The sequence below is a fragment of the Trachurus japonicus genome, chromosome 10, assembly GCF_045865225.1.
Source record: "Trachurus japonicus isolate A0001 chromosome 10, Traja_1.0".
In the NCBI taxonomy this organism is placed as follows: Eukaryota; Metazoa; Chordata; class Actinopteri; order Carangiformes; family Carangidae; genus Trachurus; species Trachurus japonicus.
The window spans coordinates 11715181-11770324 of record NC_140916.1 but is presented as its reverse complement, the minus strand read 5'-3'; the positions used below and the strand labels follow the sequence as shown (position 1 = coordinate 11770324).

Here is a 55144-nt window from a genome sequence, read left to right as displayed (position 1 = left end):
CCTGTGAAGCTATTTCCCTGCAAGACAGAATATGTTGCACAGGATATGAGAGAGCATGACAAAACTGATGTATCACAAATAGTGATATATCACTCTTTACTTCTAATATCAACACAGCCACTTTTTTCTGGCTTAATTGTCAGGAGAAAACGTTCTTGGAGGAGCTTCCCAAGGCAACGACACCTTGTAGTTCATGAGCTATGACTCCAGAGCAACAAAACCAGCGTGCTCCTCTCGCTACAGATTGCATTTTATTGAACCAAGGCTTGTCAGCATTTTTGGTGAGCTGGTAAAATATAATTGTGTCATCCTTTATAAAGCAGTGTTGGGGTGACAGCGCCCACAGAAGCTTCATTACTCTGCTTTTTATTGGGGTGTGAAGAAGGGACATTCTGCTGGTGATGAATAATGTCTCTCTCGCATGAAGTCAAGGTAAAACACACTCACAGTGGTGGTGTGCTCCACTGGATGTACATGGATCATTTAAAATGAAATCAATTTTGCTGAAAAATTACAGCTGGTTGCCATAATGGTTTTATCTGACGGCCATCAATACCTGTATTGATTTGCGGGTGGAATCGAACCTTGTGAGAACTGAGAGGGGGAGAAAAATGCTGTACATACAAATATCTGATCACAGCTGGAACAAATGTAGCAGGTGGCATCTGTTAATCCATCCTGATATTCTCATATAGTACTATGCACTTCTGCCATCACTTACAATCCCAATTCACATGTTGCTACCAATCATCTGCCTGTTTTCTGCAGGAATTGAATTGTTGAGTCAAGCTCTAATGATCAATCAAGCAGCTGAGGAAAAGTGAGGGTACACAGAACGACTTGAAATAAAACCATTTGTGTCTATCAGAAATATGCATCAGATTCACTGAGCACAAATTCCCATTGGTTATCAGTGTTGCAAGGAAAGTGCTCAAACTGTCCCGTCTCTATTAGAAGTGAGCTAGTTTCACAATGAATCCCATCCCAGCCTACATGAGATGGCAAATACCCCCCATTCACAGGCACCGTGATTTATCAAGTTAAACAACCATCTTTATTGTGTTTGGGTTCTCACCAGGGCTGTAAACACCTTGTTTTTATGGATGGAAAGCAGAAATGTCTGACAATTTAGCAGAACATTTCATTAGAATGGGTTTAGTCAAGAACACTGGTGAGGCGATATAAAACAGAAGGACTCGGGGAACCTGACCGTAAGTTATTGAGGCGGAGGGGTCACTCTGGGGACCTGCACTTTAAATGGAGCTCCAAAAAGTTTCCAACTTCATCAAGCTCACACCCACGAGAAGGGGGATATTTAAGAGACAATGAATTGATGTGAGCCAGAAAGAGCATTTAATAAAAGCAATGGAAGAGATGTAAGGTGATTAATGCACTGAAGAATAATAGCCACAGCAGATCTGCAGGGAAATGTAAGGTCTTATTTTCTTTTTCTTGTGACAGGGATTAAGCACAAATATCCCTGCTACTGGTATTAACTTCTGGCAGGATTGCTCTGTCATGATCGGTTTTTAGAGCAAGTCCTGAATCTGTTCACTAACAGAGCTGCAGGAGAGGCAGACATCACCCTCAGTAATGGGAAGAATAAAACACAGCAGGGTTAAGCTGATAAGAGATTTTAAAGTTCTCCACTGATACACTCAAGACACCGATAATAAGTATGGTCACATTTAGTGTCCCTAATTAGGCCATTTCAAGCCAGGATAGACTCATTTCTTGGTGTTTACAGATTTATTTCTTTACAGGAGCACCACTAAACCGATAAACATTAACTCCATGTTCCTATATTGAATGCACTCCAAACAAAACAAAAAAAAAGCAATACATGCAGTAGGTGTGGCTCAGTCGTTCATATCCGTGACGTCTGTCAGTTAAAGTGTCTTTCATCTCTGATATCAATATATCAACATAAGCTGAGTCATCTGAGCTAACACTGCATAAGAAAACAAGTGGCTTTGCATAACGCGTTCTTGTTTTTCCTTCCACATGCCACAACATTAAGTGACAAGCACACCCCCAAACACTGCACCATGTGAGGGGAATTGGGGCGTTTGGTGAGGGTAAATGTCACTGAGTGTAATTAAGGAGGATCACACCCTCAGGAACTCTCCCGCTTGACAAAGTGAACAAGTGACAGTGACTCTTTTTTTTTTATCAAATGAGCAAATATGGGCTTAAAAGAGTATGGCTTAGAGTCAATATCAAGTTGTTTCTCAAAATTGTTATCACAATTTGTCAGGCACATATAAAATTCTTCTGAAGTAGCCTATTTTTTCACTTTAACTCCTTCCCCTCCACACAAGAAGTTTTGAAGTTCGTGGTGCAAAAAAACAAAAGGCACCAAAATATATAATTTATTAATTCAGTAAATGTGATATCTGTAATTGATCAAGATAGTGTATGATTAGAGGAGGTCAATTACTGGCATTTCTTTTTTGGCCTGGTTTATCGCTCACACTTCTAGTTCAATATGTGGCATGCAGAATAAATATGGTGCCATCGTTTATCTGCAGCAGTTCTCCATATTCACACCCACAGGAACAAAAATGCAGATCAGACTGTAAGGCCTCGAATCACTAGATTAATGAGACAGACAAAGGTAAACTTGATTAGAGCAGAGTCACCCCATTCCACTCTTTCTGATTTGTGGTTAATCGCATTGGATTGACTTAAGCCTGCGAGTCACTTCTCCGCAGCGCAAATCAACATCTGTAAGAGACTGAATTCTGAAACTGGAATTTCCATCCTCACTCCCTTTTTTGTACCAATTTAATTGATGTTAGATTTTTAAAAAGGAGACAAAATCCTGTGAATCATCAATCAAACGACAACATTCTGCCGAACAATGGAGGACAGCTGCTATATAACAGCAGCTGCTAAACAGGACTAATTCTCTAGAATGAAATATGCCACAGAGGCCAGCCATTTACAGCACCGCTATCAGAGCTATATTTCAAGGCCTGGCTGCAGCCTCTGCCCATTACAGTGTGTGTGATGTATTTTAAGGCCAGTTTATGTCCTGCTCTGGTCTCACAGGGGTCTAAACACTGACAAGATGGCTGATAGAAGACGCCTCTGGCCTGATACTGGCTCTCCCTACTGAGGGGACCAGGGGAGAGGAGCTGTATTAAAGAAGATAGACATCTGAAGAGTCAATTTAGCCAAAGTGTTAATATCAGCCGAGAAAAAAAAAATACAAAAATGGCATCAGTGTGCAGATAGAAGCCAGGCTTAAATTTAATCCCTGTATTTTCTCGTAAATTGATGTTGTGCCTGTTAATTATTAATTAAATAAGCTTTTGAAACTCGGACCAGAAAGGTCACTTGAAAGTGATTTTACAAAATAATGAATTTACTGTGCGGTATCAACATCTGGTCAGTGTCAAACCATTAGCCATGAAATTATCCCCAACAAAATATAAAGAATCTTTTCTATAATTTGCAATCATTGCGTTAGGTGTAGTGGGAATTAACATGGTACATGGTGTTTGGACGAGTCAGTTGTTTCAGTGCTATTAAGAATTATGTTTAGTGTTTAGTTTACAGTTTTGTATTTTTTGCTTTAATTTTGTGTTCAAATTGTGTAGGTGTTAATTTTTTCAAATGAAAAAAATGTGTGTCCTTTTGATGACAAACCTCTTTAATTTATTTCATTTATTCTAGCAGAGCGAGGGCGGCCTTGGCTTACCTGAAGTCAAGGATCTTCACTGCTTTAAGCCTCAGCACTGAGAGGCAACAAGTAGATGCTCAGAAATGAATACATATTACATACATAATACTGTATATCATACCAAGCTTACTTTTTGACATTTGAATGTGAGGCTTAGATACATGGACCATATTGTGTGGAAAAGGTCATTACATCAGAAGAAATAACTAAAGCATGCTCAGGTGAAGACATAATAATAATAATAATAATAATAATGATGTTCACACTTTGAACACATGGCCTGTTTCCTCATTACACTTAAGATGAGTGGAGGAACACTAACAAGCACCTTAGAGCCAGAGGCTGGAGGTTCAGCTCTGGTCACTGGACAGATGGACTGAAGAAAGCTGAAGAAGGAGCCTCTCACCTGGATGCCTCTCACAACCAAGTTGACATTCCGGCACAGCTGCAGTGTCTGACCTATATCGTGACAAGGAGGTAGTTATAGATTCAGTAATGGCGCATCACCTACACAACATCATGCCGATGAGGTTCACGGAGAAACGTAAATGTACATCAGGCATTCTGGAGAGACGAGGCTTGTCATTGTGTGATCTGAGAATAAGCGTGCCGCAGACAGTAAATAAAAACGATACCCAGCTGTTCTGCACTTCCGCATAATCAATCACCGGGAAAAGGAGGTGATCTGTTAACATTTCATCACATTTATCGAGCAGAGAACTTCTTCTTTGATCAGCCACCAACTGGCATGTGAAGTAAACAGTTCTTGATGAGCATTAGCGGCAAACACTGTCTTGAGGTTGATTATCTCAGTGACTAATACTCTGTCACTCTGTGGTATGAGAGGGCCCAGTGAGGACCCCCAGTAATGGAGCCTGAACAGGTGCTGAAAGCTCACTGACATCAGGGGGGAGTGCACTGACAAGAATTTCTGATGAATTTCAATTACTAACCTATTAAAGCTAATGAGGTAAATGAGCAGCCAGAATACATTTGCTAGATAGCTTGAGACAAGACCGCAATGGTTCGACATGATTGTGTGCGCGTGCAGCCACCGCAAACAGCATGGTGTATGTGTGCCACTGTTGCCGTGGAAATGTCCCTGTGTTGGCCTGCTGAGTAGGAGCCTCAAATGCAGTAGTCAAATAACAAATGACTCCAAGAGAATTATTTCCCACACATTAGACATGCTGTTTTTGATTATGTGGAATAAAACTTGGTGTGCTCAGGCTTGGCTCTGATGCCATAAGCAAATATGAGGCAAGAGTGCCATCTACTGGAGTTACTGCATTAGAGCACAGATGCAGGCTCAGCTGCAGGCCTGTATTCAGATGTATAGTAGTACCATCTGCTGGATTTAAAGTGAGCAGCATCATAGGGAAACTCAAGTTCTAAAAGTGTGTTGTTTTTACTGCCAAAACAGGTTCTTTTGTTCTGTCTTTCTTTCTACTCCTTTCTCTTTCTTTGTTTCTACCCCCTTTCTTTCTTTCTTTCTTTCTTTCTTTCTTTCTTTCTTTCTTTCTTTCTTTCTTTCTTTCTTTCTTTCTTTCTACCGCTCTCTGTATATCTCTCTCTTTCATTTATCCACCCCAATTTCTTGGGTAGCATACGTCAGTCCGACTGCCCACAAGTCCGACGGCTCATTTCTCCGACTACCCATTCTACAGTGTTGAGGTTAGGTTTAGGGTAAGGTTAAGGGTTAGGGCTACTTAAGTCGGAGAAGTGGGAGGTCGGACTGATGACGCAAAAATAAAGAAATGTATGGTCGGAGTCGGAGAAATGGGTGGTCGGAGAAATGGGTAGTCGGACAGACGTCATGCGCCCCAATTTCTTTCCTTCTTTCTTACTACCCCTCTGTCTCTTTCATTCATTCTCTATTCTCTTTATCTTCTATTATTCTGTTTTTCTTACCTTTTTCTTTCTCTATCTACCCTTCTCTCTGTGTCTTCTTTCTTTCTGTCCTTTTGTTCTTTCTTTCTTTCTTTCTCCATCTACCCTTCCCATTTTCTTTCTTTCCTTCTGTCCTTTTCTTCTTCTTTCTTTCTTTCTTTCTTTCTTTCTTTCTTTCTTTCTTTCTTTCTTTCTTTCTTTCTTTCTTTCTTTCTTTCTTCAGCTCATTCAGCATTGTTTCAACAATTTATTCAGCTCATTCAGCATTGCTTTCAGCATTCACACCATTTCCATTCTTGGAAATGTTTTTTCTAGTATTCATTCTCTTAGCTTGGTTTTTAGCCTTGACTTCCTCCCAGGTCAATATGGAAAGCTCCAATAGAAAAGCTCAATGAGGCTATATATTACCAGCCAATTAGCTCTTCTCTATTTATCTCTGGTATAGAAAAATAGAAATTCATACCAATGCGTTGCTCCCCTCTTGTGCAACATCCTCACTGTGATGAAGTAATGTAATGTTGTATGTTGAAGTGTTTTCTAACAATATCTCTCCGTTTTAAAGAGCCACTAACTAAATGTGTTGCCTCCTGAGACTGTAGCTAACTTTGTAGTTGCTGAACAACTTCACTGAGATTAGCAGATAGTCACAAACCATATAAAAGTAAAATGCATTGATAATAGTGCATCTTTCAAAATAGTATGTCAAAAGAGCTCCACAAGTGAAATAATAACATAACAAAATATCTAGAAATGAAGATTTATTGATATTTTCAGTGGTTTGCAATGTTTTTGAGATTTGATTATACCACGTGATTGAAAAAAAAAGTAGTTAAAACAAGAAGCCTTTGAGAGCAGGCTAAAATGGTAAAGATGCAGTTGTGAAATCCAGAATATAGCCATTTATAAAGTCATCATAAAAGCTTCTTCATGTGCGAAAAAAGGTCCAACCTAAGGTCAGTGAAATCGAGCCAAGACTTCTGCATGGCTAAAATTGTGTGTCAGCTAAACCCATAGTATTGTAAAGATCTAAAGCTTTGCAAAACTGTGGCAGCCATTGAAATGTTTTTAGTGATCATTACAGGCATAAAAGGTTTGGCGAGGAGTGATGAAACTGTAAAATACTTCAAAAACAAAATCTTATAAACAGAAAAAGAAGTTGGAGCTCAATTCAGGGGCCTTGTCCTTCGAAGCAATCTTCCTTCACCACTGTTTTGTTTGTTGAGGATTCTAATTGTGTTGAATATGTATTAACACGGTGAATCTAAGGACAGGAAGGACATTTTCTTTGAGATGGGATAGGCTTGTCATGTTGCTGTGATACAGTCGTTCTTCAAAAGCAGCTTTGGACAGATGCAGCCACTGAATATGAAATGTCAGGGGTAAGTGAATACAAGAGAAATGATGTGCTCAAGCATAAGCCAGGATGCAGCTCAAGTTGCTGTTGAAGAATACCCTGCCATCTTTCTCAGTGCTGCACTTGTTTCTGAGAAGATCTAAAATGCCTGCTCTGATCTCTGGCGTGAAGGACTGGTGAAAGTGATCTTTGGCTGTCATGAAGTTCAGCAGACGTTCTCCAGTCACGCTGCTCGGATCGAAGCACTCAGTGATGTCAAAGGAATTGTGAATGATATGCTCCTCGTATTTCAGACCCAGGCTCTTCAGGCAGGCCAAGACCTCAGTTGATGAGCGGTAGTCTATGATGCCTTCAACGCACAGCTCCTTCTTGTAAGTCTTCCACAGGGCGTCCCAGCCACTGACGGCTGGATAGAATGAGTTTAAGAAGCACATTAATTACAGTAACAAAATGTTTATCTAAATAAATGAGTACAGTTGTTGCCCCGGCATGTGAAAGGCAGATTGCAATTTCTTTGCTGTCAATAAATAACATGTGAGGAGGCAGAAGAGCAGGCAACTATAGGTCAAACAGCTGGCAATGAGCACACATTGATCATGGTTGCACATTTTCATAATCATTTTATAAGTATTGTAATCACAAATTGCAGTGATCTGACTGAGAAATTGTTAGCAGCGATTTAAATCTTCTTACCAGTTTCAACAATGATCATAAGAGTGCCGTTGTTTTTCAGAAGACTGTGGTAGAACTTGATAGTTTCATCGAGGTTATTCACGTAGTAGATCATCTATATGAAAGAGACAAAGAGGATGTCTGACTAGTTGGTGTATTTGTTCGGCATGCTACTACACTGCTCCCAACGTGTTCCCTAAAGAATTCAAACATCAACAGTATAGTAGTGAAACAAAACTGCTTAAATAAAGTCAGACAGTCCGTTTTACTCCACCTTACTTGCAGAACAACATAAAATAATACAATAATCCACAATCATGCTATCACTTCATTTTTGAACTGGATGTCCAAAAAGCACCTGGATCATGTGTATGAAGTCAAATTTCTTCACATCTCCCTTTGCTTTCACTTGTTTCTCGTAGTCCTCACTCATCATGACATGCCAAGTGAATGGGATCTTCTGAAGGTTGGAGGTCTTTGATACCAAACCTAAAAGGTGGACATATAAGGAACAGAGAGAGACAAAAGTAACATTACTGTGATCAATTCAAAACCAATACAAGGTTTAGCCACTTTTAATCTATTAGGAGCTCCACGACTAACTATACTGTTATTAGTGGTATAATCACCAATATGGAACTGAGGATAATACAAGTTAAGAGGTTTGATTGTAGTCATGATTGGCTGGATGAATGGATTGAGTGCAGATATGTGATGCTTTAATCCATAAAAACAAGAAAGGAGGTGAAAGTCAGGTGAAATGAGCAGAAATGTCACAGCCATCAGATGTGTTTCCAATAAACAGTGGCTTCAAAAAGTGCTCAGACCTCTTCACCTTTGCACACACTAGTGTGTTATTTAATTAATAAAAAAAGAAGAAGAAATATCTCATTAATGAAGTGATCAGAGTCTAAATAAAGTTCTCTAAAGTCGTTATTAAATTATTAAATTACAGCATGTGGTCTTCTTGTGTGGGTCTCTAAAAGCTTTGCACATCTGGATGTGGGCAGTTTATCCTCTCAAGCATCTGTGACCTGCCATCTTCATGTCTCACCGCAGATGTTGTGCGAGGCTTAAGTGTGAGCTTTGGCTGGGCCACTCAAAGACAGAGTTATCCCAAGCCACTGAAGCATTTTCTTGGCTGCATGGCTCAGGTCATTGTCATGCTGGTGAACTGTCACCTCAGTCTCAGGTCGCTTGCACTCTGGCACAGGTTTTCTTTTAAGAACCTGTCTGCCTTTGGTTTTATCCTTCCCACAGTCCTGACGTGTCTTTGCTACCGAGAGGCAGTTCTAAATTGTATGATGCTGCCATTACATACTTAAAGCAGAAGTAAGCGGAATATTTGTGTTAATATAAGTCTTAAATAGTTATATCTTCCGACAGCAATCACTTATATAGAGTGTTTGGTCCGAAACACGGGTCTGTCACTCTGCTCTGCTGTAAGCCGAGGAGAAAACTTTCCTTGTATCCTACAACCTTTATCCAATGAGGAGAGAGAACGGCATAAAGGGGCGGTCCTCTCTGTGTGTGCAGCCAAGGGATGCGCGTGCATGTGGTGACGTAGGGACGAGGGCGGGGACTGCTTACTCCATCGGCTGACAAGAAGTAGCCAAAACGACCGGATCGCTTACTTCTGCTTTAAGCAATATTACCCAAGAGGGTGTGCTTTAACGTTATTTGAGCACAACGGTGATGCGGTCAGGCGCCGAGGTCCGTAAGCATCACCAAAGTGCTCAAATTACGTTTAAGCACACCCTCGAGGGTAATATTGCGATTATACAACAATTACCAACAAAATAAAGCATATAATTAAATATATATTCATGATGATGGACATTTTGCTCTCAAATTTTAAATTTTTTTGCAAGTGTGCTTCCCGTTTCCATGGAAATAAATGGGGTCGGACTAATAACTGAAACACAATCATCAGTCACGTAGACTCCTATGTAGCATAAGCCAGGTGATGACTGACGATGGTGCCTGGTGTATACCACACATAGTGGCTGGAGCTCTGCCTAGAGACTTCTATTTTTGCTTTGTCAGACATGACAATCTCTTTCCTCATGCTCTTAGAGTCCTTAAATGCCATTTCTCTAAGCAGGCAGTTCTATGCCTTTCACTGGCTTCTATGTAGCTCTATAATAAAGTCCTGACAGAATCAGAGCACTTGAGATGGTCAACCTTCTGGTAGGATTTTCCAGTTTTTGTTATTAAGTTCATGGTTACCTCCCTGACCAAGGCAGTTCCTCCTTTCGCCTTTACTGAGGCTGCTATGCTCCTGCAAACCCTCAAAATTTAGATGGTTTTATACCCATAATGTGAACAACAGTTTATCACAGATATTTACAGAGAGTTCTTACTTTGAGACCATATACATAATATACAAAGGATTATGCCTCTCTATATGTCCAATCAATTCAGTCTACACAGGTGGACTTCAGTCATGGTTGAGGCACAGATTGAGAAAAATAAAAGCAATCAGGGGGAAACTGACCGTAGCAAAGTAAATGGATACTGATTTTCAATACATTTGCAAAAATGTCTAGAAACACATCATCAATTTTTCATTATGAGTTACTGATTGTTAATTGATGAAAGAAAAAAGGTCTGTTTCATCAATGTAAAATAATGAAATCTTCAACACAAGAAAGTTTGCAAACAGTACAGGTCAGAAAACTTTCTGATGTCACTGTTGATAAGATCAGACTGTTGCTCCTTTTAATGCAGTCCACAGGCAGTGTGTACAAAGCCTTGCTGGAGAAGCAGGAGTTCAGTAGATTTTACAATTACCAAAAATGTCCAGTCTTACTCTCATCAGCTGTGTTTCAACAGAAGACCCTTTTGAAAACCTTGCAAAAACGTATGCTAAGGAACAACGGTTAGAAAAGTAAGAAAAACCGCAAATGGTGTTTTGAATTGTTGATACCTTTGAAGTTATCTGAGAGCTGAGAGCTGCCTTCCACAATGTCAGCGGTGATAGGAAGAGCAGGGAATGTAGACTGCAGCACAGAGAACATCTGGACATCCACCTCCCCTGAAATAAAGCAGGAAGTCTTTAGATTTTGAAATCCCATGGCCAACACTGCTGCTTCAATGTGAAAACAATCATGAACAACATGTCTTTGAAATGAATACTTCAAACATTTCTGAAACAATCAAAACTAATGAAAAGGTCCACATATCAAATACATTCATCATATTCGCTAGAGTGCATTAGAGCAACATTTGCTCATTGACCTCTGTAGGACTCTTAATAAGCATGCTGATTAGCGGCACTTTAGATTTAAAGACCAAATTACCACAACACATGTTCATAAAACTAGGATCAGTTGTTGTTTTCCATCACGTTACCTCCACCACTGCCAACTCCAAGGATATCCAGGCTGCTTTTACCTGCTCCAATTCTATGTAAACACATCAAAAGAAAAACAAATAAAAATAAATGAACAGTATAAATGATGAGATTAAAAACTTTGAATTTTTCTGCAATGTAAAATATAAGTTTCAGTCAGTTTGTTCAATGTAAAAAATGGCAAATAATTTGAATATATTTGGACACTGCCCCTGATATTTCTTCTGTGTTTGCAGTAATTTCATGTGCAAATTATGTTTATTAGTTCCCCATTAACAAATATGTATCTATGGTAAAACAAACTACAATTATAGACTACATAGAAAGCATATAGGAATTTACTAAGACTTACAGTGCATGCTGCATGCAGATGTACTGAAGTACAAGAATCACTAAGAATAGACTGTGCATTCATTGTATTTACAGCTACTGTGTTTATGTAAATTTAAAAAACTCAGTTTGATGAAGATTTAACAATTACTATAAAATATAAACGTGTTCATGCAAAAGTAGAAAACCATATTGCACTGTATTTCCTGGCCATGCCATCAGCCAGTGTGTTAAAAGGGTTATTTTCATATGGAAAATGGGCGCACTGAGAAAAAGTAGACTTTAGACCAACAGAAATGGCATCAGATTGTGTTAGCAACACCGCAAGCTTTGTGTCGGCATGAAACCACTGGCAATTTCATCTTCTTTTGAAAAGACATTCTCTGTTGAGAGAAGTCATTAACAGAGACCTCAGATAATAAGCTAAATGATCCATTCCTTCACAAGGCACAAAGAGACAGATAGAAGGCATATAACCTTTCTGCTGGGAGTAGAGAAAAAAAGTAAAAAATTTGATAAAAGCAAGAGCAGTGCAGCTCTCCAACCTCTTTTGTTGTACCTTTTAAATTCTCCTGGCAGGATGCTATGAACACACTGGAGAATGGCCTTGTGTTCTCCTGACTTTTCTAGGTAGAACTGAAAGCTTTGGACTGTACTGCCCTCATAACACGTCTGCTTTGCCTCTGCAGCCATGGCTGAACCCTGCAATGCAACACACAGCATAGATCAAATCAACAGCATAGAGAAATATTGTATTTTAAAAAGCTGCCTACAAAGTGCTGCAATGTTTGTAATAGCTGCTGAGCTGGATTTAGATCACTTAAGTGAGCACCAATTGTAGGCTATTGTAAGTATTTAACAATTACCTTGAATGTATGGAAGGAAGCACACTGAGTCGATTGCTCTCCCACTCTTTCAAGTTGCAGAGCTACAGCACTCTCCCCTCCCACAGGTTGGCTCCTTCCCAAGGTGTTGTGTAACCCTTGAACGATGAACTTTGGCTCAGCCAGCTGCAGCTGTGCTGCCACATTCCTATTAGAATCTCATGAAAAATACTAGATCAACCTTCTTCTTTTCATATCAGGGTGGACATTTTCAGGAGGGAATTTATTTCAATGAGCTGCTGGATTTGAATCCACTGGCGTTTGGCTGTCACACAGTTTAGATTAAATTAAGCAAGTCAGCTCCAATCAGAAACAGCTATATCATGGGCAGTTCTTCTGCACATAGAAGTATTATCATTAGTCAGCTAGCAGCTGACACATTCCTTTTTAAATGTAACTGTGAAATGCTTCTTAATCTGGCTCAGATCATGTCACAACGTTATTTAATTCTTGGAAGCAGTGACAGTGTCTATATCCTGCCAGATAAAGACAGCAACAGCACAATACCTCTCTGCAATCATAACACGTTCATGCAGAATGTACAGTGGTCACCCACCTTCCCTTAGAAAGGGGAAGTTGACAGATCTGGGTTTCAGCTCTATTGCATGTTGTCAGTGTGATGCAGGCAAACACCACCTTTAAAGAAAACTGAGTTAACTGCTGCAGCCACAGATAATACTATTTTTTTTTGTAGACGTGTGTAGTTGTATTTGATGTGTGTGCGTGTGTGTGTGTGTGTGTGCGTAGTAGTTTTGATATTGGACTTCATCCCAGATCTGGATCCTGTACTGTGTGCCCATTTCTGCATTTTACAGTTCAGTTACAGATGCTGCCCTCAGGGTGGCACCAACACCTCAGCTATATCAAAAGTAATTGTTCTGGGTGAAGACAGAGACAGGGAGCAGCTGCTGCCATTGAGCTTGTGTTCGTCCAACCAGTCAAATCCTGACCAGTGACCACACTCCTAATGTGGTCCCATATTACAGACTCCCTGTATATTGCATGAATCAGTATGTACATACCACTGCCACTGGTAACATATTGTACTGGACTAATTGGTTTATACATTCTCACAGGAGTGAATTAAGAGTTTAGTCTCCATGGAAAACATTAAAAGCTCAATTTAACATTTATTTTTATATTTCCAAAGTAATTTGATCCAATGAGAGCGGCAGTGCAGTGGGGTTGGCAGCACAGCCTGCCAACTGCAGCCCATTAAAATTATATGACGCCAGAACCTGAAGCTGATTACAGCTCTTATACTTCTTGGGTAATTTGTGACAATGACACGAACTGTGAAAAAAAAAATGATGGTCCCATAAGTATGGAAAATTTAATAATTAACAACTAAGCTATTTTCAACTTGAACAAGCACATAAGGTTCTATACAAATAATAATTAATACACTATCAACCGAAAATAAGTGGTATAAAAGAAGGGATTGGACACATATAATAAAAGGTTGTTAGTTATATACAGTTTAATTCTGAAAAGTCAAGCCATTTAAAATCAACATTTTTGAATACCAAAACTACAGAATTCACATTCAACCAGGACAGACTAATAAGGGTTAGAGGGATAGGTTTGAAGATTAAATTACATTTATTGTGCACAAAAATAAACTTTGGAGACCCCAGGGAGTAGATCAGCTAAGTGAATGGATTTAGGCATGAGAAGCTAAGATATTCCCCCTGGACCTAGACACTGGTGAAACTTCAAGTTCTTGGTTGAAGATCCAGATGAAGAGGGTCGGTAACTCGATGCAGGTGGTGAAGGGGTGGAGGTGGGCTGAGAGTTTTGCTGAAACGACAGCTGTGATGACAGCAGAGAAAGAGAGCGTTTTTAAATTTGACAGCTAATGACTGATTGGATAAATTAAGAGAGGAAAGGTGCAGCGAGAGGATAGCGGGAAAACTGAGGAGGCTTGGAAGTGGGCTTAAAGAGATAGTCTTCCTGCCTCAACTTTCGCTTAGCTCCATTTCACTATACTGATTAACTGCTTTAGGGGAGCTGATCCATGACTATCACTCCCAGATTGTTGTTGAAGATAACTTTGCCGTTGGACTCCACACTACAGTCTGGGTGTCGAAGTAACCCCATGACGCCAGCTTTCAGCTCGGGTGAGGCCGTCTTGCTGAAGTCCAGCACCTCGGTGAGAAAATCCAGCAGCAGCTCTCCCTTCTCATCGCCCTCAGTGAAACACTCGGTGATGTCCAGTTGAGATGGCAGCTCGAAGCTCTGGTAACTCACTCCCTTGGAGTCCAGGAAGCTTTTGATGTCTCCAGTGGTCACACACTGACTTATTTCTGTGTTACAAAGCTGCTCCCTGTATGTCCGCCACAGCTTTCCCCAACCACTCTCCCCTAGAACAGATGACATGAAAACATGAGCAAGGCTTTGTTCAGACATGGCATTACATCTGATCACAAGTGGTTCTCTGCGTACGTGGGTATTGTCATCAGATCTCAGTTCCCTGCTTAATATGTAAATGAACAGGTATGTGTTGTTGTTTTTAGCCAACAAACAAACAGGAGCATTGTCTCATCTATTTGAAATAGAAAAATATTTCTGGTACATACTGAAACTGCAGTGGAACATATTTTCATTTAAACTGCTAAATAAGTGTGTCTGGATCTTGAATGCATCTTGAATGCATACACACTTGCAATCAAAATTTACACTGAGAGGACCAGGCAAAAGTTTGGAGCTAAATGCTTACATCAGCATGCTAACATGCAGGTAAAGCTTGTCAGCTTGTCTAACTCTTGATAATTACCATTCAATAGATGCTTTAATATTAACTGAGTGAGTCTAGAGTCATGGGGTCACAGATATCAGAACGGGGTTTAATATGTGTTTGTTTTAGTGGTAACTTAAACTGAGATACACTGTTAGTGGTTTTACTATATATAGCAAAGAGTACAATAACTACAAACAGCATAACTAAGCATAACCCACCAGAAGGAAGGACAAGGATCAAACGTCTCCTATCCATAGAAGATTCAATCTACGTACCAGAGACGAGGATGATCAGAAGTTTCCCATTCTTGTTGAGGAGGCTTTGGAAGAACCTGATGGTAGCTTCAGGATCCTTCACATAGTACAGCATCTGTCGATTTCACCACAGATAATGAGCTAGTAAGTGGCTTCATGGAGCAACTAATTATACTGCTATGCTAGACAGATGTTCTAATGGGATTAATTGCTGTGGAGCGCCACCAAATGAATATGACCTAGATGTGTCAAAAACACAGAGCCACTGTGTCGCCAGCACCAACCTGTATCATGTGGATGAAGTCAGCTTTCTTTGTCATCTTCTTCTCTTTCCAGTGCTCCTCAAACTCAGAGGCAGTCATCTTGTTCCAGTTAAATTTGATGTAATATAAACCTGGTTTCTGTGACACCAAAACTGTAGACGGGGAACATATGGTTGGTGTAGATCAAGATCACATACAAAGCTCACAGTGCTGCTTTGTGTAAGTTCACACCAGTATATGTATCACATTTTGGTAAAGTACAACATAATGATCTAACTTTAAAAAGTAGCTGAATTATACAGTAAATTTAACACAGGAATACAGATGAATAGGATTTTAATGCCTGCACTGACTTTTTCATTTAAGCCATAACATCTTCAACTGACAGTTGTCACATCATAAGTTACCCCAGTGTAGTGTGTTTTTCCCCCCGCTATTAAGTTTCTAATGAAGAGCAATAAATTGAGAAACAACTGAAACGCACTAAAATTTCAAATGTTACGCTCTTCAAATTGTCAATATAGCTTCAACTGCTGCATATGCTCAAAGTTTTGATGAATATGAGTTTTGGAAATGTATGGCTTCTCTCTGAAAAAACACTGTTTGAGCCTATACTGTAGCTATTTTGTGGAACCATTTATTATGTGACTAATGGTCCACACAAAAACAGAAGCAGTATTCATAGCAGCAGAAAAGTGAGACAAGAGTATAACAGATTTCTACAGAGACATTTCTCAATACATCTGAGATATTATACACCTGATTAACTGTATCCTGTCTGGGCGAGAATGAATGTGTTGAGTCATAACCTCCAAGACACACCAACTTGCTTCACAACATTCCTTTGAAAACACTAATTCTCCAAAAGATGCCTCACCAGTTTCTAAGACAAAAAAGCCATCTACAGAAAGTCAAACAGACAACCAGAGAGAAGTGGTGTGGTGCAAGAAAATAATGAACTTTCAGCGCATCAATTATTGACGTACAAGCCCATAAGTATGTGAGAAACAGAGTATGTGAATCTACTGTTTGGATGGCAGCTCTGATAAGGATTCAGAGTTTTACTCTTCAGGAGGGTTGATTATCATTGACAAAAGGGCTTAAGTCTAAAACTGGTTGTTCCACCCAATACATGTATAACTTTATTACTAATGCATCATCCAGTGTTGTACTTTTTACTACACAAACGTACAGATCCTTCAAGAGGAGAAATGTCTGTGGTGTCTGCATCTGTCCACATACAGCATATAAGTGGGGCCTTTGTGTGAAAGCCAAAGGCTGCTTTAAAACGTTTTTCAGCATTAAAAAAATACAATAAAATGTGGGGAGCCACATTTTCTGCTGTACTTAACAGGGTATGTGACTATACGGATGTCGTACAGTATAAAACTGCGATGCGTAAGTGGCAGTAGTACCTTTGTAGTTATGCAGCTGCTGGCCGCTCGGCTCCACCACCTCGTTATCCACAGTCACCCCAGGGTGCTTCATACGGAGCTCGGAGAGCATCTCTAGGTCAATCTCACCTACAGGAAGCAATTGCTTTTATTTTTAAAAACCATCAATTTATTACAAATAAATAAAAAAGAAAACAAATAAAGACTTCTACATTCAGTTTGCCCAGCAGATCAGCAAAATGCTCCAGTGAAAGTGATGATGACTTAAGCAGGAAATGACAAATAGCACTTGACAGTTTGGCAAATAATGCATTTTATGTTGAAATACTAGGGGAGCAAATTATTACTGTGATATTCTTTTCAAGATCATTTAGCCAAAGGAAGATGAACTTTTTCTAGGTTGTCGTGAAGCAGACAAGTTGCCAGGTATAAAAGAGTTAAATTGAAGCAAAGGAGGCAATATGGACAGATGTTGAATCTGTCTGATTAGATTGAATAATACCATGCGGAGGAGTTTGGAGCCATTTGATTTTACAGTCCATTAGAGAATGTCTAACATCACTCCATTATGATACTGATATGACAGCTCAGGTAAATGGACAGGATTGGCTTTGACATAGGGGAAGTGTAACAGCACTCATGGGCGAGTAGTGGGTTTGCTCAGAAGAAAATTAACCTTGATGTGTCATGATGAGTGTTGGAAACAATGTGCAATAAAGCTACAGACTGTTGAGGTCACTTTGTCTGAGACTGAGGTTAAAGATTAATCTGACAACTGGAAAAATGCATACAAACCCTTGACAGCGATAATAAGGGTAAAGGTTTTTATTGCTGCGGCCATAAAAGAACCAGAGCTGTTAGACCAGTCTGATTCACTGATTCAACAGCGCCTCTTCACCTTAGCTGTCCGCTATGGAGGACGCTCATCTATTTACTGTGTCACACAACATGAGATAAATCCAGTAGTTCTTACCAGCTCCACTTCCAACCCCAATCACATTTAGATGGGACTTCCCATCTCCAATCCTGGGGAGAGAGCAGAGAACATGTTGAGTCTTCAGAACAGTCAAGTCTTGAAATTCACATCCAGCAACCTGCCAAATGTGGGTCACATTTCTGGGCTTGTAACTGTCACTTCTTCCTGACACTTTGGTACGTGAGGTGTCCTGATCTTGTGTCTGCAGCATCTCCGAATGCTGATACTTTGATTGTTGCCGCAGCATGTTCTGTCACTCACCGTCTGATTTTAATAACACTATTACACTTTTTAATTTACGCGAGTCATATCCCTCTAGATTTCTCTCTGATGTGTTCGAGGACAGTCTCACAGAGCAGAGATCCTGGTTCTCTGCTGCGTGACATTCACCTCCAACAGATTTCATAAACATAGAAAAAACGCGCGGGAAGAGATAAACAGTCATTAGTTGTCATTCACAGTCACACACTGGTTCAGCTGGTTAATATATGTACATTTGTGCAGGCATTTATTTGCTTTTGTGGGTCAGATGGTAACAGTATTCTGTTTTGAGAATGAGTTCAGTCCTAAACAAGTGGAGCTGTGGACTGATCTCAGCAGTGATAATTAGGACGCTTGTTGTTTTGTTTTTTTGCATGTGTAATGTCACTCGATTCTTTGTCTTCACTGTTGAGCACAATAATAAAAAAATATATAGTGATATTAAAAAAGTCCACTGTGATACCTGTAGACCTTTCATTTGAATTTGGGTCATAGACCATTCTCTTTGAAGTTTGCATGTTTTTGATAGTTGACAGCTAAAGGCTAATGAGGCAGAAACTTATGCTGTGGATCCACAAGTTTCACAAAGGTCTCTTTTGAAATAACAAGAGGTGGTGTATGAGGACAAGCCTCCTTAGTCTTAATCAGTGAATCCTCTCACAGACACTATCACATTATTTGTCATGTTAAGTCACATTTTGCCTTCACTTATTCCTCATATTCAGTCTGCACCAACACCAGTTCCATGCCACACACAGACATCCCCACCCTCCCCTGCGGACAATTTCCTGTCTTATGAAAACTGAGTAAATAAGCAACCACCAGTTACATGATATGGTCTCCTTTACTTTGGCAACATACTGAGATGAACAATTCACTTGTCAGCCTATTAGTGCATTGTTTCTTTTGTACCTTATTTTGATAGTCCAAATACTTAAATAAAATACTTTCGCTTAACTAATATCAGTCGTTGGACTGGCCCATTTCTAATCCTTAGAAATATAATGTTGTTGAATATAGGGTGAATATAGTGTGAAGGAAGGGCTGCACCGGTTTTGCTATACTTTTTCTGTACTGGTTAATCCAGTTTCTGAAATTGCTGCATTATGTTGAGAACTCCACTGCTATATATTATTTCAAATGCTATTAACTATGTTTTACATATTCAGGGCCTTCTGTGTTTCATGTTCATGTATGGTGTGGCTATAAGAATTCACACAATCACACAATTCACTCATTATCCAGTGTGTGTGTGTGTGTGTGTGTGTTTGTGTGTCCATGAGTGTGTGTTGTACCTGGCTAGTATATCTGGCAGCTTATTGTGGATGAAGTCCTGCATACACTGATGCTCAGAGGAGCGCTCCAGAAAAAGCTGGAAGGATTTCTGGTACCTGGTATCATCATTCACCAGACTCATCATGGCACCTAGTCTGACAGATACAGAAAACATTTCATAAATCAATAAATAAAAGGAAACAGCGAATGGCCCATTTCTAGTCACATCTAAGTTGGTCAGAAACACTTGTTCCCATCCCCTCGGTGACTATTCTCCATCTATTAAGTCCACCATCTGTTTAGTATTGTACAGCATGACGTCGACTGATTTACAGTACAAAATCGAGTATTACTGAACAGTTGCTTTCGCAACTCACTGTTACAAAGCCAGTTACACCCCCCAACCGCCCACCCTCCCCTCAACCCCACCCACCTTTTCCTGAACAGTGAAAGGCGAATATCAATCAAGCTCAGCTCCTAAACCAATGTAAACTGAACACCCACGGACGGTGGAAGATGATCGTGCCTCTACTCGCTGCGTGTCAAACACAGTGTTCACTGAAGGAGGAGGCTGCGAGAGAGACACGTCTTATCTAGCAGCGGCGGCGGCGGCGGCGAAAGCAGGATCAGCCCGTCAGGCTGTTGACGCACTGGGAGTGAGAACGTGTTGGACGTCCACGGCGCACGTGCTGTGAAAAAGCTGCAGACAGATCGAGACAAAAGGCGACACATATTTCTACTTACTGTGCGTGCAGCAGAGACAGCGTCCACAGAGACTCGCAGGCTGGAGGAAAACCCGCCCACTAGGGTGACAGCTCCCTCTTAAGGAGGGTCAAAGGTGGCAGACGAAATCCCCAAAGAAAAATCAGTCCAATCATCAAACACCACATATAAAAGTGAAGTGAAACATTTGACACATAACACGTTATATAACAAACTTCATATAGATATAAACTAAGGATTTTTCTAAGGGACTGCTAAGGCAATTTAAATCAACTTTATTTGAAACACTGATAAGGAAGAGTTTGTAGCTCCTTCTTGTAGTTAGTCAATTTGTGATTAAAAGCATGCCCCAGTGACTGTTTTGATTATGAGCTGAGCTACAGAGCCAGCAGGACCAGGGGATTGAAAGACCATAATCTACGTTTCCATTTATCTAACATTTGTATGAAAGTCAACTTGCTTGACGTGGTCAAAGATATTTGTTTATCAGCCCTGCAGTTCACCATTGCTGCACAAACCAAATGGAACTCTGATAAGAATAAAATCAGACACATTAGTTACTGTGTTTAGATAATTTTGTATAATGTATGGAGATATGTGCCAGAAAAGATCTGTCATTCAGTGAGTCTAACACATTTTGGCAAGTTTTCATAAAGGGAGCAGGAATGTGAGGTGTTAAAGGACTTCTACAGCTGACATGCTTCTAGCATTAGGATATTTGATATGATCAATACTGTAAAGAAATATATTCAAAGGAAATGTCTCCCCCAACCAGTTTTTGTTATAATGTCGGTCGCATAGACAGGAACTAGCCCAAATTAGATTGTAATTAGGCCACATACCCCATGTGAGGAGATGTTAATCCAGAGAGACAATCCTGAGGAAAGTGGTGAGTTGTCGGATATGTTGGTAGCTGTATTGTTTAGACTAAAATCAAAGCATTTTTTATACAGTGAAACCTTAAGGCAGGTGATGCTCCCTGACTTGGTCACATCTTTTTATCACAACAAATTGTCTACAAAATATTTTACACTTCCTCTGTGTTATAAGTGTATTTGAAGTGTTAATGTTCATAGGTAGATATGTTTTCAGTTTCAAGAACCAAAAACCATCTCATTGTAGTTTCCTCATCTCCTCTTAGGCTTCTCTCTTGGCAGCTTGGTGGGGAGCCAATGAGAGCAGAGGATCTGCACCTCATACATCAGATGATTAGCCGGTTAATTAGAACAAGTGACAGTAGTACCGCACCTTGTCAGACCCTGTTGGTCAATTGGAAGGCAGACAAAGTCTAACTCGGTCTGAATTGCATGATTTTAGCAAAAGCGCAGGAGCTTTATCAAATAAGGGCGATCCATCACTCTCCTATCCTGACCAGTAATTTACCACAGTTAACTTGCACCAAAAGTATCATGGAAACACATTAACACTGTGGTGTTCTTTAAATAACAAGTTCCCAGACAGATCTGTGCTGTGTTTATTTTTGAAACTAAACTACTTGTCAATGATTATTATGTTTCCTAGATGCCGATCCTAGAGAATCCATACTAATAATTTAGAGAGTATACTGAACTATTAAAGCGTCATCTCAATAAAAAGACTGCAGGCAGAATATGAGCTGTACTAGATACCTAACCTTATTACACCAGTTGGCCAGGCTGAAGTCCAAGGTCCTCTATTGATTACATGAGCTTGCACCTATCCACCCGCTCTCTTCGTACCACCTCTCTACCCACAGATCCCAATGTGCTGATCTTGATATGATCAAGAAAATTGAACCTAAAAGCAAAAGGATAAAGTCAGAGGGTGGAAAAGCATTTTTCTACCAAGCTCACAACTCAGTCTTGCAACCGATGAAGCAGAACCCCAGTCTGACTAATTCACTGCCAGATATTCATCATTCTTATCAAAGTAAACAACTCTCTGTTCCTCCATCTCTCTCTATCTCCCTTTCAAACACAAACACACACTGCCATTGCTATGCATATAGGACACAGTGGCCTAAGAGTGTTACTTTGTGTGATTATATAATGCTTTCTTCATATTCAGCAAAAGTCTGCAGTCATGCTCATGGCTCTGTGAGGCTGTACTTAGGCACAGTGGTTCAGCTAAACGATGCTAATGCACTCACAATGGCTTAATATCTTAATATGTTGATGTGAGTTGAATCGTTAGGTATATTGTTTGCCATGTTCACCATCTTGCTTTAATGGGTTTGCACATTAACATTTGCAAATTAACACTTAACACAAAGTGGAGCTGAGGCTGTGGGAAATGTTATTAGTTTTGCACATATGAAGTCAAGTTGAAATGTCACCTGATAGGCTAATTGTGCTAAACAAAGAGCTAGAGGAGAACCAGGCTGATTCAGTTCATCCGAAGGGGAACATGAATGTTTAGAAAGCGCATGCTTGCAAGATAAGTCAAAACTCTGACCTGCTTGTGGCACTAAGACAGTTCTTAACCAGAGCAGAAATAGTTTTTCTTTGCATCATTGCATTTCTGCATTTATGGGGACCCTCCATCTTTAAACCTTGAACAATGAAACACCAAACATATTTTCTTATGCAGTTAAATAGTAGAGCCAAAAGGCATCTGCACTTGCTGTTTGGTCCTCAAGACATTTCATCAGTCATCAAAGAGGTTTCCTCAGTTCTGTTGATTAGCACAGACTGAAGGAGAGATCCGGGCATTCAGAGCTTTATGTGTCATGATATTATGGAGCATCAAACAGTGTGCAGCTGTGATTTCTGATTCGATTCCAGCTGGGGTCTTCTGTCGAGCAGCTTCCTCCTCTGTCTTCCTGTTGCACTCTTCACCTCGCAAATGACTGTAGGCTATGACGAGGTCTAAACTCCATAAACACAAACATAAAAATCAGTGAAGAATCTTTGGAAAATACCGTGACAGGTTTATTTTCATCACTCTACTGGAGCGCAAACAAGCAGATGATAAATTAGTAATAAATGATAATAAACGTGACTTTAAAAGGCCATGTATTAGTCCTAGAAATATTCATTAAGCTCTCATCCTGCTCTGCCAAACTGCAGCACGCTGCGTTTTATGAGAATGATCCAGCTTGCCTGTAATGAATGAATCCTGATTAAAACTAGGCTCTGCCATTGTCAAGCTGTTCACACATCTTCATTGAAACCTGCAAATATGTCTTGAGAGCTACTAAAATGAGATGAATTGGACATGACAAGATCAGCCCACGTCTATGCCACAGATCAGATGGCCATGACACAAGCATTTGAATTCAACCCTCTCTTAAACAAAAGTGACAGTCTTAAATAAATGAATTAGAGGAGACAAAAGATTTAAATACTGTTTCCCTCACAACCTGCGAGCATCATGGGATTATCAGACTGAGAATCTGACTGGAGGGCAAGATGAATCTTATCAGCTCTTCATCTATTCTGGGCTCTGCCTGGGAGCCTGTATCAGTAATTATAATTTATCAGGACTCCAGAGAGAAGGAGCCGATGAAGATCACGGCAAGACCCGAGCGTCTCTCTCAAAAACATTCCACTCTGTGCAACAAAGACAAAAGTATGCAGTGTTTTATTCTCACATTGTTTCACAATTTATTTGCATTTTTGTCCAGCTCTCCATGTACACACAATAGTAACACAAATAGCATGGTACTGTAAACAATGAATGAACATATTTTTAAATTGTTTGGGACATAACCCAATAGTGTTCTCTCATCAGGTCAGATGATGTTTTTTTTTGTTTTATAAAATTAAATGTGACCAAATAATTGCTTAATTAGTTTGTGTTATTTTAAAATTTAAAACCATCGAACAGTTTGGTCGTCACATTTACCACATGTCCCCTCATTGGCCAAATATTAGAAACACTGCCTAAAAGAAACTACTCTAACATGTTTGGCAACTGGTAAAACAGAATCTTTGCAAGGCCACTTGGAGCACTTTCTGCCAAAATGGATCAAGCATGCCTACATACACTCAGCTGTTCACAGCATGTAACAACTGTATTTGCACAACCATTAAGATTATAGAGTTCCCGGTAAAATACATTCAGAAGGAGGTCAGATAACACAAGACCAAATCTTCAGTTTGTGGAGGCAGAAAGAGAAACAGCATTAACTCTAGTGAGTGCCAAAACCAACAAGTATTAGGAACTTAATTCTCCACTGGTTATTATGAATAATGCACTGGATGATGTGGAAATGATACTGGTGAGGAAGAATTTATGATCCACCATGATGATTTCTTATGAGGCTCTCCTGCAATAAAAATCATGGATAACTTGCCGTAAGTAGAAATCGGAAAAGACAAATTATCTGGCTAAATAAATAAGAAGCCTTTACTTTTGTGAATGAGGCAGAGTAACAGATAAAATAAGAAATAGATCCATATGTGCTCACAAATATTTGGTATGTGCTGTCTTTCATGTTTGAGCCCTGTCTTTGTGGTGCCAAAAAATAAAATAAAATAAAATAAGGAAGGGAACAGATACAAAGTATTTGAAACTGTCAAAGAGCAGTCTGCCACCTTGTTCTCTCCCAGACAACCTTGTATTTCAGAATAATTTATTAAATAAATGGTGTAGAAAAGAATAGATTGTGATTCATAGCCTTGTGAAAGAAAAAAAAGAGTGCATTTCACTACATAAAAACTGTGTGATCCAGTGGATAATTCTTCTCGACCATTCTTGTATTTGTTTTAGTGATCAGAGCTTTTTTATTGTTTCAATCGTTATCATGCTGGTATGTGATAATTTGCATTAAAGGTCTGACTATGTTGTTCTCTGATAACTGTGTCACCAAAACAGCCATTTTCAGTGGAAATGGCAGCGTTGTGACAGCACTCCTCAAATGAACGTCTTATGAGAATCAGAGAGGAGAAATTACTGCATCATTGAATGAGTCAACTCAAGGCAAGCCTGCTTTTGGTTTCCACATATACACAACATTATGGCATCATCAACAAAACACAATCCAACGGCAACAACTTGCATTACAATTAAAACACTAGAAAAGTCATTTGAAAGGAAAACCCAAATAAAAGTGATTCAGCACTAACATAGTGCATAAAACATCCTGTTTATCCTCGGAAATTCAAAAAAAGGCTGTTTACCCAAAAGGCTTGTGACGTTTTCTTTTACAAAGATCCAGCACTGATGAGACAAAGTCAAATGTCAATGTTCCATTGTCCTTTGAATGTCATGAGTGACTCCTAACTCCAGATGTTTAGTGTCTCTCACAACAAAATTACTGGACAAATAACCAGGTGGCCCCGCTGAAATCCAAAGTCTACACCTGCGTACCCACTCTGTTGTTGCTTTTTAGCAGTCCTCATATTTTGTGGGTTGCAAACATTGCTTCGACTGTGCCCATGTTACAGTTTAAAAAAAAGAAAGAAAAGAAACCAGAGGTCCGATTATTTCCTGTCCTTTTATCAGCTTTGGTTCCTCTTCTTTGTGGAGGAAAGGTGGCTGCAGCCATAATTGTGGGCAACATCGCCCTTCAGCGGCGATTCACATGTGACCTTCGCCATCCGTCCACTCACTCTATTTTTGCGGTGCGGTGGACACTTGAGCAAAACGTCACCCAGTTCAAAAAGGGACAGTAATCAGTGGTATGTGACGGACGTGGTTGCCTACAATCTGAACGCAGTCACGAGTCTGTCTGAGGCCGAGTGTGTTCTTGTGGTGAGGTATAGCAGCCTGGTTACATATCCATGTCGCCATCATATGCCAGGGTCAAGGGTTTCTGCGGTGGCAGAGTCGTCTTAGTGGTTTTCAATGGCTTACTGAAAAACGAAAAAACACAAACAGAAAAGACAGAAAAGCTGACAGTGTATCTGACTTAGTAGCACGAGGAAGCCCAACGTGATTTCAGTTACAAAGAATTCCATTATCTGATAGCAGCAGCACACAACAACACACAAAATATTGTGTGGAATATAACTCTTACTTGACAGGGTTCAAGGAAAGCTGACGGTTAGCAATTTGCTTTGTCTCCCTGCTACAGCGTTCACTCTGATCTCATGTGAATTGTGTGCGACCTACAATAAAGCTTTTGTTCTTTATGTTGTGTATAGTGACAAATCTCTCAAGAGAGTGATGTAGTACATACCAGACCAGGAATGATAATGCAATAATGAAGAGAACCAAGAGGAATCCGACGGCAGTCACGGCGTAAACCCACAGCTTTACTCTTCCATCTGTGCAATTAAAAAGCAATTTCAACACAAAGTGTGCTGGGTACGAGCAAAACTCTTCTTGTCACATTCAGATAAATAAATGAGCTGGCTCAGACATAATGCAAAGGAAAGACTAGAATTTCTTTAAAGTTGTAATGTTTGCTAGAACATAATGATAAACCCACTGACAACACTGACCTAGAAAAAAATATCCAAGCCCTGGTCTAGTGATGCTAGAGCTACAACGGCAGGTTCAAAAGGACACCAATGATCTCAGTCTGACTGGTTGAGCTGTACACATGATTTCCATTTCAGTACCTGGGCCAACGGGTCGTAAGGTCCACTCGGTGAAGAGGTCTTGAGCCTGAGAGGGTCCGGGTTTTAATCTTCCAGAGTTGGTTTTCACATCAGCCTTCTTGTTGTTGTCCACCCCCGGGGTTCTGGTGCAGTAGTCCAAGAAACCGTGCGTCGTCATCACTTCAGTGTAACCCTTCTCACACCCACACACTCCGCTCTGCACCAGCATTTAGAGGCAGCACAAGACAAACTGTAATTGTTGGTTTCCTGTTGCAACAAAACAGTCTGCTCTACTTTCACTCTACTTTCTGAAGACTTTCTACTCTTACTGCAGGTTGATTCATCCTAACTCTGGCATTAAACTGTGCTCCTCGGGGGTGGGGGGGATTATGCCAACACTTGTTTTGTATTTTAAGTGCAGTTGCATGAAGGGTGCTCTAAGGGGCAGTAAAACGTCAAGCTTAGCCTATTATTTCTCATTTCCATTGCTGGCTGCATGCAGTTGCCCCCCTCCCTCCCTCCCTCCCTCCCCCACTCCGCCCCCTCACTTTCATCTAGGTGTAGTCTCTAAGTGATACGGAGCCCACATTCATTGGTGCTAATATGATTTTCCCTTAATTGCCTGTTCTTGACAATTAAAAATGCCATCTATCAAAATCCATTTAAGTCCCCGCTCGCAACGCGGGAGCAGCAGGAAACAGTAGAAAACTCAGTGAGACTTATGGAGATTGCAGCTGCCTGACCAAAGTGCAATGATCTTACCGTTGTGCAGTGTGAGAAGGGTTTAGTGCACGGAGGATGGCAGTGTCTGACCGTGGTTGGCCTTTTCTGTGGGAAACATCCCCCTGGAGGAAGACAACAGGTTGTAATTTCTGTACCTTTAGCCATTGATCAGTAAATTAATGTACTGTCACACCTGATTAATGGCTCCAGTTGCTTATCAGGCTCCCTGATCAATCTGTGAACATTTTAATTCCAACATGGAAAATTGTGTGTCAAAATATCAAAGAGTAATGCCTGGGGTTCCTGCCTCCTCTACAGAGGTTGGCGATTCCTTCTGGGCTCATATTTGTCAGAAACACTTCCTTACAGCGATAAGATCACATTCAGCCTCTATTTACAGCACATCAAGCTCGCCTGAAGCCTTTGTTCCCATAGCACTATTACCTTTGTTCTTTTTCTCCACGCCCGCTTTGCTTGCCACAAATACAAATGCATGATTATATTTATATGGATTGAAAGCCTCCCGGCTCAGAGTCTGGCTTATTGATTACTTATGTTAAGAGGGAGAGGAGAAATCAATGGAGACTAAACAGAGAATGGGCAGCTCAAATAAGGTGTTAAATTCAACTACAACACTACACTAAAATTATTCTTTGTTTGTGTGTGCCTGTGTATAAGAGACAGAAAACATATGAAGTTTCTCTACACTGCAGGCCCACACACACTGTTCTGATTGACAGACTTGATCTGGTGTAAGAGATTATCCATATACATTGCAATTCCATTGAAAAATTAGATTCAAGGGAGCAAAATATAATATTAACCATTATGTGTCAATTATGACCTGAACCAAATAGGAAATATGCTCTGAATTTTTTCAAACCGCCACCTCTGCAGAAATCACCTGTGTGACAGATTTCTCAGACAGATTAAAGAAGATCCACTTACTCTCATGGCAACATTTACAAATTCCTTGTTGAGCGATCAAATAATCTGACATTGCAGCACATCCATGTGATCCAGAGTGAATTCACACTGATTCAGCTCAGAGCGGGGGAACAAAAGCAGAACTGGGACACTTTCAGCTGCAGCATGCACTAAACTAGTCATACAAAGATATTCATGTCTATATGAAAGCATGTGGTTTTGTATGTGAAGACACGGCAGTGACTCACCTGTGACGTTAACACCATCCGAACGTTGACACCACACTACTCTCTCGTTGTTGCTCCACCCCCCTGTCCTCCACTGGTAACTGTGGCACTTCCCCTCTGTAGTAATGGCAGAGAGGATGTTCATTAGCAGTTTGTGCTGGGCGTTCAGCTCTGTCTTCAGGCTCACATGGACATTAACCACCACTTCTGCTGCTGCTCTGCTACTTTGTCTCCTAAGTTAAGATGAATTATGTTCGTAGTGAAAAAAAAGAGCACTTTCTCCACTGAGGCAGTGTGCTATGAGACAAAGGCATCTTTGGAGGGAATGCAGCGATAAAAATTGCTTGGAAGTGAATGAACTTCCCGCAGAGAAAAACTGCACTGAAGAAAGAAACTTGAGTCTAGTTTCATGCATTCAAGAAAGTGTGGACTCTGAAAAGTGTCAAGATCACAAGTAGAAGAAACACCACAGGGAAGACAGAAATTAGTTGAAAATTACACATTAGAGTTTCACAGGTGTGAAGTAGTAACCACAAGACAAAAGACAAACAGACAAAAGTTTGAAAAGCATAAAAAAATAGGGAAAAGCGAGTTAGGATGCGTTTGATTACACGGAGGTATGAAAGTACCAAAGTGATCAACATGGTTCTATTTAATTATACAATGGAAATATTAAGAAATGCATAATAATAAGCAAAATGATAACTCTGTGGAATGGGTTGGGAGATGAAATGAATCTCCATTTACATAGTCCTCTGTAGGAGTAATTAGCAGTAACAGTGGCAATGAGTCGTCAGTTAATGTTTTGGATTTGTCTGTATAAAATATGGTCAAATCTTCGTCTAAGTAAGAATTATGTTAATGGAAGGACATCACACAGGGAACCACAGTCTCCCTACACAAAGAGAGAGAGAGAGAGAGAGAGAGAGAGAGAGAGAGAGAGAGAGAGAGAGAGAGAGAAGAGAGAAAGTTTCTCTATGGTTGAATCATTTTTCATCAAGAAAATTAAACTCTATCTATGGTGTAAATAGAGCACTGGAGGGAGAACCGTGATTTGTGGCCTGATTTGCTGCTTCTGAGCCAAAACAGATCAGTCAAGGGGAAATTAAATTCCCAAGTTTATCAAGGTCTCTTACAGGATAATGTCAAGGTGTCCACCTGCTGGAGCTCAGTACAGGTTGGGTGCTGTAGCAGCACAATGACCCTGAACATCAAAGTAAATCTACTATAGAATGATTTCAAACAAAGAAAATCCACCTTTTGGAGCGGCCCAGTCAGAGCCCAGACTTTAATCCTGTAGAGATGCAATGGAATGACCCAAAGAGAGCCACTCACACCAGACATCCTGATAATATGTCTGAGCTCAAGCAGTTCTATAGGCAAGGATGGACCAAACCCTGAACAGACAGCAGGTCTGATCTGGAACAGCTTGTTAGAGGTTTTTGCTGCCAAAGGAGGTTTGAACAGTTATTATGTCCAAGGGTTCATTCAGTTTTCCATCAGCTGTGTGAATAATGAATGGTTGTGTTTGACAAAGAGATAAGAATTTTTATATATATATATATACAGTATATATATATGGTTCCTTTATATCATCTTAATTACGGATTACGTTTGATGACCAGTTATAACGAGGTCGCTCTGCAGGGTCCACATCTTTTCTTCCTGCTGCTTCATCTATTGATGGTTCAATTACTGACCTGTTAATGAAAACCTTTTCATGATCTGTAATTTCTAAGCATTAACCCTCCTGTGACTCAGTTTCAATGATACCGTTCCTACTATAGATATAAAACTACCACTTGCACACTGGCCATAATATTTTTTCCTTTTTTACCCACCAACGTGTTGATATTAAAGTGAAAGGTCGAAAGAAGCCTTAATATCTGTAATGAGCTGTGGCAGTGGGCGCTCTGTGATGGTGCAGGGATAAATACTGGACCATAGTTTCCAAACAAGCAGGATTAAATAGAGATTGTTTTGGCGGCCCTCAGGAGGAGATCTGAAGTTTAATAACCATTTATTAGAAGATAATTGTCATTTCATTGATCCATTTTGAGGGTCAGGGCCTTTTGTTCGTGTTTAAAATTTCAATGGATCCAGAGTGACTGAAACACAAGGAGAAACTAAGCTGCTCTGACGGCCTTGACCTTCCAGACACTTGATATTCACAAAATGTTGAGCAAGTCCCTTGATTTTTTTTTTCATCTATAGAGAAAATAAAGGGCAACTGAACACACCCAGTTCTTGCTGACCTCCAGTGGTTGGGGTTCTCACGAGGCGGCTGTGCCCATTAAACCTGCATTAACTGATTCTTTTTTTTGTCAGCTTACAGGCAGGAGGAACCAGCAGCTAACACAACACTGACACACCGTTACCCTTGCAAACAACTGCTTATTAAAACATCCAGTAGTTATGGAGCACCATTTGCATTCATTTGCAGTCATAAACCTTGTCACATGATGAATGTTAGTCCATTATTCACTTGCCTTTTAGCTCTGTATTTTGAACTTCACTACTTCTTACTGTGGGGGAAAGTAGTGCTCAGCGGTTTATTAGAGCTGTAGCTCTGGCTGGAAACGACACTTTGAGAGCAGTGAGAGTGAACTATATGGGCAGAAATTTGAATCATTTATATTTGAATTTGAATTGCTAAACTTGAATAATTGAATTAAAAATTTGAATTTGAATCATTTGAAATTGTATTGTTTAATTTGAATCATTGCATTAGAAAACTGTATCTGAATAGTATAATTTGAAATTGAAATCCAATGAAATTTGATCCTCACTGAAAATCCAACTCTCACAATTCAAATTCAGGTTTCAAAATTCAGATTCAAAATTTCAAAATTCAAATTCAAATTCAAATTCAGTTTTCAAAATTCAGATTCAAAATTTCAAAATTCAAATTCAAATTCAAATTCAAATTCAGTTTTATTGTGACAGACATCCGAGTACTTGAAGGATGAAGGGGGTCAGTGTATCTTTTGGTCATTGGATTTTCTTTTGATGAATGGGAATTAAAAATCAATAATCACTGCTTTATTCTATTTTCGTTTTGAAATACACAAAATAAAATTGAAACACAAAGCGTTCTTCTTTTTGAGTATCAAAGAACAATTAACTAAAATTTAATAACAGTTTGATTTTCATGTTCTATTTCATATAACAAAAATAAAATCACTAGACTACAGAAACAAAAAAACAAACTTTTTTTTCATATTCACTGACACTGGACACTGGAAGTTGTCATTTACAAGGCAAAGCAATGGGCCGGATTCGGACTGGTCTATCAGGCCAGTTGATAGTCTTGCCTGGGCCCGGGTTGGAACGAGACAGTGTTAGGACCCCCACCCCCAACTCAAATATTACATAACTATTTTTTTTCCACAAATAGGCCTATTCTGAAACAGTATTCTGTAATTTAATGCCCTGGGCCAGGACAACAGACCCCCCCCCCCCCCCCCTATTGGCGGGGGACAAAGTCTTCACACGCACATACTCACAACATACAGAGTAGAAGAAGGGAAAAGGGAGATATAGCAAGTCCATACTTTGGTTATAACTTTTGCCACCTGTGATGTACATTGGGGACTCAAGCTTCTGCCATTTTCATCTTAAAATCTCCTTTCTGCCCTCATTTTCATCTGATAAGCGTACAGATTTCTGTAGATGTCAGGCCTTGTTTTACTGTCTGAAATCATATCCGAGTAGATTTTGGCCTACAGAACCACAGACACACAGGTACCGTAGTGCTCATTGGCGCTCTTGCCTTGAAAATGACAACATCTGGTGTCAAAATATATATATAATATATCTATTTGGTCTGTTGACTGCTGATTTTATTTTTTGTTATGTGACATGATTTGAAAATCAAACTGTTTTTAAATTTTAGTTAATTGTTCTTTGACACTCAAAAACAAGAACACTTTGTGTTTCAATTTTATTTTTTGTATTTCAAAACGAAAATAGAATAAAGCAGTGATTTTTGATTTTTAATTCCCATTCATCAAAAGAAAATCCAATGACCAAAAGATACACTGACCGGGAAGGACGAAGGAAGAGCAATCGAGCTCAGATACACAGGACTCATCTCGCCTGTGTATCTGAGCCATGGATCTATCTGAGCTCGTAAAGAGAGTGCTGTGCTTAACTGGTTCAACTCTGGTGCCTCCATTAGCTGCTCCCATAGGCGTAATTTACGCTGGGGACGCTGGGGACATGTCCCCACCACTTTTTGTCAAGAACAATTTTGTCCCCACCACAAAATTAACTTAACATTATCCTAATGAAGAATGACGAAAAAACGTTTATAAACTATGACAAAATAGGCAGCCTAAACAGTGTGCACGGCGCAGAGCTTCTGCCGGAGCGAACTCGCAACAATGTAGCTTCGATTAAAGAGTTCTCACAGCCCAGAGCGGCGCGCTGCGCGCGTCCTCGCAGGCGCTTGGCTGGTTACACAGGGAGCTGCTTCTCTCTCTCCGCGCCGGTAAAACATCAACTCCACTCGTCTGTACTCGGTTTTCCACACACACAGGTCTGTCTCTAGCTCTGTATGGATTGTGTGTGTGTGTCTCGTGTGCAGACGCAACTGACAAATATTTATAGACGGACAAGCAACAACTTCATTACCGGTAATCATCATTTTGTTTTGAAAATTGACCGGATTCTCTCGCCTTTTCTGTGCCCGACTTCCTGTCTGGTATGATCCGCCCAGAGCGATAGATATAACAGAGTGGCGACAGCCTTTGATGTCGCCGCCAGCGCGGTCACGTGGTTCATAGCTCCCAATAGAGAGCCTAAGCGGAAGCAGGATGTAACGGTCACCATGGGACCTCAACTCTGAAAAGCTCGCCATTCAAATGAACGGGACTGAAAATGTTATTTCGTGATCCGTTTGAATTGTGCCATGAGAAAAAAATATGTCCTCTACCTGTTTAAAACATCACGTTTCATCCCGAGAAATCAGCAGTTTGTTGTAAAACTATTGTAAAATAAAATTCAGAAGAATCCGTAACCAGAAAGACTACAAGTCGCGCAGGTGACGTCACACACCAAATGCCGCCCTTTCCCGTGTCAGTTGGTGACGTATTTTTTGTGGGACACAGATCTGTAGTCCGTGGAGCGGTCTTTACACTAAATACATTCTTCTGTTGCCGTTTTATGATAAACGGCTGATTTCTCGGCATGAAACTTGACGTTTTAAACAGGTAGAGGACATATTTTTTTCTCATGGCGCAATTCAAACGGATCACGAAATAAAATTTTCAGTCCCGTTCATTTCTATGGCGAGTTTTTCAGAGTTGAGGTCCCATGGCGCCGTTACTTCCTGCTTCCGCTTAGGCTCTCTATAGTTCCAAACGAGGCTGCCGCTGTCATGTTCTTCTATGGGACAGACAGCACTGAGCTTGCTTTTGGACGGTAAATATTAAAAAATAAACCGCACAAAGGTATATTTACAACTGTTACTGAATTACTGTATGTACATCAATGTCAGTTTTCAAACAAAAGGCAAAATCTTCTTGCTTCAAGGTTTTATTTGTCACTCTAAAGTGAAGATTAGCCTGCCCTACGGTAAAAATGGCATAAGAAGAGGAGTAAAGCAATATATTAAGCGGGAATATATATATTTAAGCATCAAAGATGTTCAATCAAACCCACACAGTTTGAAACAACGTTCAAAACACACACAGCCAGTATCACAACTAAACGTAAAGCCCGCTAGCTTAATGCTAACGTATAATGCAAAACCTCATAGACGGGCTAACAGAAATTAGCATCGATATCGCCATTTCGCGGCAACCGAGCCATAGCAGTAGCTGCCAAAACCTGGCTTTAGCGCTGTCAACACGTCACAGTTTTAATATTTTTTTCATGCAAGAAAGTCACCGTTTAATCCAGAGTCTGTGGTCAGTTCATAACGTTTGTTAGGAACTTGCACCGATGTTTGTTCTGGGAGAAGTGCAGAGTCTGTGTGAGCCCCGACCGGGGACCAGGGGCAGCGGCTGTCACAGCAGCAGCAGCCGCTCTGCTGAGCTGATCTGCCGGCGGGCCGACCGTCCTCCTCCCGGAGGAGGAAACGAGCCAAGTAACGTATCCGCATGCTTTGGTTTACTGCTGGCTGGTTAAACTCTTTTTAGGAGATTACTGTTGGTCTCATTGATGAAATTTAACAACTGTGGCAGTGGCATTAGTTTGTCTGAATGTGAAGTGAGCAGGGCTGCTTCTGGGCTACGGACTGAAATCACCACAGCTACATAAATAAATAAATGTTTTTCAATGAACCGATCAGTGTAATAATTTTTATTTTGTTAAGTCAACATGGTTACTGTACTTGGGAAAGATTATTACCACTTTATAACTTTTAAACTAATAATAAAATTGGTCGGTATTTCATCAACGTAGCTCAGTAGTTTCTTGCTGTGCAGCCATAGAAACAGACGTGGTCCAGCGCCACGGGAGGAATGTTTGGAACTATTAAGGGCTCCATAACCCGGAAGTCGGCCCGCCATTTTTTACAACGGAGTCCTATGGGAGTGTCGCCACTCTGTTATATCTATCGCTCTGGATCCGCCTATCCAGCTTGACAACGGTGCTCACGGCTCGCGTGAAAAATAGAACAGACGCCGAACTGAAGCGCGGCAGCGGATTGTAGCCTACCGGATGAGACAGCACCCGATATGTTTGGGTGCAAAGTCACTGTTAACGAAATCAACATCTAATCTGTCCCTTCAAAATAAAGTTTGTAACGTGTCTGTTTGGAGCAGCTGCTGACAGTGACAGTTCCTCATCACTAAACCTGAGCCACCATCCGATCCTCCTTCACTCACGTCGTGACGACGGGACAAAGTCTTTTGGACATATTGTATATTCTTTGTTTTTCCTCTCTATAACTGTCTCGTTTCAGTTTTTGCCGGTTGGCAATCATCTGGTGTGCACCCGCTGTTTCTCTGTTTCTCACTCACTCTCGATGCGCATAAATGTTATAAAAAAATAAAAAAGGAAAAAACACAGATGCACAAATTGAAATGACCTACTGTAGTGTAGTCTAACAATTCAATGACCACAGCTGATCACCAGCTTGTCATGCCCACCTGTCACGTCTCTAAACACAACTACGGGCTTCTTCTTCTTTCTTTCTTTTTTTGCTGCGGTCCGGCGGTGAATAAAAATAAAAAAAAATGCTCGTGAGTCCGGTCCAGGGTCCAGGGTCCAGCCTTCAACACTGGTCGGACCTGGTCGGGTCTCTGCTAATTTATTTGCTCAAACTTGGAGCCAGACCCGGTCCAGTAGGAGACCAGAGTCTGGTTGAGAACGGCAGCCTATGACGGTCTGGGAAATGGTGTCAGGTGCGGTGCAGCGGCGTGGGAAGGGGGGGTGGTGAGGACAATGACCATATATGGTCATTGTCCTCACCACTTTTCAAAGTAAACAGCCTGCTCCTGTCTTTGCTGCTGCGGCGGCGACAATTCTCAGTCTAATCTCGGCTGAAAAAAGAATAAAGGAAGCCGTCTTCGCCGTGACTGGCAACTACGTTGTGACGCCGATGTTTTGATATCAGCGTTAGCTGCTAATTAGCCTGGCAGCGGCTAACGCTGCCTGTAGCCGAGCGGACTGCCAGGCTAATTAGCAGCTAACGCTGATATCAAAACATCTTTGTCACAACGTAGTTGCCAGTCACGGCGAAGACGGCTTCCTTTATTCTTTTTTCAGCCGAGATTAGACTGAGAATTGTCGCCACCGCAGCAGCAAAGACAGGAGCAGCTAATGGAGGCACCAGAGTTGAACCAGTTAAGCACAGTACTCTCTCTACGAGCTCAGATAGATCCATGACTCAGATACACAGGCGAGATGAGTCCTGTGTATCTGAGCTCGATTGCTCTTCCTTCATCCTTCATCCTTCAAGTACCCGGATGTCTGTCACAATAAAACTGAATTTGAATTTGAATTTGAATTTGAATTTGAATTTGAATTTTGAAATTTTGAATCTGAATTTTGAAAACTGAATTTGAATTGTGAGAGTTGGATTTTCAGTGAGGATCAAATTTCATTGGATTTCAATTTCAAATTATACTATTCAGATACAGTTTTCTAATGCAATGATTCAAATTAAACAATACAATTTCAAATCATGTGATTCAAATTCAAATTTTCAATTCAATTATTCAAGTTTAGCAATTCAAATTCAAATATAAATGATTCAAATTCAATTTCTGGTGGCACAAATTTCTGCCCATAGAACTACAACAGTAAAGTTGCAGCTTGTGAAACTAAAACGAGCTGAAATATGCGGAGCTGAGGGAAGTACAAAAGTTTTACAAAGCGTTTTCCTCCGTACCTTTACAGGGCTGGGTCTCAAAGACTTGATGTGGGCAGCTGCCCTGGTTTTCCATGACCTGAATGATCACAGCTCTGGAGCGGGCTTGGCGACCAGTGGTCTCAAAACTCCGCCCCTCCAAGCAGGTCAGCTGGCAAGAACTCCAAGATGACCACTCAGTCAAATGGCAGTCTCCTGAGGAGAAAAGAAAAGGACAGAAAAAAACATCACTGATATGCACAACTTGGTCAATAACACTGAGAGTTTCTCTTTGAAACTTGGGGGTGGTTTATATTCAGCTTGCCGACACTATTTCAGGGATCATTTTATTGGCTCCCCTGCTTGCTCCTGGAACATTTAAAAAGAGATCGAAAGCAACTTCAGCACACATCTGCGGCTGATAATGTACCAAATGCACAAACAAATTACTCAGAAAGCCCAGTGGGTATTCAGAAGTAATTGACCAACCAGAGTTATAAATTATACAATACAAGCTATAATGCAGAGCCCAACTGTCAAGACCCAGCCCTGAAATGTGTCTCATAGGGGAAGCGAGACTCATTTGGTATGGGAAATGTTTGTAGTGGATAAAGGCTCGCTTGTGTACTTTTTCAGTCTACAGACTCCTTGAAGGTCAACCATTAATATCCATTGTATATAGTCTCTGATAGTATAATCTTGTAGGGACATCACCCGCTGCCACAGCTCCTCAGCAAGAACAACCCTCTGATTCTCTGTCTGGAGTGTCCATCAGTGACTTTCTGTGGATTCACGCATCTTATTATCTTTCATCTTCAAACGCTCCATCAGCTTCGCCCATGCTGCTATGGCTGTGGAGACATGCTGTGGCAAAAGCCGCAGTGTGCAGCGAGCAGCACCACACGTACACACACACTGTACATCACATACATGTCAAAAAGCCCTCCCTTGGCCCTTACACTTTGCCTGCCACCTCCACACCGACCGACACATGAACACACAAGAAAAATACACAAACATCTGCTCTTGCCATCAAACGGTCCTGATCCTGAGCCAAGGCTCACAGACAGCAAAGGCAGTTTGAGTGATGAATCAAGGCGAGGATCAGAGGAGGGAGAGAGACAGATGAGCAGGAGCAAGTGCTGCAAGATGGTGCCTCTTCATAGTGAACGCTAACAACAGCACACATGGCAAGAGCCAGCGGAGATCTGAGCAGCATTTTCTTCTCTCTAACCCGATAATGATTGTGTTTCTCTTTCGTACAACATGATAATTGTGCAACTGGCTTGTGCCTCAGCACAATAGTGCTTGAATATATGAATGAATGACAATTTAGCCAGCACATACAGTATGTCATACATAATTGCATCCATACCTTTCACACACACAAAAAAAAAGTCATACAGTGACTGAAAAGGGAATAGGCTGAAGCCTAAGGCTTATCCTATACATTCCATAAGATAGGATCCCCTAAAATATAAATAAAAAATAAAATTAAAATAATCATTACTGTAATTTATAATTATTAATTATTTAAATTATTTAATTTTAAGGCTTTCTTGAAACTCAACAGAGAACTACATAACTTCAACTCATCACTGAGCTTATTCCATTTAACTCCCAAAACTGAAACACATTTGTATTTTCCATTAGTTCTCACTTTACACATTTCGAAAATCAATAACCCTCTCAAATTATAATTTCCTTTTCTTAATTTAAATAACCGAAGAATACAAACTGGAAGGCATATGTATAGTTTTTCAAGCCTGACGCCATGTGTGTGAAATCACAGCCGTCAGCTGGTGAGTAGCTCCCTCACCTAGAGACTATGCTGTTTTCACACTGCGTCCAAAAGAGGAATAAGCCAGTCGGCATCATGGGATGTCAATTAACTCTGATCTGCTGGGTTCTTGTTGCCATGGTGATTTATGCCATAGGTTTCAAGTGCCCTCATTAAAATAATCAATCAACAGCAGACTGACAGCTTGATTTCCTGATTCCAATATTTCTTAAAAATGTTCTTTAAAATGTCTAAAATGTGGAGGATCTGAGGAGGAGCTACATTATTCAACGTCCACTTTACTGAAGGAGGAAAATAAAATATATATAGTTAGCGTATACAAAGTTAACGTCAAGCTTTTACTTTGTTTTACTGAGGTTTCATAATCCAGCCATCTCACAGCTGAGACACACTACAGCACACAGGCAGCCCCAATATTTTTATTTCTTGTTTCTTTTTGTTTTTTACTTTTTTATTGCCAACTTACAGCTACAGGCGGCACTCCGCCAAGACCGGTGCTCTTTCATCATTATCCATCACAGAAAACAGCATGCACGAATTTTGATGTGCACTGCAAACTGGCAACAGTGAATGCAGCAGCGCTGTAAAAACCGCAAGAGAAACACGTTGATTTAGATCTGCCCCTGATACATTCCACCAGCAGTGATTACAGGGTAAGCAAGTTTAAGCACACAAACCTGTTTTATGTGTGTTGTGCAAGATGTGTACAACAATCATCAGATCATTGACAAGTGACTTTACATGATGCAGTGTAGTGATGTAATTTGTCAAAGCTCAAAAAGTGACCCACTTCCCCTTTAGTAGCTAAAGCTTAAGTTATTAATAGTATGTATATACAGACCCAAATCACCGTATGTTTCACTAACTATCAGATGTATCTTTAATAGCAATAGGAATGTGGAACCCAGTAAGACTGGCGGTGCTTTAAGACACAGCTAATGGGGATCTTTACAAATAAACAATAAACTAAAAAAGGATTGATATTTTGAAAGATGCCAGCAGATGGGGGTTTTCCTCATGTATACTGCTCTAATGCTTCATGCTGTTGCAAAACAACAGCTTATGAGGGGATGTGTTTGTTATAGATTGGTTAAATGAACCAGATTAAAAAAACAACAACACGGGGCGGTGTGTGGCGTAGTGGTTAAGGCGGCCGCCCCATGTAGAGGCTACAGTCCTCAACGCAGGCGTCCCCGGTTCGAATCCCGCATCGGGCAGACCTTTCCTGCATGTCATTCCCCCTCTCTCTGCCTCCCCCTTTCCTGTCTATCTCACTGTGTTATCAAATAAAGGCAAAAACGCCAAAAAAAAATAAACAACAACAACACATATTTCATGGGACAAAAAGGTCAATTCCCTTATTTTCAAGATGATGGAATTTGATTTTGCATTTGAACCCACATTTTTCCAGTAAATAATAATAATAATCTCTGTGTCTGAGGTCTAATGGAGCTCACTGGTAAATTGAAATACAGCATAGCTTTGCTGCTCTTACTACCATAACACACCATTGTGCCATCATACCAGAGGTGTGGACTTGGACTCGAGACTTGAGACTTGACTTGGACTCGAGTTCCGATTTTGATGACTTAAGACTTGCTTGATCAAATCAAAAAAAGACTTGGACTCGCTTGGGACTTGATGCCAAAGACTTGAGACTCTACTTGGACTTGAGAGCAAAGACTTGAATTCAAGTCAAGTCACATGCAGCAAGCACAAATATTAAAATATTTTAAAAAGTGTCACATCAACGTTATACTGCAGCAGCCAGCCAGAGACATTCCTATAGAACCCAGTCCTGTTATCTGTCTTGGCTGTATAATTAATGCCAACACACTAATGCCTACCACACACATGAAGATAATCTGGATGATTTTGCCCCGATTTTCCCCCTTCCGACCAAAGACAAAAATTGCCCGATTATCTTGGCTCTTAAGAGTATTTTATGAGATTCTCCTGTGGTGTGTGGTGTTTTAAGATTTAAATTCTCCCAACAATCGGCTCGTAAAACGGTCGGCGGCGACCATCGTAAATATTAAACATGTTCAGTATTTACGATTGTTGGTCCCAACAATCGTGACCGTTTGGATCAAAAATTGGCTTGTGTGGGGGAAGCCAACAATCTCGAGTCACCGGCTCTGCTTCTTTATGTAACCAATAAAGAAGCAGCTGACTGTAGCATACAGTAACAAACCAGTGTGGCTAACGGCTCCATGGCATGGATCTATATAATACATCCATGCACCATGGCTACCATCAACAGACTACGTCAGATCACGTTTGATCACACGAGATTTCTGGCGTGTTACTGTACGTCAATTTTAAATAGCTTTATTGGCATGAGAAGGCAGTGCTTATATTGACAAAGCATATCACAATATAATATTAATAAAAATAAACAGATGAATAAGTGGCAGAACATTAACAATAAAATATAAACAACTTAACAATTGAGGCGTGGTCATGATCTTTACGTATCATTAATTATAATCGATTTGTTTGGGACTCGAAACAAAAATCTTAGGACTTGGTTGGGACTTGAAAAAAAATCTTAGGACTTGGTTGGGACTTGAAACAAAAATCTTAGGACTTGGGCCGAATTCCGATTCTCCCCTTAGCCCTAGCCCTTGGCCCTAACCCTTCGTTTTGCGCGTTCACGTGAAGTGGTAGGGGTGTCCCAATTCTGGTTCAGACGAGGGTTAGGGGGAAGTGGTAGGGCTATCTCGCCCTCGAAACGGAGATTTTTCAGGGGCACACTACGGACCGAGGGCTATGGCAAGTTTCCCAGAATGCATCTTGCGGCAACCAGCAGCTGATTTATTTCTCACTGTAGCGCTGTTATTACGTCATTTTGTTAAGTTTTAATATTTTTTCATGCGAGAAAGTAGCTGTTTAGATCCCCAATGTGCGGTCGGTTTATCCACATGAGGCTGTTTAGACGTTTGCTCCGATGTTTTTCGGAGAAGTGATGCTCCACGGTGGAGCCTCCACCTGTGGAGCAGATCAGCGGCTCGTCACGGAGACATCACCCCGTCCGGAGAGCTCGTCAGCCGGCCAACCTCCCGACCTCGTCCCGGTAGAAAAGACCGACCGCTAATTAACTTACCCGCAGGGTTTTGAAGGTTTACCGCCGCGTAGTTACATTCTTTTTAATAGATAAATGCTCGTCTCATTGATGAAATGTAACAATTGTCGCATTAATTTGTTTGAATTAAAAGTGAAGCTTCATGTGTTTTGGACACAGAAGCAGCACTGCCTGGGGGATCTGTAGCCTATACAGAAATCACCACATTTACATCAATAAATAAATGTTTTACAATGAACCGATCATTCTTCATTAAATTTTATTTTATTTTATTAAGTTAACGTGGTTCTGAATAGAGGATTTGTGGCAAAAGCTCGTCACGTCTGCTTATGTGAAAGCCAGCAGAGACGACTGATGACGCATGTGATTGTTGAAGTGGTGTCCCAATTCGTAGGGGTTCCCTACTCCTTGTAGCTCCGTTTCAAGGGCAAGGGTAAGGGCTAGGGGTAGGGCTAGGGGTAGGGGTAGGGATGAAAAATAGAATCGGAATTGGGCCTTGGACTTGACTTGGGACTTGAGAGCAAAGACTTGAGACTCTACTCGAGACTTGAGAGCAAAGACTTGAGACTCTACTTGGACTTGCAACATAGGGACTTTCTCCCACCTCTGCCACCTAGATATTGTTTAATCTATATTAGTAATAGTCCAACAATGTATTCATGCTGTCATGTTTAAATATATTTGAGTAGACTTCAGCTTTTCAATTTCTTTATGCTAATCTTCAACAATTTAAATAATTTCCAATCATTTCATACAAAATAAACCTCCTTCTTACAGGTTCCATTTGTTAATCTATTTTCACTTATTACTTTAGCCATGTTAGCACTTGTTTATCTGTTTTCTGTAGCAGTGCTTTTTCCAGCTGACTGCAGACTCCTCAACTGTTAGACTTAATAATGCAGGATTTTCCAACACATTCCTCTGCCTTTTCAACATTTCTACTGCTTTTAGACTAAACACACATTTATTACACTTAAACCTAAACAATTCAGGATTTTTTCCATCACTTCATGTCAATCAGCTTCCTGCTTACATGTTCCTTCTTTTTAATCTATTCTCACTTGTTGCTTCAGCTATGTTACTCGGGTTCATCAGTTTTCCTTGCTGTGGCTAGCTGCAGATTTCAACTCTTCAACTGTTAAACATCTTCAACATGCAGGATTTTAACATTTTCTTCTCCTTTTTTTTTATTTATTTTACATTTCTACTGCTTTTTGTCCTTAAAAAGGCATTAATCTTCAAGTTATATATTTCAGCTTCAACGTTAGACTTTTTCAACAGTTCTTCAGCTAATTCAACTTTGTTTCAATGATTTCTTCAGCTTATTCAGCATTGCTTCAGCAATAGCGTTCAGCTGCTTACAGCATTCACACGCATTTCCTGCAGAAAATGCTTTCTTTTTCTAGTTATTTATTATTCTGAGTCTTCTTCCCTTTTTCTGTGTTTAACTACTTCTTCATACTTTGTGCTATTTCAACAATTCATATATCAAAACGTGCAGCTTTTTCAGGACATTTATGCTATTATTTTTCTCTTTCATACTATTTATACTTTTTAAAATATTTAACTTTTTCTGCAATTTTTTTCCCATAGGAATACATTGAAACAGTCGTCAAACTCTTCAAATCTTCTGCTTCATTCAGCCTCTAATAGCTTCAGCATACTTTCAGCTACAGACTTCATTCAACTTTTAAACTGTTCACAAACCTTCAACTATTCAGCTATATCTCAGCTTATTGATATCTTCAACAGTTTCAGATATATGTATAGTTTTAAAATCATTAAAATTTCTGACAAAATTCAGATTTAACATGAAAGTCAATGGGACGGAATGTTCGGACGTTGGCAGTTGGTAGAGTGACAGAGGGTCTAAAAATCCTCTCACATTTTTCTCTCTATCCTGCCAGCACGGCCACAGATTACACTCTACACACATAATTTCGGGCATGCTTGTAGACAAGCTCATCCTTGATCTCTTCATGTGCTCAAAAAACCAGAGAGACGAACACAATTTAAACTGGGAGCCTCCGAGTGCAGCCAGTTCCCTCTCTCCTCCCATTGACTCCCATTCAAAAGTAGGCGCTGATTTTCTAAACGTCCCAAAGTTTCCAACCTGCGACCCAATCAACATTTTTTACTCTAGAAACACCTAAGTGACATGGACGCGTTCAGCAAGGTCTTATGGTTCGGAAAATGTAAACCTTTGCCCGAACTAAGTACAGATTTGTCGTACATTAGATCTGTTTGAGGGTGTCACAGAACAGTTAAAGCCTATGGTTAAAGCTGCCACCATACCGTAAAGCCACCAGCCAACAGTTACAGGTAACCTCAACATGGCAACCTCACCATGGTAACCTCACCATGGCAACGTCACCATGGCAACGCACACACATTCTCTCTATTTGACTGTCTGTCGGTCACACACACAAATGGACACACACTGACCATACACACATATCCAACACACACACACACACACACACACACACACGGACACACACTGACCATACACACATATCCAACACACACACACACACACACACACACACACACACACACACACACGGACACACACTGACCATACACACATATCCAACACACATATAATTTTTATTAGAGTAATTTGAGTGTACTTAAAATGTTAATTTTTCTTTCACCACAATCTTCAACAATTCAAATAATTTCCAACCACCTAGCAGAGGTGTGGACTTGGACTTGAGACTTGAGACTTGACTTGGACTCGAGTCCCGATTTTGATGACTTAAGACTTGCTTGATCAAATCAAAAAAAGACTTGGACTCGCTTGGGACTTGATGCCAAAGACTTGAGACTCTACTTGGACTTGAGAGCAAAGACTTGAGACTCTACTTGGACTTAACCCTCTTGACTTGAATTCAAGTCAAGTCACAAGCAGCTAGCACAAATATTAAAATATTTTAAAAAGTGTCACATCAATGTTATACTGCAGCAGCCAGCCAGAGATGTTCTATATAGACCCCACTCCTGTTATCAGTCTTGGCTGTGTAGGCTATAATTAATGCCAACACACTAATTCCTACCACACACATAAAGATAATCTGGCTGATTTTGCCCCGATTTTCCCCCTTCGGACCAAAGACAAAAATCGCCCGATTATCTTGGCTCTTAAGAGTATTTTATGAGATTCTCCTGTAGTGTGTGGTGTGTTAAGATTTAAATTCTTCCAACGATCGGCTCGTAAAACGGTTGGCGGCGACAATCGTAAATATTGAACATGTCCAGTATTTACGATTGTTGGTCGCAACAATCGTGACCGTTTGGATCAAAAGTCGGCTTGTGTGTGGGGGAACACGACCATCTCGAGTCACCGGCTCTGCGGAATGTGACGTGAAATTGAATGTAACCAATAAAGAAGCGAGCTGACTGCAGCACACGTAGCATAACAAACCAGTGTGGCTAACGGCTCCATGGCATGGATCTATATAATACATCCATGCACCATGGCTACCATCAACAGAGTACGTCAGATCACGTTTGATCACACAAGATTTCTGGCGTGTTACTGTAGGGGTGAGTGGGGTAAGATGATCCAGTGGGTAAGTTGACCCACCCCTTGTTTCTAGGAAACTATAGGAAAAAGTTAGCATGTGACCAAATATTTGGGAGGCAGGCATCATTTCATGGAGTCTGTGAAGATTAGAACCACGTGAGTAAAGTGGTTTAACATTTATGACCAAAAAATGTTTCACTCTCGAGAGTGAATTTTGTCGATCATAAGTTTCATGAGAATTGTGTTTAGACCAAAAGAGATGATTGCAAATTTGTTTTATACATGGGTTGTGGTATCTATGAGCTACAACATGAGGTAGTAAACCTAAATGAAACTGCACCATTTTAGCTGTGAGAGCAATAAACCCAAGCTAAGGTAGCTGTGGGGTAAGTTGATCCATTTGGCCAGGGGTAAGTTGAGCCACCTATTCTATACACTTAATGAATGTATTTTGGCTGTATATGTCCAAATGATTAAATCAAGATTCTGTATGTTTGTGATTACAGTAAGTATGTTCCTATAAACAGGAAAAGTTGTTTATAGTGTGCCAAACTTTACTTTCAAAGAAAAATATCTGGGATTCTTCCCAAGATGCCACGTAATTGCAAAACTCCCCAAATCTCAATGAGTTGGTGGCTCAGCAGGAAGTCCCTGCAGTTTGTGTTCACCTGTAACCTGGACAGATGAAATATTAAGTAAAGGGGGAGGTAGGAGATGGATGGAAGGAAAGAAGGGGGGGTTGATCAATTTACCCCACTCCTATGGTCAACTTACCCCATACATGGGGTAAGTTGAGTCACAAGACCACTTTTTTTGAACATGCTATATTTTAAAAACAGTTATATTTACACTCATTCTGTTAATTTGTAGGGATACAAAACATCCTGAATGCAGATGTGTTAGTTAGCAACAAAACTATAATTGTCTTGATGTAGTGATCCTGAATACAAAAAGTGGCTCAACTTACCCCACTCTCCCCTATGTCAATTTTAAATAGCTTTATTGGCATGAGAAGGCAGTGCTTATATTGACAAAGCATATCACAATAGAATATTAATAAAAATAAATAGATCAATAAGTGGCAGAACATTAACAATAAAATATAAACAACTTAACAATTGAGGCGTGGTCATGATCTTTACTTATCATTAATTATAATCGATTTGTTTGGGACTCGAAACAAAAATCTTAGGACTTGGTTGGGACTTGAAAGAAAATTTTAGGACTTGGTTGGGACTTGAAAAAAAATCTTAGGACTTGGTTGGGACTCGAAACAAAAATCTTAGGACTTGGACTTGACTTGGGACTTGAAAGCAAAGACTTGAGACTCTACTCGAGACTTGAGAGCAAAGACTTGAGACTCTACTTGGACTTGCAACATAGGGACTTTCTCCCACCTCTGCCACCTAGATATTGTTTAATCTATATTAGTAATAGTCCAACAATGTATTCATGCTGTCATGTTTAAATATATTTGAGTAGACTTCAGCTTTTCAATTTCTTTATGCTAATCTTCAACAATTTAAATAATTTCCAATCATTTCATACAAAATAAACCTCCTTCTTACAGGTTCCATTTGTTAATCTATTTTCACTTATTACTTTAGCCATGTTAGCACTTGTTTATCTGTTTTCTGTAGCAGTGCTTTTTCCAGCTGACTGCAGACTCCTCAACTGTTAGACTTAATAATGCAGGATTTTCCAACACATTCCTCTGCCTTTTCAACATTTCTACTGCTTTTAGACTAAACACACATTTATTACACTTAAACCTAAACAATTCAGGATTTTTTCCATCACGTCATGTCAATCAGCTTCCTGCTTACATGTTCCTTCTTTTTTATCTTTTCTCACTTGTTGCTTCAGCTATGTTACTGCTGGTTTCATCAGTTTTCCTTGCTGTGGCTAGCTGCAGATTTCAACTCTTCAACTGTTAAACATCTTCAACATGCAGGATTTTAACATTTTCTTCTCCTTTTTTTTTTTTTTTTTTACATTTCTACTGCTTTTTGTCCTTAAAAAGGCATTAATCTTCAAGTTATATGTTTCAGCTTCAACGTTAGACTTTTTCAACAGTTCTTCAGCTAATTCAACTTTGTTTCAATGATTTCTTCAGCTTATTCAGCATTGCTTCAGCAACAGCGTTCAGCTGCTTACAGCATTCACACGCATTTTCTGCAGGAAATGCTTTCTTTTTCTAGTTAGTGTGAATGCTGGAAGCATTCACAGTATTGTTATTCTGTTCGGCCATTTTGTTTCTTTAAACTTATTATTAGGGCCACGGGCAATCGCACCGGGCACTGGTCCCAACAGCTATGAAATAGCTGCAGGGACCAGTGCCCGGGCGAAGCCCGGGCACTACTGTTATTGTGTGGATTTTTAGGGCCGCGGGCAATCGCACCGGGCACTGGTCCCAACAGCTATGAAATAGCTGCAGGGACCAGTGCCCGGGCGAAGCCCGGGCACTACTGTTATTGTGTGGATTTTTTCTTCTTATTATTTTTCCACTTCCGGCCAACTTTCGATTCGCTACTAGTCCTGCAACTCGAAGAGTTGCAGGACATATTATATATCAAAACGTGCGTCCTGATCGGGATCGGTGTGCTATTACTTTTCTCAACAGTGTACGAATTATTCGCGACGTAAGTCGCGAAATACTGCGCAAAATTTTTGCATGTAAGTCAATGGGACGGGCGGGAAAAAAAGAGCGAAAAAGACCAATCATCGGAGTTTAACAAACGTCTACTGCTCAGGCATACTTTCACCTAGAGACTCCATTTAAACTTTAAACAGTAGACACAAGTCTTGTGTATTGTCGTATTACTCCACGTTTTGATAGGTCATATAGTTTTTGATCAATCCCTGATCAATGACCATGATCATTTTTGGAGAAATTATGAGTTTATAATGGGTGTGTATTGCATGGAATGTTCGTGTCAGAGTGCGTGACATCATCGGTTAGAGTGGGAGAGAGTGAAGAAACATTCTGTATTTTTTCTGGATAAATTGCCACCACGGCCACAATTTACACTCTACAGACATAATTTTTTCAGAATTTGTAAGACAAACTTGTTATCTCTCATGTCATGTGCTCAAAATATCAGAGAGACTTACAGAACTTACAGAATCAGCCTCTGAGTGCGGCCACGTCTGTCCCTGCTCCTCATTGAGTCCAATACAAATATTTTCTGAGAGGAGCAGAACGGCCTGATGTTTTAAAACTGCCAGCGTCGCCAAAATATTTACTGTAGAAACACCAAATCGTACCGAAATTTTCAGGAAGTCCTTAGAGCAACGTTGATCTGTGTTTTGTTCTGATAGGAGTTACCGTTTTCTCACCCTAAGCCTAATTGTGAGACCGGTTTAGAGGCAGAAAATGGCTCTTTTTCTCCACGTTTCTGTCTGCCTCAGCCTGCGGGGGCCCCTATCGCCGTGGTAACCTCTTTGATCCTCAGGCCAGAGCTCGTTAACTTCATAAACAATCCAGCTGGCGCTCGTTTAAATGTTTATAAACACAGACACAGCTAAATCAGACTGACACAGGATGCAGCTACTAACTAACTATGTGACAAGTCAGTCACACACACACACACAGACTCTAGAGCCAGCTTCATGTGATTACAGTCACACACACACACACACACACACACACACACCTTCATGTGATTAAAACACAGTTAACGTGCAACAGAATTTAAACTTAAACCATGATTTAATCTGGTTTTAAAGTTAAACCTTGTTGGTGTCACACACACACACACACACACACACACACACACACACACACACACACACACACACACACACACACACACACACACACACAGGTAACCTAATGTGGTTACAGCTCCTCCATATCAGTGCTTATAGAAAGATGATCATGTGTCTGTCTGATCAGCTCTGTCTTGCGCTTAAGATCGTGGGTTTGATTCCCATGTTGACAGAGATGGTAAAATCGGCAGTAGCCCCGCGGCCCATTCAAAATTTCCCGAGAGGAAATTTTCTAGTTTCTTATTATTATTTTTCCACTTCCGGACGATTTTCGATTCGCTACTAGTCCTGCAACTCGAAGAGTTGCAGGACAAATTATATATCAAAACGTGCGGTTTGATCGGGATCGGGGTGCTATTACTTTTCTCAACAGTTTACGAATTTTTCGCGACGTAGTCGCGAAAAACTGCGCAAAAAATTTGCATGTAAGTCAATGGGACGGGCGAAAAAAAAAGAGCGAAAAAGACCAATCATTGGAGTTTAACAAACGTCTACTGCTCAGGCATACTTTCACCTAGAGACTCCATTTAAACTTTAAACAGTAGACACAAGTCTTGTGTATTGTCGTATTACTCCACGTTTTGATAGGTCATATAGTTTTTGATCAATCCCTGATCAATGACCATGATCATTTTTGGAGAAATTATGAGTTTATAATGGGTGTGTATTGCATGGAATGTTCGTGTCAGAGTGCGTGACATCATCGGTTAGAGTGGGAGAGAGTGAAGATGAAGTTCTGTATTTTTTCTGGATAAACTGTCAGCACGGCCACAATTTACACTCTACAGACATAATTTTTTCAGAATTTGTAAGACAAACTTGTTATCTCTCATGTCATGTGCTCAAAATATCAGAGAGACTTACAGAACTTACAGAATCAGCCTCTGAGTGCGGCCACGTCTGTCCCTGCTCCTCATTGAGTCCAATACAAATATTTTCTGAGAGGAGCAGAACGGCCTGATGTTTTAAAACTGCCAGCGTCGCCAAAATATTTACTGTAGAAACACCAAATCGTACCGAAATTTTCAGTAAGTCCTTAGAGCAACGTTGATCTGTGTTTTGTTCTGATAGGAGTTACCGTTTTGTCATGCTAAGCCTAATTGTGAGGCCGGTTTAGAGGCAGAAAATGGCTGTTTTTCTCCACGTTTCTGTCTGTCTCAGCCTGCGGGGGCCCCTATCGCCGTGGTAACCTCTTTGATCCTCAGGCCAGGGCTCGTTAACTTCATAAACAATCCACCTGGCGCTCGTTTAAATGTTTATAAACACAGACACAGCTAAATCAGACTGACACAGGATGCAGCTACTAACTAACTATGTGACAAGTCAGTCACACACACACACACAGACTCTAGAGCCAGCTTCATGTGATTACAGTCACACACACACACACACACACACACACACACACACACAGACTCTAGAGCCAGCTTCATGTGATTACAGCATAGACTGTAAAAAGAATGGACGTAGCGTCCGTGACGTCACCCATTGGTTTGGGGGAGTCTGTTTTGTGCCGCTACTACGGGGGTTTGAGCCGCGCCATGTTGGATTCTACTTGCCATATTTGGAGCGGTGCGGCCGTTGGCCGGCCGAGAGCCCGCCCACTGGCCTCGTAGCAGCGGTCGCCGGACCTGTCACTCAACGGTTCTGCGCCCTAATTGGCCAGAACTTTAAACCTAATAACAGTAAAACGGTAGAGTTAAAAAAAAATTCACCCCCCTCAGAGTGTGTGCGAGGGTAGAAACTATCGGTTGAGACCAAAAAAATGAAATGTACCAGGCTGTAAATATGTTTTTTAAAGCTGTAAAATCGGCTATTTTAACATGGGGCTCAATTGGAGTTGCTCCCTTCTGGAGCCAGCCCCCAGCGACAGCCCAGGGGATTGCAGCTTTTTGAACGCGGAAGTGAGCTTCACTTCTCAGAACGACAACTGCCCCCTTGGATTACAGTCACACACACACACACACAAACACACACACACCTTCATGTGATTAAAACACAGTTAACGTGCAACAGAATTTAAACTTAAACCATGATTTAATCTGGTTTTAAAGTTAAACCTTGTTGGTGTCACACACACACACACACACACACACACACACACACACACACACACACACACACACACACACACACACACACACACACACACACACACACACACACACACACACACACAGGTAACCTAATGTGGTTACAGCTCCTCCATATCAGTGCTTATAGAAAGATGATCATGTGTCTGTCTGATCAGCTCTGTCTTGACCTTAAGATCGTGGGTTTGATTCCCATGTTGACAGAGATGGCACAACCCGCAGTAGCTCCCGTGGCCCATTCAAAATTTCCCGAGAGGAAATTTTCTAGTTAGGGCCACGGGCAATCGCCCCGGGCACTGGTCCCAACAGCTATGAAATAGCTGCAGGGACCAGTGCCCGGGCGAAGCCCGGGCACTACTGTTATTGTGTGGATTTTTTCCTAGTTTTTATTATTTTTCATCTTCCGGACGATTTTCGATTCGCTACTAGTCCTGCAACTCTTCGAGTTGCAGGACAAATTATATATCAAAACGTGCGGTTTGATCGGGATCGGGGTGCTATTACTTTTCTCAACAGTTTACGAATTTTTCGCGACGTAGTCGCGAAAAACTGCGCAAAAAATTTGCATGTAAGTCAATGGGACGGGCGAAAAAAAAAGAGCGAAAAAAGACCAATCATTGGAGTTTAACAAACGTCTACTGCTCAGGCATACTTTGACCTAGAGACTTCATTTAAACTTTAAACAGTAGACACAAGTCTTGTGTATTGTCGTATTACTCCACGTTTTGATAGGTCATATAGTTTTTGATCAATCCCTGATCAATGACCATGATCATTTTTGGAGAAATTATGAGTTTATAATGGGTGTGTATTGCATGGAATGTTCGTGTCAGAGTGCGTGACATCATCGGTTAGAGTGGGAGAGAGTGAAGAAACATTCTGTATTTTTTCTGGATAAATTGCCACCACGGCCACAATTTACACTCTACAGACATAATTTTTTCAGAATTTGTAAGACAAACTTGTTATCTCTCATGTCATGTGCTCAAAATATCAGAGAGACTTACAGAACTTACAGAATCAGCCTCTGAGTGCGGCCACATCTGTCCCTGCTCCTCATTGAGTCCAATACAAATATTTTCTGAGAGGAGCAGAACGGCCTGATGTCTTAAAACTGCCAGCGTCGCCAAAATATTTACTGTAGAAACACCAAATCGTACCGAAATTTTCAGTAAGTCCTTAGAGCAACGTTGATCTGTATTTTGTTCTGATAGGAGTTACCGTTTTGTCATGCTAAGCCTAATTGTGAGGCCGGTTTAGAGGCAGAAAATGGCTGTTTTTCTCCACGTTTCTGTCTGTCTCAGCCTGCGGGGGCCCCTATTGCCGTGGTAACCTCTTTGATCCTCAGGCCAGAGCTCGTTAACTTCATAAACAATCCACCTGGCGCTCGTTTAAATGTTTATAAACACAGACACAGCTAAATCAGACTGACACAGGATGCAGCTACTAACTAACTATGTGACAAGTCAGTCACACACACACACACAGACTCTAGAGCCAGCTTCATGTGATTACAGTCACACACACACACACACACACACACACACACACACACACACACACACACACACACACACACACACACACACACACACACACACAGGTAACCTAATGTGGTTACAGCTCCTCCATATCAGTGCTTATAGAAAGATGATCATGTGTCTGTCTGATCAGCTCTGTCTTGACCTTAAGATCGTGGGTTTGATTCCCATGTTGACAGAGATGGCACAACCCGCAGTAGCTCCCGTGGCCCATTCAAAATTTCCCGAGAGGAAATTTTCTAGTTATTATTATTCTTACTTCTTTCACCCTTTTTCTGCGTTTAACTCCTTCTTCATACTTTGTGCTATTTCAACAATTCATATATCAAAACGTGCAGCTTTTTCAGGACAATATTGCTATTATTTTTCTCTTTCATACTATTTATACTTTTTAAAATATTTAACTTTTTCTGCAATTTTTCTCTCATAGGAAATGAATTGAAACAGTCTTCAAACTCTTCAAATCTTCTGCTTCATTCAGCCTCTAATAGCTTCAGCATACTTTCAGCTACAGACTTCATTCAACTTTTAAACTGTTCACAAACCTTTCAACTATTCAGCTATATCTCAGCTTATTGATATCTTCAACAGTTTCAGATATATGTATAGTTTTTAAAATCATTAAAATTTCTGACAAAATTCAGATTTAACATGAAAGTCAATGGGACGGAATGTTCGGACGTTGGCAGTTGGTAGAGTGACAGAGGGTCTAAAAATCCTCTCACATTTTTCTCTCTATCCTGCCAGCACGGCCACAGATTACACTCTACACACATAATTTCGGGCATGCTTGTAGACAAGCTCATCCTTGATCTCTTCATGTGCTCAAAAAACCAGAGAGACGAACACAATTTAAACTGGGAGCCTCCGAGTGCAGCCATTTCCCTCTCTCCTCTCATTGACTCCCATTCAAAAGTAGGCGCTGATTTTCTAAACGTCCCAAAGTTTCCAACCTGCGACACAATCAACAATTTTTACTCTAGAAACACCAGAGTGACACGGACGCGTTCAGCAAGGTCTTATGGTTCGGAAAATGTAAACCTTTTGCTCGTACTAAGTACAGATTTGTCGTACATTAGATCTGTTTGAGGGTGTCACAGAGCAGTTAAAGCCTATGGTTAAAGCTGCCACCATGCCTTAAAGCCACCAGCCAACAGTTACATGGTAACCTCAACATGGCAACCTCACCATGGTAACCTCACCATGGCAACGTCACCATGGTAACCTCACCATGGTAACGTCACCATGGCAACGCACACATTCTCTCTGTCTGACTGTCTGTCGGTCATATACACACACACACAAATGGACACACACTAACTACCACACACACACACACACACACACACACACACACATCCAACACACACACACACAAATGGACACACACACACACACAAATGGACACACACTCACCATACACACACATCCAACACACACACACACACACACACACAAATGGACACACACTAACTACTACGCACACACACACACACACACACACACACACACACCATACACACACACACACACACACACACGCACACACACAAATGGACACACACTCACCATACACACACATCCAACACACACACACACACACACACACACACACAAATGAACACACACTAACTACCACACACACACAAACACACACACACACACACACACCCAACAAACATACAACCACTTACCAAACACATACACAATTTACACAATTACACACAAACAGACACACATGCACACACAACAAACACACACACAAATGGACACACACTAACCATACACAAACAGACACACACGTCCAACACACACACATTTCATACAGTTGTCAGGTCAGAACTTTTTGTATATCTTCCTCACTCACACACACACACACACACACACACACACACACACACACAACACACACACACACACACACACACACACACACACACACACTTTTCCTACAGTTGTCTGACTGTTTTGTATGTACCTCTCTATCTTCCTGTTGTAGTTAATGGACTCGTTGCTGTTAATTTTGTTCTTTAGCTATTTAAACTGAAAATACACATTTCCCCATTTTGGTCATGTTGAACACATTGTTTTACACGTATCCTAAACTACTGAGGCTCTTCTCAACCATTTCACACCATTAAACCCGCTGTTTACATGTTCTACTCCTCAGCTAATGCTCGATCTATATTCTTCAACAATGTTCTTCTGCTGTCAGTTTACAATGTATTTCAGTAGGCATTAACTTTTTTCCTAATTCAGGAATTTTACAATTCAAGTAATTTCCAGCCATTTCATACAAAGTCTCACATCTTCTACTTTTAAATATATTCTCAGCCATTGCTTCAGCTATGTTAGTGCTGGTTCATCAGTTGTCCTTCCTGTCAGGTTAGCTGCAGATTTCAACTATTTAACCATTACATTTAAACATGCAGAATTTAAATGTTTTCTTCTCCCTTTAGCATTTCTACTGCTTTTTACCTTTAAAAAGGCATTCATCTCACACTACAAGTTATATGTTTCAGCTTTTTCCCTCCTAGGGATGAATAAAGTATTCCTCTACTCTCTACTCTACTCTACTCTACTCTAGCATTAGTCTTTTCAACATTGCTTTAGCAGTTTCGT

The 55144-nt window shown here is 40.6% G+C and overlaps 3 protein-coding genes across 5 annotated transcripts; all 3 read right to left on the bottom strand.

The window, feature by feature from the left end:
- Nucleotides 1-6321: 6321 nt before the first annotated feature.
- LOC146979436 (histamine N-methyltransferase-like) lies at nucleotides 6322-12287 on the bottom strand. Its single transcript, XM_085789279.1, has 7 exons — nucleotides 12156-12287; nucleotides 11849-11991; nucleotides 10959-11011; nucleotides 10534-10641; nucleotides 7963-8093; nucleotides 7626-7719; nucleotides 6322-7338 (listed from the first exon to the last, which is right to left on the bottom strand). Exons 2-7 carry the CDS (start codon nucleotides 11980-11982, stop codon nucleotides 6986-6988), a joined length of 873 nt encoding a protein of 290 aa, XP_085645405.1. The 5' UTR covers nucleotides 11983-11991; nucleotides 12156-12287; the 3' UTR covers nucleotides 6322-6985.
- Nucleotides 12288-13290: 1003 nt separating this feature from the next.
- LOC146979435 (histamine N-methyltransferase-like) lies at nucleotides 13291-20151 on the bottom strand. 3 transcript variants are annotated; one of them, XM_085789276.1, is made up of 7 exons: nucleotides 20081-20151; nucleotides 19357-19491; nucleotides 17798-17850; nucleotides 16846-16953; nucleotides 15452-15582; nucleotides 15189-15282; nucleotides 13291-14536 (listed from the first exon to the last, which is right to left on the bottom strand). In XM_085789276.1, exons 2-7 carry the CDS (start codon nucleotides 19479-19481, stop codon nucleotides 14175-14177), a joined length of 873 nt encoding a protein of 290 aa, XP_085645402.1. In that variant the 5' UTR covers nucleotides 19482-19491; nucleotides 20081-20151; the 3' UTR covers nucleotides 13291-14174. The 3 variants fall into 3 exon arrangements, with proteins under 3 accessions (XP_085645402.1, XP_085645404.1, XP_085645403.1); XM_085789278.1 differs by having other exon boundaries at nucleotides 19357-19486; nucleotides 20081-20103; XM_085789277.1 differs by lacking the exon at nucleotides 20081-20151 and adding an exon at nucleotides 19770-20080.
- A 3454-nt stretch (nucleotides 20152-23605) lies between these two features.
- LOC146979434 (thrombospondin type-1 domain-containing protein 7B-like) lies at nucleotides 23606-36953 on the bottom strand. Its single transcript, XM_085789287.1, has 6 exons — nucleotides 36745-36953; nucleotides 28425-28520; nucleotides 27289-27371; nucleotides 26548-26743; nucleotides 26163-26250; nucleotides 23606-25836 (listed from the first exon to the last, which is right to left on the bottom strand). Exons 1-6 carry the CDS (start codon nucleotides 36797-36799, stop codon nucleotides 25755-25757), a joined length of 600 nt encoding a protein of 199 aa, XP_085645413.1. The 5' UTR covers nucleotides 36800-36953; the 3' UTR covers nucleotides 23606-25754.
- Nucleotides 36954-55144: the final 18191 nt, after the last annotated feature.

Bases quoted from the DNA above. Each gene is read 5' to 3' on its own strand.
- LOC146979436 (XM_085789279.1), bottom strand. From the start codon at position 11,982: ATGGCTGCAGAGGCAAAGCAGACGTGTTATGAGGGCAGTACAGTCCAA. The intron at 11,012-11,848 runs GTACAACAAAAG...GTGTTTACATAG, and splicing joins CTGCCAGGAGAATTTAAAAG to AATTGGAGCAGGTAAAAGCA. The intron at 10,642-10,958 runs GTAACGTGATGG...GCTTTATTTCAG, and splicing joins TGGAGTTGGCAGTGGTGGAG to GGGAGGTGGATGTCCAGATG.
- LOC146979435 (XM_085789276.1), bottom strand. From the start codon at position 19,481: ATGATGAGTCTGGTGAATGATGATACCAGGTACCAGAAATCCTTCCAG. The intron at 17,851-19,356 runs GTACAACACACA...CTCTCTCCCCAG, and splicing joins CTGCCAGATATACTAGCCAG to GATTGGAGATGGGAAGTCCC. The intron at 14,537-15,188 runs GTACGTAGATTG...CATCTGTTCTAG, and splicing joins TCTGATCATCCTCGTCTCTG to GGGAGAGTGGTTGGGGAAAG.
- LOC146979434 (XM_085789287.1), bottom strand. From the start codon at position 36,799: ATGGAAAACCAGGGCAGCTGCCCACATCAAGTCTTTGAGACCCAGCCC. The intron at 27,372-28,424 runs GTGAGTCACTGC...GTCTTCCTCCAG, and splicing joins GGATGGTGTTAACGTCACAG to GGGGATGTTTCCCACAGAAA. The intron at 26,251-26,547 runs GTACTGAAATGG...TTAATTGCACAG, and splicing joins CTTACGACCCGTTGGCCCAG to ATGGAAGAGTAAAGCTGTGG.